The 72,089-nt window shown below is 40.5% G+C and overlaps 2 protein-coding genes across 4 annotated transcripts in view; both read left to right on the top strand.

Moving 5' to 3' along the window:
• Nucleotides 1-24,593: 24,593 nt before the first annotated feature.
• SKIL (SKI like proto-oncogene) lies at nucleotides 24,594-51,686 on the top strand. 3 transcript variants are annotated; one of them, XM_070466433.1, is made up of 7 exons: nucleotides 24,594-25,062; nucleotides 26,739-28,462; nucleotides 40,449-40,546; nucleotides 42,085-42,317; nucleotides 45,828-46,069; nucleotides 46,358-46,513; nucleotides 47,292-51,686. In XM_070466433.1, exons 2-7 carry the CDS (start codon nucleotides 27,365-27,367, stop codon nucleotides 47,448-47,450), a joined length of 1,986 nt encoding a protein of 661 aa, XP_070322534.1. In that variant the 5' UTR covers nucleotides 24,594-25,062; nucleotides 26,739-27,364; the 3' UTR covers nucleotides 47,451-51,686. The 3 variants fall into 3 exon arrangements, with proteins under 3 accessions (XP_070322534.1, XP_070322533.1, XP_020761922.1); XM_070466432.1 differs by having other exon boundaries at nucleotides 24,597-25,062; nucleotides 46,358-46,582; XM_020906263.2 differs by lacking the exon at nucleotides 24,594-25,062 and having other exon boundaries at nucleotides 25,709-28,462; nucleotides 46,358-46,582.
• Nucleotides 51,687-68,964: 17,278 nt separating this feature from the next.
• Nucleotides 68,965-72,089, top strand: part of CLDN11 (claudin 11) — a 14,524-nt gene continuing 11,399 nt past the window's right edge. Inside the window, exon 1 of the mRNA XM_020906265.2 lies at nucleotides 68,965-69,406. Within this exon, the coding sequence (XP_020761924.1) occupies nucleotides 69,181-69,406 (226 nt within the window). The 5' untranslated portion in view covers nucleotides 68,965-69,180. The remainder of the gene's footprint in view (nucleotides 69,407-72,089) is intronic.

Genomic DNA, 72,089 nt, shown 5'->3' with positions numbered 1-72,089 from the left:
TGGGAGTTAGTTATACCTGTATGCTTCTTTGTGGCGACACTGCAATATGTGACTCCAGCAAGACAGCCTGCCCTGTCCCCTCATCTCCATTCTCTGTTCTCGCCCTTCCCAAATTCAACCTTCTTTCTTCCTTTCCTTCCTAACAGTTCTCTGGGCCCACTGAGACCCTCTTTTCTGGATAAACCGACAGCGAGGTCCTCAGCCCATTCACTGCATTCTCTTTCCCCTTCACCTTTCCTGCCATCCTTTCAAGTGGAGGCTGCTCATTCTGATGGCTCCCAGATTGAGCATTCTGCTGCTCCCTGAACACTACTGCCCACTATTACTCCTCCGCCTTTATGTAAAAACCCATCTCCTTCAGGGCCTGTGCTATGTGGCTCTGGCTTTAAGTCACACAGCATCCTCCTGCTCATTCCATTTCCTCTGAGGAAGATGTGGTTCCTGGCTCAACCAGCTGAGATGCATTGAGATCACATCTCAATGGACCAGGAATCAAAGATCCAATCAAACACCAAAATCCTATCCTTTCTTTCATCCTTTCTTTCTTTGCGAAGAAAACAAAATGCAGTGATAGAGGACAGTGCGTGTGAGCATGCTAAGTCGCTTCAGTCATGTCCAACACTTTGCAAGTCAGTCTTTTCCTTTTTAAAACATATTTATTTATTTGGCTGCACCAGGTCTTAGTTCCAGCACACAGGATTTTCTATCTGCAATGCAGCATGCAGGATTTTTGGTTGTGGCATGTGAACTCTGAGTTGCAGCATGTGGGATCTAGCTACCTGACCAGGGATTGAACCTGGGTCCCCCTGCATTGGGAGTGCGGAATCTTAGACACTGGACCACCAGGGAAGTCCCTCTAATCAATCTTCTTCCTACCACACTTGTTTCTACCTAAGGGTCTTAACATGTGTTGTCCCAATGTCTCCTCTCCTCTTCCTCTGCTCAGGTGGGCACTTTATATCCTTCAGGCGTGTGTGTCTCTTCCCCAGGGAAGATAACCTAGGGCCCCCTTATCTAGCCCTCTCCACTGTCCTCTGGGCTTCCCAGGTGGTGTTAGTGGTAAAGAACCTGTCTGTCAATGCAGGAGACATAAGAGACATGAATTTGATCCCTGGGTCGAGACTATCTCCTGGAAAAGGACATTGCAACCCACTGCAGTAGTCTTGCCTGAAAAATTCCATGAACAGAGGAGCCTGGGGGGCCACACTCTATATGGTCACAAAGAGTCAGACACGACTGCAGCGACTTAGCATGCTCACACACACTGTCCTCTATCACTGCATTTTGTTTTCTTCGCAGCATCTCTCTCACAATGTATAATGGTATATTGCTGATTTGTTTTACCATCATCTATCAACTCCACCCATCTGTATCTTCCATGAGGACACAGGCCATGTCCACTTCATTTATTATTGAAGCCCCAGCACCTAGAACAATGCTTGGCACAAAGACCTTCCAGAAACATTTATTAAATGAATAAATAAATGAATGAGTGAGCAAATGTTAGCCCTGTACTTTGGAAAAAGCTCTGTACTCTCACTGGCTTGTGGTTTCACTGTGAGTAGAGGTTGGCAGGGAAACTTTCATTGCTCCGGCAGAGCTGGGACTAGAGAACCAGAATTTTTTATAGATCACGCAGATCCTTTTTATGCTTTAATAAAGTTTGGAAAACAGAACCAGGGAAGGGCCTTCACCCACACACTAAACGCTGACCTAGGCTAGAGAACTTTGTGCTGTAGTCGGGAAGGTGAATCATTCTGGGGTTTTGTGGATTCCCCAGCACTGATGTAAACAGAAGCATTTAGAGAAAGCCCTAAGTTACTCAGGCAATAAATGGAAATCAAGGGGAAAGGGATCCCTGAAAGTTTGGAGAGACTGAAAAGTGTAGACTAATTTTAGCTCGTCATTAGTTTTCTGTTTTGCATGAGGAATTTTGGAGAGAATTTCAGCGTATATATTTCCCCTGTCTCCTTAACCAGGTGAATAATCCTATCGTCACTGTAAGCACTGAAAATCCTCTGTGGCAGCACATTTCATGCCCTGAAGAGAGAGTTGGTTCTCAGAAGTACTCAAAAGCCACTTCATCATAGGTGGCAAAACTGGGAAATATTGTTCTGGAAATCTGAGCCATAATCCTTCCTCACTTCACTCACCCCCTTGCCAAAGAGTCTCTGATGGGATGATGCCTTGAGATGACTTCTAGAGGTAAACAGGACATTTCACCCGTGGGCTTTGGCCACAGAGGAACTTCAGTTCTTCTCAGGGGCAAAGAAATGATGACCCAGAGAAATTTTTTCCACCATGATTCCCCAAAGCCATGCCCTTTGTCTCTATATTGAGCCCCCTCAAGGTATCTTGGGAGCTTGCTCTGGGCTAGGAGAGCGGAGGATCTAGCTCAGAAGCTCTTCCATCAAAATCAGTGTTCACAGACCCAGAAGAGTATTTGATCAACTCTGTACTCCAGACTCCTTGTGATGGGATTTCATGGGAGTTGGAGGGGGATGAGGTTGAAAAGAGAGAGATTGCACCTCTCGTTTAGAATCCTTAGAAGCTCACAAAACTGCAGGGCCTCACCCACAGGCCGTGGGAGTCCTCACGTGGGAGCCCTCAAAAGAGAGCAATGAATGTCCCACCCAGAACCCCCCTTCCTCTCCCACCCTCTCCCACCCACCTCCTTTACCACAAGAGTAACTGTTCTTCTTACCCACGCCCATCTCTGCTGCTAAAACGGGCTGGGGAAACACAGAGGTTGGAGGAGGGGAGGAAAGAACTGCAATCGCCTTACTTTTGTTTTCGGTTTGTTTGTTTTTAACTTGGTCACTTTAAATTTCTTTTAAAAAACTCAGACATCTTGCATTCTGAAGATGAATACCCTATGACTACATCTCCAGGTCTACATTTAAGATGCATAACTCTCGGCTAGCATGGTTCTTGGGCCCTTGGGATTTAAAAGAGCATTTGTCTCCTTTTAAAACCTGGAGTAACCTTACAAAGTCCCTTTCTATTAATGTTGACTTGACACAAAGCATGTCTGATTTCCCCTTGTCAATTTTCTATTCCCTTTACCCTCTGCTTTTAGGCAAAGAGATGTGATAAATGACAGTGGACTGTACTCAGCTACTGCTTTTGGTATTATAGATTCAACAAGCGTCGGGGTGAGAATCTTCATGCCATTTCTAACACCATCTATGTAGGGAAACATCTTCTATGTTCCAAACAAAGAACAGACAAGCAAACTAGTGGACCTAGTGTTACTATGGAAACAGTCCCTCAGTGTATGCATGGGCAGCCATACATGTAAGACACATAAAGGCGGCGCCCTGGAGCAGTCTCTTCATGGCAAATCTTTTGGGACCTTGGGCAACCCCTTGGCCTCACTGAGTATTACTCAGGGTAAGCTACGGGGCTTCCCAAGTGGCTCAGTGGTAAAGAAGCTGCTTGCCAATGCAGGAAATGCAAGAGACTTGGGTTAGGTCACTGGGTAGGGAAGATCCCCTGGAGAAGGAAACGGCAACCCACTCCAGTGTTCTTGCCTGGGGAATCCCATGGACAGAGGAACCTGGTGGGCTACAGTCCATGGGCTCGCATAGAGTCCAACACGGCTGAGTGAAAGATTATGCACACATGCAAGCTACCCTGCTCTAACACACAGACCCATAAGGTGATGGAAGTTCATTTCTTCCACTCCTGAGAGCCCAGGACAGATGCTCTGGCTCTGGAGGTGGGAGGATGAAGTTGTTTCCCATTGACATTCAGGGCACCAGCTCTTAGGTGACTTAGGAAAGGAAAAAGCTAAGAGGCATGTTCATGGGAAGTGCTAAGGCCCTGGCTTAGAAAGACTTGTCTCATGGAGGCTTGCATGGCTTTGGCTGGAGCTCAGTCCTCTGGCTTTTCCTCAAGCAGGAGAGGCTAAGGAAGGTCAGGGAGCTGTGAGTCCAGGAAGATGAGGTGGGTGGATACAGAAGGCCTGCTAGTTGCCTTCACCATGCTGAGGCAGAGTTTCTTTCGGGTTGAATTGCATCAGAGGAGAGGCCCTGAATTGACCCTTGGAGGGGTATCACCACAGGTTTGAGACCAAAAAGGAAAGGGTGGGAAGTCCTGAAATGATGCTCACGGGGTCACCAGAATAGCCCCTCTTGTTTCTGGCAGCTGCAACTGCTGTGTCCTGCTTCCACTTCCCTCTTCGGTCCCTGGCTCAGCTCAACTTCCAGCTCCTCAACTGCGCCCAGGAGGCCTCAGGCTCACAGTCTCTCCTAGCCCCTGGGATCCAATAATTGAGTTTCCTGGTCTCCTATTCAGCCGTCCACTGGCATCCCTGGCCTTAAGGCTTGCACATCCTGTAAGTCCCTCTCTGTTCCTCCCAATGTGAACAACAGCACCAAGGCTCTGAGCCTTGTCCTGATGCCCCACCCCAGGCCTCTGTCGTTTATGGCCTCCACCTTCGCTTTGGCACATTGGCCTCCTCTTTCATTTCCCTCACCTCCTCTAGGCCCCCCATCCTGGCTGACTGCTGGTTTGGCCTTCCTGAAGCTGTCCCTTTCACACTGGAAGACACTCAGCTTTTTGCACCCGCCCACCCCACTCCAAACTCCAGACAGCCTCTGTCTGGAGGAGCTTTCTCCTGCCTGCAAGATGTTCCCTAGCCGGAAATCGTCTGTGATCCAGGCAATTCAGAAGACGTAGAGACATGAAATACAGTCAGTAAGAATCTTTCACTTTTCACTTTGCAGATGTCAACAGCTTTGCAGTGGTGGCGTTTTATTTTATTTTTTTATTTTTTAGTGGTGGCATTTTAAATGCAGGTGATCTGCCATGTCCTTCCCATCTAAGTTAAAAACCCTTGGTTTATATTTAATTAATTTCTTTTTATGTCCTAAGTATCGTGATACATACATACTTCTTTGTTTACTCCACAGCACCTAGCCCACACTAAGAACTCACTAAATACTACTAGTATCAGCATTTCCCCCATCCATTTACTATTTAAAGGAAAATTATTTTTATAGTGAAGATTTAGAGGATTTTAAATGCTGCTGCTTAACTCTCAAAATAAGTATTACAAATAAAGCAATCGTAGAAGAGGCTGAACATATACCTCTACTAAGGAAAATTATATTAAAAAACTAAAAGGCCATTTAAGGACTACATACAAGAAAGAAGTAAAGCTAGATATGTACTATATCATTCTGAAGCTTGCTTTCTCATTGTACTTATATTGTTGTCTGGCTGTGTTTTTAACAGTCTTATAACTGCATTTTGAAATGAGGATCTGTCTTGATAAAAATACAGAAGCCATAAAGAGAAATACGTTTGCAGCCTATAAGTTGGCCTGGCCAAAAAATTCATTAGAATTTCATTTATATCTTTTCACACAGTGGACCTTGAGAAGGAGTTGAAGTTATGGAATGATAGTCCAGGTTTGAAAAGGGAGGTCTGTTAGGTCGAATTCTTCTTTCTAGAATCCAACTCATCTGAAATGAGGTTGAAAACTGATAGATGGTTTAAAAGGAAATGTTTGACTGAAGACTGCCTCCTGTACCCATAGCTACCTGCCCACCACGGCTCCCTGCTGACAACTGCACTAATTATAGAAAAACAAGCTGAGTGGAAGAAGATGAATTATGTAAATTTACATTGACTGAGGATCCTGTTGGAGCCTTTAGGAATTTTGATTAATAAAAATAAACCTAGGATTTTCTTACATTGAAAAGCTATTAAAAGATGAAATATAATTTGCCGTAGTCTTGGAACAAAATCTGAATCAGCCAAAGCAACATTTATTAGCACATTTTTAAAATTTCTTACTGATTATTCATTATATTACATATGATTGCATGTCATCGTATGTGTATCATTTATTACTGTGAATCACTTGCTGGTAAAAGCCATTTTGTGGATTGGAGAGGAAGTGTAAAGTGTGTTTTAGGCTACATGTTTATGTTTTTACTCATGAAAAATAATGAAAGGTGCCCCAAAGATCATGTTTTTCATAAACCCATGCTATTAAAAGAGAATCCTGCAAATTTTTCTCTGCTCCATTTCAACAATTTTCTTATTATAAAATATTTTTTAAAATTTCTTATTTTGAAATATTTTAAAATATAAACCTAGCTTAAAAGCTGAGGATTAGAAAACAATCAAAAATGGTAAACCACTCAATCTGCTGAAAGAAAACATTTTTGTTTGCTTTCATAGATGAGCCATTGAAACAATACCTTAAAAAAATTGCTTAACTTGGTTCTTTACACATTTAGAAATTTGATAACTCAGACTTAGAGAATATGTTAGCCAAAGTAAATGAAACTGGTATTTAAACGTTTTTATTAGTGAAACATTACTCAACACAATTTAACACGCTGTAATTTTAAATGAATCTTTTTTCCAACTCAGAGACATTGGAAATGCTGCTAAATTGTTTCAGTCGCCCACTCACTGAACCAAAAAAAAAGTGACATTACTTGCTACGTATCAGGAAGGTGAAAGGTCTGCCACTAAAGTTGCACAATTCACAGGGAAGCTCTGTTCTCAGTCCCCATCATCATAGCACTTTGACTAAGAGGGGAAAGCACCGTTATCTCAGGATCAGAAAACCGTGTGAACGCAGAACACACTACATTTCTTGCCACTCTTCATTGCCAAGTATGTGTATTTTAATAGAGTAGTTCAGGGGAGAATACCCAAGGCTTTTCCAAAGGCAGATAGATCTCTCACGATTTGTGTTACACCGAAAACCTCTGTATAGACAAAGGACAGCTCGAGGATACCTGAGAGTTCATATTTAGCACTGACACAGCACTTTCATCTGTAACGTGCTTTACAAACATTAGCTAATTAAGAGGAACAACACCCCTGCAAGGTATTTAACAGGATGCAAAAATGAAAAGCTACAAGAAAGCCAGAATGAATAAATCATGAGTTGTTAAATCAACATGACCTGAAAACCAGCAAGACCCCCTTCCCCATTTCTTGCCCTGACAGTCTCTTGGGAAAGGCAAAGTCAGATTTTATGCCAGGTGTTGGGGGCAGAGGGGTGATATCTGGATGGGAGGATGGTGATAAAGTTCCATGTATCACGTTTGCAAAGGGAAATGTTCTACTAGCTCAGAGAGGGGGTTTCAAGAATATAACCTTTTCAGAAGTACCTGGGAGAATAGGAAATCAATACAGTATTCAATTAATCTACTGCAGATTGACTTCACATAAAGGCGCCCCAACCAGGAAAGTATCCTGCTAGGAAATCCAACCATGCACAGTTGGAGAGTCTAAGAGGGCAGGAACATGGCCTGGGGTATAGTCTGCAGTTTTCATTCTTTCAGGAGGTGGGAGCTGGCATCATGACGGCCCTGGGGTCAGACTGCAGACTTCCCTCACCTATCCTGAGACATGAAAGCAGTCTCAATAGGTAACAGTGTTACACAGTGGTAAGTGGAATCAGTTCCAGTAACTTTTAGAAGACAGAATGGACTGTCATTCAGAGGAATCCGAAGTCATTTAGGGCTTTGGATGAAGAAGACTGCAGTTCTAAATAACCTGAGTCTTTTTCTCCTCTTTTTTTCCCTTTGCCCCACCACCCAACATGTGGGATCATAGTTCCCCCACCAGGGACCAAACCCACATATCCTGCCATGGAAGCACGGAGTCTTAACCATTGGGAATTCCTCTTCATCTATTTATGGTTTAATAATCTCTCTTTCTCTCAAAGAGGTGCTGGAAAATGAAAGGAAATGGATGTGAGAATTTAAAAGCAGAGTAGATGCTCAATGAACTGCGGTTCTCTTTACTGCCTTGGGTGAGCTTGGCTATGAGGCAGGTACATAGATAGGGGCTTTCAAGAATATAATTTTTTTAGAAGTACCCGAGAATAGGAAATCAATATAGTATTTAATTAATCTACTGCAGATTGACTTCATATAAAGGAGCCCCAGCCTGTCTTGGACTTAGGAAGTATGTCATTGGGAGGAAGCAGTTCTAGAGTTAGGGCGCATCCCTCTAGTATCCCCAAGAGGCCAGGTCTAACAGGAGTCCCACAAGTTACTGAGCACTTTCCATGTGCCTCGTCCAAGAGATGAGCTGTCACTGTAGTCCACGCCAGATTTCAAAACTTAGTAAAAGAAATGGAATGTAAAATATTTTGTTCATAATTTTAATATTTATTACATGTTGAAATGGGAATATTTTGGACATATTGGGTTAAAGAAAATATATGAAAATTAATTCGACCTCTTTTCACTTTTAAAAATTGTGGCTGAGGAAAACAAAGTTGCATATGGAGCTCACATTTGTGGTTCACATTATATTTCTATTAGGCAATGTTGCCTTGGAACACAACTCTCGAATATCTTAGTTCACGTGCTTCATCAGTAAAAAAGGATATGAGAATGCATCCCCAAATATAAAATTTTGATTTATAAGTATACTTTATAAATGGAATTCCCAGGTGGCTCAGTGGTGAAGAATGGCTCAGTGGTGAAGAATCCACCTGCCAATGAGGGAGACTCGGGTGACATGGATTCAATCGCTGGGTCGGGAAGATGCCCTGGAGAAAGAAACGGCAACCCACTCCAGTATTCTTGCCTGGGAAATTCCATGGGCAGAGTCTGGCCGGCTATAGTTCATGGAGTTGCAGAGTCCGACACGACTGGGCACACACACATATTTTATAAACATTGGAGACATACAACAGCAGAAAACAAACAAGTGGATAGAAGTCTTGGTATTTTCTTCTCACCCTGGATGATCACACGTATCCTGTAAAGTGCACCAGCCCTTTGGAAATTGTTGCCTTAGATGAGGCAAAGGACTCCCAGGCTCCTTTGGGGAGTAGGGGAAATGGGTGATTACCATTAGAAGGAAACAAAATTACAATAAAAATTGTAACAAAACACAGATTGCACAAATATAACCAAAGTAAAATATTAGCAATGTAATAACATGGGTAAGGGAGGAAAAAAAAAACACAAAAACCTGAACTGTAGGCTTCCCTCAGTTGTAGCTGCAGAATTGTTAGTTGGGACATGGCCAAGTGAGGAGGGCCAAGTGAGAGGTCATGAGATCTAGCCAGAAGCTCTCTCTGAGTTTCCCTGGTGGCTTAGATGGTAAAGAACCCACCTGCAGTGCAGGAGACCCGGGTTCGATCCCTGGTTGGGGAAGAGACCCTGGAGAAGGAAATGGCCACCCACTCCAGTATTCTTGCCTGGAGAATCCCATGGACAGAGGAGCCTGGTGGGCTACAGTCCATGAGGTCACGAAGAGTCATGTAGAACTTTACAAGATTATGGAGGAGGGACTAAGGCATATCCTAGGTGCTGTCTGGTAACTTCTCTCACTGCTTCCTTACAGCAAAGAGGAGCAGATCCTGGGGTTCCTCTTCATTAAGAAGAGGGGTAAGGAAAGTGCTGGGGAGGAAGAGAGTGTAGAAAGAGCCAATGCCTATGATTTCAGGTCCTATGAGCCGAGGCATTGATCCCACTCCACATAAGGCCCCGATGATGTGGCAAGACCTTTCTGATGAGAAGCGTTGGGAGATGGTAAGATCTGCGAGCATCAAAGAAAAACCCCTGTGCCCAAGCAGGCCCAAGAACCAACAGGATTATGGGCTTGGGTGAGGCATGGGGCTCTATGTGCGCTAGAGACCAGACGACCTGCCCCATATATTCTACAGTACACGAGACCATCAGGGACTCCTGGAGGATCTTAGGGGTGGGAGGAGTCCCAAATCATGACTCAGATTAATTTCCTGGCAGCAGAATTATCTGAACTAAAGGTACATAGAAATGTGACACATTTTTAATGAAAAATACCATAATCAGTAATTACACACATTTAAATAGTTTAAACAGAGAGTGTGTGTGTGTATGTGTGTGTGTGTGTGTGTGTATACATATATGCCTGATTCATCTTGCTGTATACCTTAAACTAATACAACATTGTAAATAAACTATACTCCAATAAAAATATTTTTTTAGATGTTTTCAAATAAAATGTGGAATAAAAATGAAATTAAAATTCCCTGCCCCACCTCCACAGCCCAGACTCCCACCTCCTAGGAACAACCTCCTTCGGCTTTTTTAGCTGCTTCTTCTCAGGCTTACCTCCATAATTCTAAATAAGGTGTTCTTACTATTCCTATAGTTTTTGAGTTTTATACTGTCTAAGAACTTCTCATATAGAAGATAAATTTCATACACACACGCACACTCACACATTTTGTCTCCCTTTTCTCCTCCAAATATATTAATAGTTATATTGCAATTTCATAATTTTGGTTATTAATAGAGCATTTACATTATCATGACTATGCCAATTTTATTCACAGCTGAGCCAAGTAATGTATTGTAATTTCCTTTCTTGAATAATTTTTCTCTAGAATTCATAAGTGCCTCAAAAAAACTTTGCTTACTTTTTTTTATTTATCTATGAACCACTCATTCATTATCAGACTTTCTCACTACACAGTAAGGCTCTCTCTGTGCATTCAAACATTAGGAAGTATGCCATTTTTCTGTCGTTTCTCACTCTGCTGTGTTACACTGGATTGGAACACACTTGTCATTCTGCGGCTTCCTTTCCCCATCAGTCTCACATTTCCCTTTGCACTCATTTCTTGAATTCCTTTTGTTGTTGTTGTTGTTCTTGTGGTTTTATGCTTACTATATTCATTTGCTTCACTTATTTTTTAGAGGTATCTTTTAAAAATATTTATTTAAAAAAAATAAAAATAAAAATGTTTATTTATTTTGGCTGCAATGGGTCTTAGTTGCAGCATGCAAGATCTAGTTCCCCCACCAGGGATAGAACCTGGGATCCCTGCACTGGGAATGCAGAGTCTCAGCCACTGGACCACCAGGGAAGTCCTCCATTGACTTCACTTTTAATGAAGGCTCAGGAAGATGCAGATACTAGTAGAAAATGATACTTTCCAATCTCAGTCTTTTCGAGTAAAGTCATAGCAGCCTCTCAGAAACAGCAGCATCTGAAAAACAAGACCCTGCATGGATGCAACTCCAGTGACCCACATAAGAGAAGCATCTCCTCTAGCTGTTGCTGACTCCAACCATCTGCATGATGCTTGACTCCACAGTCAAATGTAGAGTCCTCTTACACTCTAGTAACACATTGAGTTGGGGCTGTAAATATCACATTATATAAATCCTAACATCATTCTTAAGTTCTGAAAAGGAGTTCTTAGTCATATGGGAAAGTAAGTGCTCACATGATTGTGGGTCATTCATCTCTAAGAACTAAAGCAGCCCCAATGGGTTCTTAGCAGCCCCAGAGTGGGACATTTTGAGCAAAACCACACTGTAATGGATTGAGATACTTAAAATGTGCTGAAATCTATGAGTTCATAAGGACACAGGAAATTAAAACCCCCCAAAACTCCTTGGTTATCTTTGGAGGATGGTCATCCTTATGAAAACGGGTAAATAAAAGGAAAGAATCAAATATCCTGCCTTTTCTGAAAACAGTAACAAAAAGCTGTACTTCAGGTTCAGCAACAGATGGAAAGGGAGAGGCTTGTTTGTTTGTTTTTTTAAAAAAGTTATTTGACTGCAGTGCTGGGTTCTAGTTGTGGCATGCAGGATCTCAGATCTTGATCATAGTATGTGGGATATTTTTTAGTTTCAGTATGTGGGATCTAGTTCTTCACAGTATGGGCCACCAAGACCTGGGTTTGATCCTTGAGTTGGGAAGATCCCCTGGAAAAGGGAATGGCTACCCACTCCTGTATTCTTGCCGGGAGAATCCCATGGACAGAGGAACCTAGTGGGCTACAGTCCATGGGGTCACAAAGAGTTGGACATGACTGGGTGACTTTCACTTTATGTGTGGGATCTAATTCCCTGACCAGGGGTCAAACCTGGGCCCCCTGCATTGGGAGCACAGAGTCTTAGCTACTGGAACACCAGGGAAGTCCTGAGAATTCTTTTTAAAAAAACATCCCCACTAATGTATGCTGCTGCTGCTGCTAAGTCACTTCAGTCGTGTCTGACTCTGTGCGACCCCATAGACGGCAGCCCACCAGGCTCCCCCGTCCCTGGGATTCTCCAGGCAAGAACACTGGAGTGGGTTGCCATTTCCTTCTCCAATGCATGAAAGTGAAAAGTGAAAGTGAAGTCGTTCAGTCGTGCCTGACTCTTAGCGACCCCATGGACTGCAGCCTACCAGGCTCCTCTGTCCATGGGATTTTCCCGGCAAGAGTACTGGAGTGGGGTGCCATTGCCTTCTCCGCACTAATGTCTGAGAAAGGAGCAAATAAGTGCAGCCCCTAAGGAAACAATGGATCCAGGCAATGGTCATCAGCGGTTACTAAAACCAGTTACTGAAAACTGATGGGGATCTTTGTAATGGCGTGGTTGTAATTGCTGAGTATGAGAATGTGTGTCAGGGTCAGTGATAGGGAGTGGTGGGGCCGTGGTAAATCTATCTGAAGTCATTTAAATTCAATGCCAGAGAGAGAAAGGGAGAATGAGAAAGTATGAATCAACACTAGAGACCAAAGAGCATAGGCCTAGGCTATATCCTTTAGCCAAAGTAGTGATCCCCACTGCAGACCTGAAACTATGCTTGAGCCATATCTCAACTTTTTTCCAGAGATATTAATTCAACTTTTGGCCATTTCCACCTCTTGGACAGTCAGTAGAGAATTCTAGCATCTAGTCAGAATGGATTAAAGAATACTATGCTTATTGAACTGACAAAGCAAGAATTGGTAGGAAATGCCCTACCAGGAAAAAGGCAGTCCCTTCGGGAGTCTGTCTGTGTTGATTTAATGATAAAGAATCTGTACACCAAGGGTGTCAGCCAGACCGGAAATTCCTTCTAGTGGAGAGTCAGAAGTGCCCCATTTGGACTGATAGGCTGTGGCCACATTGATTGGCTCCAAAGGGCATCCTTATACACATACAGACAAAGGGCATATCTAAACTTTGCAGTCACTGGAGACTTTCCTGGCCTCTGAAAGGGAGTGGAAGGAAGTGGGTGAAGGGCCTAAGAAAGTGGAAGAAAACTTACCTCTTCTTTCCTCCCTGTGATCAATTGATTTTTATTCAATTTAAAGACAATTCTGAGATTCTTCCTAAATACTAGAGAAATGTCAAAATTTGGTAGAAATTATTTATTTTTTAAAAATGGGATTTTTGCTCTGTTTCAGGATCTTGCCAAAAGGATTATTAATTTACTTGGTGGGTTAGCAGAAAGACTGACTGTATCAACTTCTGCACAGTCAAGAACAAACACTTATTGAGAGTATGATGTAAAGAACCATACCAACCCCTGTGGTAAGACAGTTGTGAGTAAGAGGCAGTTCCCACCCTGCCAGATCTTAAAATATAGATGAAAATCTGAGATTGTAAAATAACACTGTAAGACATAACATGGTAAATGTAAATGACTGTGAAATTAGGAAAGGCAGAGATGGATAGACAAAGCTTCACAAAAGACCCAGGGATTGACTCTAGTTTCGAAGGGTGGTCTGAATTTCAGTAGGCGTTAAAGGGAGAGAAAGCTTTATTCCCATCTAATTCTTCTATGGTATACTAGATGTTTTCAGGGCATGCATGTCTTCATTCCCTCTGAAGAAACTGCTTTGCCCAAAGGATCCTCTAGGCAGTCATGTTTCAATGTCTGCAACCCCCATTCCAGCAGCTTAGGCAAGAGGTGGTTTCCTGTCACTCCCAGTGTAGTCTGCCTAGTACAGCCTGGCTTAGATAGACATTCTGAGCCCACAAAAGTCTTCTTTTTGATAATTTAAATGTAGGAACATAAAAGAGCTCAAGTTAAACAATCCCATGTGTGCTCAGTCATGTCTGACTCTGTGACCCCATGGACTGTAGCCTGCTAGGCTCCTTTGTCCATGGAATTTTCCAGGCAAGAATACTGAAGTGGGTTGCCGTTCCTGACCCAGGGATGAAACTTGCTTCTCTTATGTCTCCTGCATTGGCAGGTGGATTCTTTACCACTAGTACCAACTAGGAAGCCCAAAAGGATGCCATATGTAAGTCAAAGTTAGGAAGGAAAGAGGGTGGTGCCAGGTTACCTTGGAGCACAAGGGCTTTCTGGTTCCTGTAACAGGTCTTCTTATAATCCTCTACCTCTAAGTGACTTGAAGTAAATGCAATGGATAACTGTTCCTTAACAAAATTATCTGATTAAATTCTATGGACAAGATGAATGGAAATAGTAACAAAATTTTTTTCTCTCTTAGCTCTGAGACTGTCTTGGTACAAATACCTTGAAAGTCATTTTAGTAATTATAAGGTGGACATTGGCCTTGCATTTGTATGTGAGAGGATTTGACAAATGGTGTAAGTTAGTCAGAACTTCCCATTTCTCTCTGTTTTACCTCCAACTTCTTTCCCACCCTCCTTTATTTCTTGTCTCACAGATGAAATGAGAGCAATGAGAAATTAGGTGGGAAATAAAATCAAACCAAGTATAGAGTGAACACACAACTGTGTCTGGATGTAGCCTACAAATTTGCTTCTGAGCATCAAAGTACCTGAAGAGAAACCTGGTTAATAACAACCTTTTTAGTATTTCCAATAGAAGCAAAACAGCTGAAGCTCAACAGAAATTTCTCTCAAGGGTCCTCATAAAGGGAATACCATTCTCAACCAGAAGATGACAGGTTCCTCTTACAAAAATCCTGCTAAGGAGGGGATCTCTCCTTGTTTCAAGTATGAAGACTTTGAATGGTTGATTTGATCCAAGCGGCGGGGGGCGGGGGTGGGGGTGGTGGAAATCTAAGGCGGAGAAGACATAACATGCCTAAGAAGAGTGAACGGCTTTCCGGTCCTCAAGGCAATCTTTGATGAATAATATTCCTCACAACTGTATTTTGATAAGAATTAAAGGGCAGAGGACTTCCCTGTAGCTCAAACGGTAAAGAATTTGCCTGTAATGAAGGAGATCAGGGTTCAGTCCTTGGGTGGGGAAGATCCTCTGGAGAAGGGAATGGCAATCCACCCCAGGATTCTTGCCTGGAGAATCCCATGGACAGAGAAGCCTGGCGGGCTACAGTCCATGGGGTCACAAAGAGTCAGATGCAACTGAGAGACTAACACATATAACATATGAAAGTGCAGAGAGGGACTTCCCTGGTGGTGCAGGGATAGAATCTGCTCATCAATGCAGGGGATACGGGTTCAGCCCCTGGTCCAGGAAGATCCCACATGCCTGGAGCACCTAAGCCTGTGCACCACAACTATTAAGACCCACTCTGGAGCTTGCTAGCAGCAATGACCGAGCCTGCATGCTGCAACTACTGAAGCCTGTGAGCCTAGAACCTGTGCAACAGGTTCCCTCTGCAACAAGGGAAGCCACCATTATGAGAATCCTGTGCACTGTGATGAAGAGTAGTCTATGCTCGCTGCAAATAGAGAAAAGCCCATACAAAGCAAGAGAGACCTAGCACGGTAAAAAGATTTAAAAAAAAATTAAGAAAACGGGGAGGTGGCAGAGAGACTGTATCCTGAAGGATAGAAATTGTATACAGCTGACAACAGCAGATGTATATTTCTGACATTTTGGTATTGTGGGCAGTCAATGGTATTAGGGTCATAGTTGGCATCACTTTCTGGAAGCAAGCGACCAATCTTGGGAGAGGAGAAACCAGAAGATCTTCCAGTTTAGGTCAAGTTCTCAGTTGAATGTCTGAGCAGATGTGGGTGTGCTGATGACGTCCTAGAGGCCTGTTGGAGACGGGACTCACTTCCTTTTGGGCTGACCGTGGACTCTGCGGTGTAGACTTTGTGGAAGCCCTTAGGAGCCTGCAGCAGTGTGGGTAATTGTTTACAGCTAAGTAATTTGGTAACATTTCTCGGCAAGTTGTTCTCCATTTTCTTACAATTATGCTAATACAATGTTTATTTTGTCTATTTTTAAATGTGTAGAACATACTGAATGCCTGGCCCTTGTCCATCCAGGAGAAGGCAACGGAAGCACATGAGGAAACTATTATGCAGAGTTTTTTTTTGACAAACTGATTTATTTAAAAATCAACAAAGTGGCTAATGGAACTTCAGGGTAGTAATTTCACATTTATATTACCATTTAATGAGCCCATGTGGTTTCTTTAAAATCTATATTACCTGTGTAAAGAAAACCTATTCATTAGAAGCCCAGTCTCTGATTTCAGTAACAGAGAAAATATTCATATCCCACAGAGACCAATTCTAGTGAGCTTTAAAATTCAAGATATTTAACTTTATGAATATAAGACTTTATTATCAACACTTATTTCCCATGCTGTCAGCTGAAAGAATATGTTGACCACCTATTGTAACTAGTTTAACTGGTAAATGATTGAGATATTAATGGATAAAACAACAGAGTTGTTAATATTTTTTCTAGGAAAACAACTTTCATACTTATATTAGGCATATTTGCAAATAACCATCTTACTATCTGAGGTTTTAGTATATAACTTTATAATTAATTTATAAATAAAAATGTATATGTCAATTCCAATTGGCTAAGTCTCTATTTTTATGTTAAATCATACAAGGAGAAAGTTTACTTGGCCTAATTAATTATCATCAACTTCTCTGTCTCGGCTTTTTGGGTCAGGCTAAGACTAAGTTGTTGACCAGCCTGTGGTTTGGATCCCACTCCTGATCCACTCAGTAATCATCCTTAATTTTTTTGTTTTTGGCTGCCCTACTAGGCATGTGGGATCCCAGTTCCTAGTTCCCCAACCGGGGGTCAAACTGGCACTTCCTGCAGTGGATGCACAGAGTCTAAACCACTGGATCACCCCCTGCGAAGTCCCAATGATCATCCATCCTTTGTTCAAAGAAAAGTCCTGGATCACAGAAAGGGAGTGTGAGCAGGGTGGTTTCTCTCGTAAGAGGATGGAGGAATTGCATGCATCATGATTGATGTATTTCACATTAGAACAGTTCAATCTTCCTATATTATTAACAACATTGATACACAACCTTATTATACACTTGTCAATGTTTTGCACTTGTCCATTAACTTAGGATGAATTTACAAAAGAGTAACTGTTGAGTCAATGGGTATAAAATTTTTTAATTTTGCTACCTATCTTGTCTCATTTTTACCATTATATTTCTCTTGTTCTCTTAATATTTCAATTATTGAACACTGAGAATATAATACTCCCTCTCTTCATGTGTGTAAACATTTAAGAAATGAAAGTTTCACTTCTGTAATTAACTCACAAATATGGTTGAGTCTTATGACCTTTTGCTTTTCCTTTTTTTTTTTCCTGTGAAATTGTTTTTGGAAGAATTTTAATATTATTTTGGGAAATATTCCTATTTCTAGAATTTTTTTTTTTTTTTAACTTCAGGAAAAGTTAAGACAGCTTGACTGCTGCTAGGGAGATTACAATCCAAGAAAGAAGGAAAGATAAAATTCCAGGTGCTCTTTTTTGCTTAATTTCGCAAATTTTGTAAAAGAATAATTAAAAAAAACCCAAAAAACCTCAAACTGGTCTCAGCATGGTGGAACAGCTGACAAAGTTTGAAAAGTTGAGCCTGGCTCTTCTCTCAGGAAAGACTGCCCTGCCTGCCCAAGTGGCTGGTCTGAGGGATCCTGTTTCTGTGGGCATCACTGGTCACAGTTCAAGGAGGAGAATTCTTCCCTGTCCTTTTCTTTGTATTGTTCGTGGTGGAGAGCTTCTCAGATGGAGAGGGCAGAGGAGCATCTGGGCATTTATGCAAAGTAGAGATTTCTGTGTTCCAGTCTCTGAGATAGTCTAACTATGTAGTTCCGGGGCCCAGCGATCTATTCGTTTAAAAAGTTCCTCAGATAACTTGCCCAGGTGCTTGATAAACCACACTTTGAGAAAAATTGCTTTAGGGACTTAATGGGTACTTTTGGGGTGAGAGGAAATGAGAATTAAAAGTTTTCTATTTAAAAAGAGCTTGTTCTATTTTAAAAAATGGTTACGCTACTCTTTGTTTTAGTAAGTCAGTTCTGGGTCTTATCAAGCAACTTTCTTAAAGAGTGTATTGAACTCTGTCTCTCCAATACTTTGCAAACAAGAATGGCAATTGTGCTAAGTCACTTTAGTTTTGTCTGACTCTTTGTGACCCTATGGGACTGGAGCCCAGCTGGGTCCCCTGTCCATGGGATTCTCCAGGTTAGAATGCTGGAGTGAATTGCCATGCCCTGCTCCAAGAGATTTCCCCACCCAGGATCGATCCTGCATTGACAGATGGGTTCTTTACCACTGGCACCACCTGGAAGCCCAAGAATGCAATTGGCCCTTGCTTTTTCCTATTATCCATCCTATTTAATTGACTCCTCTGTCTCATAGTCTTCCATTCCTGAATCCTCTGGTTCTCCTTCTCGACCATGCCAGAATCCACCCAGGAGCTCTACAGTTTCTCCCAATCCTACTTTAGGAATTAGTATTTCGAAAGACTAGTCACAGGTCAAGGAGTATGTGGGGAGGTCATTTGGCTGTCTGCCAGGAAAGGACCCAGCTGATGTTATCTGGGCTAATTAGAGCCTGGCTCTTTGCCTTGAAGGTTCAGATATTTGATTTTGTCAACAAACAAGACTGGATTTGGTCTGTGAGCAGGCAGGTTCACTTTAACCAAAGTCACAGCCAGTGGTACACACAACCAGCCTGCCACGTATTTGTTTGCAGCTAGAAAGGCACTGGAATACTTGCACTCCAGTGCTTTGGGAAGTCTAATCATAATCAGAAGTTGCTCCCTGGGTAAGAAATCAGAATAAAGGAGGTTCAATACATAATTAGCTTTCTGGGTACCTTAAGGCTGGTGCATTCATTGCCACAACTGAGATAGCCTTGCTAATCTTGCTGCCTGGATAGCTTACGAAGGGATACATTTATTTTGTAGATTTGTTCATGCTATCAGTTGTTTTACTCTGACCAGAGTACTGTCCTTCTTCTTCAAAATGACTTTACCTGTCTCTGCTTCCCTTCTTTTTTGTTTTGTTCCTTTCTCTCTTTTTGTATATATTTACAGGTAATCCAGTACTCTTGTCTGGAAAATCCCATGAACTGATAAGCCTGGTAGGCTACAGTCCATGGGGTGGCAAAGAGTCGGATACGACTGAGCGACTTCACCTCATAGGTAATTTTTATTATCGTTTTCCCAAGTTATACTTTAGAGTAGGATGTAAGTGATGCAGTTTACAATTACTGGGTCAGGAGCTTCCTAGTTGTGTCCTAATGTTTCTGCACTGCTCCCAGTTTCCTCTTGATTCTCATCTTGACACTGCAAACAGACTTTACTATTTGTATCGTGTTACAGAAGAAAACCTATTTTCTATAATTAGAGAGCTATGTTGTCCAATATGGTAGCCACTAGCCACACGTGGTGGCTATTTAGATGTATTTTAATAATTTGGGGAATTCCCTGGTAGTTCAGTGGTTAGGGCTCTGAGCTTTCACTGCCAAGGGCACAGATTCAATCCCTGTTCAGGGAACTAAGATCTACTGGACAACACAGATATAGGACATATCCATCATTGCAGGACGTTCTTATTCAACAGTACTGGTCCACAGACTCCTACATTTAAGTGAGAGGATCCTTAAATATCTCATATGCCAAAGACAAAAGAAAAAATAGGGTGTTTTTTAAATTGTTGGCTTGGTTTGGTTTGGTTTGGTTGAGGACTCAATTGCTAATTAGATTTGGCATTTTATAACTAAGTCCAGTGATACATAAAATTGCAGTGTGTGGGTCTTTCTGCCACTCCTGCAACCTCCTACATCGTCTTCAGACTTCCCAGTACAAAGTAACAGAAACCTACTCTGACTAGCTCAAGTGAAAAAGGGGATTCAGTTCAAAGCTGCAGGATCATCCAAGGACAGGAGAACAGCTCAGCCTGGAACCAAACTAGAACCTAAGACTTAGGTGTTATCAGCACTCCATCTGCTCCTCTCTTTGGACCTGCCTCATTTTGGCTTCTCTCTGTAGACCAGCTTACACTGCTTTTCTCCATGATACAGCAAGTGTGACCACCAATAGCTCCTGAGATTATATTTCCTCCACTCAATAGGCCAGCTAAGCTGAGGCTAGACTCTTTCAGGGCTCATTCCAATCATCTTTGGGAAGGTGTTCATTGGCCTAGCTTGGCTCAGGTGTCTGTTCCTGGTCCAACTGGCTGTGGCTGGGGGCAAGGTCAACTATAGCCACATGAAGCCTTGCTTCCATTGCCATGTGGTTTACAGGGTGAGACAGAAGCCAGATCAAGACACAGAGCTTGGCAGCCCACCCCCTGGGAGGCCACTACAAGTCTCATTCTATTTTTTGGTGGCCCAAGACTCCCCTCTTTAGTCATTCACCTGAGCTTCCCTGAGAAAATAAAGAATGGAAACTTCACTGATTGGGGGTCAGATGCATTTAGTTCTAACCCCTGCTCTGTTACTGATCAGCAAAGTGGTTTGGCACATGACCTAAACTCTGTCTCAATTTCTCTCTATTAAGAAGGAAATTTTTTGTACGGATCTCAAAGGAAAGTAAGTACTGAGAGCTCTATAGTCCAGCACTGCCTATACACTAGACAATACCTCTCAACTTGCAGGTTTTGAATTATAGCTTGGCAACATCAGGGGGTTATTTATGACTCCTCTCTTTTTTTTTTGGAAACTCCCCCCCCACATCCCGCCCCCCCAGCACACACACATTTGCAGCAAGTCAAACTTCTCTAAATTCTCTAAACACTCATGAAATTTCCAGAATTGATGACAAAATACTTAATATATCTGTTACATTGATTTTCGAGTTTACTGAAACTTAAGCTGAAGATGCAAACATCTGTGGCATCACTTTTTTTTACTTTTACCCTTTCCAGCTATTCCTTTTTGCTTTCTTCCTCTTACTTCCATTTCAACTTCACAGAGCCCAAGTTAAAATCTGAAGAAAAGAATTGCTCTATGACATTCAGGAAGAGGAAGTTACTCATTTTTAAACATCTGGTTCTCATCTTATTTAAAATGGGAATTGGAATCTTGTAGACCCAATATTGATTTGGCAGTTAAGAGGAGAATGAAGTCCTAAGGAGGAAGTCTAGTCAGTGAGGGGGAAGGAACTTTGCACTGGCAGAAATAGTAGCATTAAACTAATAAGGGGAGTAAAGTGCAAGGGAGGAGGATTGGTAGGAAAAAGATAAAAGTGCTCTGAGAAAGTTAAAGAGCATCATCATCATCATCATCATTGTGACAAGTAGAAATCAATGAAAAGCTACAGGAAAAAATGAGATGGGAAAAAAATAGTTGCGATTCTTTTGTGAAACTGAAGAAACTTGTAGCATCTGACTTGTTTAAAAATATTTCAAACAAATAATTGTTGATATTTAAAAAAAATATTTGTCATTGTGGATCAAGGAAGCAAGAAGAAGAGAACCATCTAGCTTAACTAGTTTCTCTTTCTAATGGAAAAGAACAGAAAGTATAAATGAAAACAGAAGCCTGTTGCTATGCTTGATAAACATTTGACTTTTCTTCCCCATACTTCATAAAACTAAAATAGAATTTACATTGAACATTTGCACTTCACCCTATCTTTTTTGCTTCCATGTTCTTCGTAATTAATATTAGTATGACAAGTTTGCGAAAGTTGTTCAGTTGTGTCCAATTCTTTGTGACCCCATGGACTGTAGCCGATCAGCCTCCTCTATCCATGGAATTCTCCAGGCAAGAATAATGGAGTGGGTTGCCATTCCCTTCTCAGCGAACCCAGGTTGCTCACATTGCAGTCAGATTCTTTACCGTCTGAGCCACCGGGGAGGCCTATTATATTAATAGGCTGTATTAGTACGTCACTATCAATAGATCATCAAATGGAGACAAGAAGAAAGCATTTGCCTCAAACCATTTATCAGATCAGAAGGCAGAACTGGTCTTCAAATTTATAACCTTTAAATTCTTGGCTTATATTAATTGTGACATCTATTACTACTGAATTAGAAATTCTAGACCACCCAGTACCAGTTAGTTTGCATCTTGCATCTGTGCTGCTTAATGGAAATTAAGAATGCGTTAAGGCCACCATAGCCCCCTCTGTACCCCCAATCCTAATAATTTGGAATTTTAACATGCACACAGACTCACATTCACACTGTGGTCTTGCTCAGCTCTTACTGACAGCCAACATGGTAGGAGGGGACCATGCAAAACCAATGTAATAGCTATTTACTAACCAATACTTAAACTTACTTTTCTACAGTGATGAAGACCATCTGCATGTTGGGATTACAATATTCATCACCAGGCTTCCCTGGTGCCTCAGTCAGGTAGAGTCTGCCTGCAGTGTTTGAGACCTGGGTTCAATCCCTGGATTGGGAAGATCCCCTGGAGGAGGAAATGGCAACCCACTCCAGTATTCCTGCCTGGAGAATTCCATAGACAGATGAGCCTGGCAGGCTACAGTCCATGGTGGGGTCACAAAGAGTTGGACAGGACTGAGTGACTAACACTTCATTACCTCACCATGATTATTTTTTCTAGGGCCTGTGTTCTCTGGGTCCATTCAATTCTGTTTCTGAGATAAAGAACCATTATCATTTGTTTCAGGGCTTTTTGTTTTATGTTACACAATCAATTTTACTGATAATTTCTGAAAATCCTGAAGTAGGCTTGCAAAACCCTTGTACCTTCCCACCTGCATCAAATCTATGCAAAGGTACCCTGCTCAGTTTCACTTGAGTTCTAACCTGTACCTTTGATACCAAGGCCTTAGGAATCAAGGGAAAAGTGAATTTTAATTTGGTACATTTTGTACTTTGATGAAAAATGAAAAAAAAAAAAAGAAAGTCCTCAAAGCCTGACGGGGTCTAGTCACATGTGCCTGTCACTATTTCTCAAACCACTGTACACAAAACTACAGGCACAAAAGGTCCTTCACTCAAAAAACAGATTCCTGGGGAAAGCAAATCAGAAGAACAGGGGAGAGGATAAAATGTTTGATTTTTCAAGTCTATTTACTGTCCAGTTGATTCTGCTGCTTAGGCCTTTGATTGTGCTACCAAGTAATTATTTCTGCGGTTGATAAAATGAGTACTGTATATTTATTTATCATTAACTGCAGTTTGAAATCACTTTAAAAAAAGATCTGTCATTTTGGCTTCTAAAATTGGTTTCTTTTCTCTAGACACGAGCCAAGTGCCCAGGGCTGACCAGACTGCCCATTGTCAAGACTGTCCAGTCTCCCACACTAGACCTTCAGCCAGGCCTTCTGACTATTCTCGAGGTTAGAAAACCTGTCCCCCCGTCTCGCAGATGCTGTTCTCCCCGCACCGGCTCTGCACAGAACATCATTATCTTTGCTGAGCTTCTGTCTCTATGGCAATAACAGATGGGAAGTGCTGCGGAATTATTCATGTTCTGGATAGGAGGCAGTCAAGGAGGGGAAGGTGGGGGGTGGGAGAGGGGGCACGACCTGGGAGCCCGGCGATGGGGGTGGGAGGAATGGAACTTGGGTGTGCAGGGAATGAGAGGCTTGTAAGCCTCGGGTAGGCCCGTTGGGAGGAAAAGAGGGAAAAAAAAAAAATCTATGAGCACAGGCGCATTCCCAGTCGCTGGCTCCAAATGTGGATCCCATGAGTGACCTCGAAGCAGTAAAACCAGAAGAAATTGGACGAAGATGCGCAAAAAGGGGAAAAAATCGGGGGGGGGGGGGAGGGCGGGGCTGGGGGGGGGCACAATGCCAAGTCTTCTGAATTCGGTGCATTGAGATCTGGGGTACTATTTCAGTTCCTAATTTTGCGGTAGGGTGGAAAAAAGGGGTTTTTCTTGGTGTTTCGAAATATCACGGAGCAGCTCGGCAGAGTTCAATATGCTAATCGACGACAGCAGAACCGCGACAAGGGAGACGGCTCTGTTCGGCCCCAAGGGTCACAGCCGAAAGCGCTTCGGTCATCGCTTTCCTCGTCTCATCTCCTGTTCGCCTCCAAAACAAAATCCTAAACCCCTCAGGAAACACTGTAGAAGCATGTAATTTCTAGCTCCCTTTTGGAACCGAGAGAGCAGTCTGGTGAGGGGGTAGGGGGAGGGAGGCTGAGAAGTAGAGACAAAAATGTTTTCTCTCGGTTTTGCCAGAACTTCTGCCAGCCCTCCAGCCTGGCCCGATGGCGGAGAAGGTCAGCCCAGGGAAGGCGTCTGGGCGGAGGCCGCCCAGGCAAGGCGGGGGCCGCCGGGGTGGGGCGGAGCGCAGCGCAGCGCAGCGCCGGCAGCTGGCGGGGCGGCCCTCGGGCGGGAGGCCCCGCGGGGGTGGGGGGCAGCCCCCGCGCGTAGGGCCCACACGGGGGGCGCGGCTGGGCGGCCGCCACCCGGCTGCCTCCGGGGCGGGGCGGCCCAGCTGCGGCCCCGCGGGGGGAGGGTCGCCTGTGCCTGACCTCGGGCCGCGGCGCTCGGCCGGGCGGGCCTTGCCTCCGCCCTGCCGGCTGCTGGGGTCGCGCACAGTGCACCGCGCGGTCGCCCTGCCCCCCTCTCTCCGTGTCGCGCGGCGGCCGAGCGACCAGGGCGCCCCCGGGTCTGGCCCGTCTCCACGGAGCAGCGGGTGGGGCGGGGGCGGGGCGGTGGCGGCCCCAGACAGCCGGCTAGGCGACTCGAGGAAGGAAGGAGGGAGGGCGGCGGTGGGGGTGGGGCGGGGAGGGAACATCCTGTCTGCGCCGGGTGCACCGCAGACAGCGCCGCGCGCCAGCCGCCCAGACGGCGCGCGGGGCCAGGAGCGCCGAGCGCGCGCCTGGGGGGAGGGGCGCGCGCGCCAGACGACGGGCTGGGGGAGCCCTAGGGAGCCACTATAGGGCAGACGGCGCGCGCGTCCCCGAGGGGCTAGGAGCCGCGAGGCGGCGGCGGCGGCGGGCTCGCGCGCGCGGTGCCGCCGCTGGCTCAGTTCTCCTCCCCTCCCCTCCCCCCCCGCCGCCCTCGCTCTCCCCCGGGCGGCCGGAGACGGCGGCGGCGTCTGCGGGAAGCCGTGTGTCTCCGCAGTGACGTGGGCGGGCCGAGGGCTCGGTGACGTCAGAGGGCTGTGTGTAGCGATGTGTGTGGGGTTCGGAGCGGCGCCGGCACAGCCAAGGGGAGCGGGCGAGCGGCGGCGGCGGCGGCGGGCACAGGTGCGGCCTCGGCTCGCGGGGGGGGGGGGGGGGGGGGGCGGACGCGGCGGTAGACTAGGGGCGCGCGGCTCCCAGGGCGCCCGACGGTGGCGCCGGGCGTCAAGGGGAGTTAACAAAGCTCGTCGGGCTTCCTCGGGAGCGGAGGCCGTAGTCGGGGGTCCGGATGCTCGGGTCCCGGGTGGGGTCGGGGCCACGGGGGGGCGCGGGCCGGGTGTCCCACGGCGGGTCATGCCTCGCTGATCCCGGGTGATGGGCGCGGGCAGGGGCCAGGTGCTGCACTTGACTGGACCCGTCGGGACTCCGGACCCCGGACTCCCGTCACTGTCCCCTTCCGCCCCCCGCCGCCCGTCTGCGCTCCGCGGGGATGCCCCGGGCTCGACCCGGTAGGTCGGCACTCAGCGACTGGGAGGTCCCGGCTCGGCGCCCCTCCCGCCCGCTGACCCCTCTCTCCTCTGCCCTGGGCAGGCGAGGGGAGGGGCAGCCTTACGGGTGCTGGGGTAACACCCGAGAACTTCCCGGGGAGAGGGTGCGCGGGGGATTTCCACAGTCCTGCCTGCGGCCCCCTTAGCGGGGCGGTGTTGGGAGGGCACCGGGGTGTTCCGAGACTGCGGAGGGGGGGGGGCGGGGTTGGGGGGGACTCCTTTTCTTTCACTTCCCACTACCCGCTTGCAAGCCCGAGGCGTCCCGGGTCCCTTGCCCTCCTCTCCCCGCCTCCGCCTCGGGTTTAAGGTGGGTGAGTGGCTTTGCGTGGGCCGAGGATTTCAGGGTTTGAGGGCTCCCCATTCTAAGTCATGCCTCCTGCCCTCTTCCTTGGCCTGCGTAGGCTGAGGTGTTCCTGTGGTGGGCGAAAGTCAGTACGTTGGCTAGTGGCCTTGGTACTTAACCCTTCGGGTCTGTTTTAAGGTAAATTGCTGGGAGTTTGGCTGGCAGAAATTTCTGTTTACTGGATTTCTTTTGGATTTTCTCTCAAGAAGGAAGTGGAAGAAGAAGCTTTGCTTTTTCCCTCTTCCTCCATTTGCATTCTTTGTGAGGTCTGTCTGCCTTGTGCTTTTTGTCCCGGATTAGTCTTATTCAAGGATGGAGATTCCCAGGAGTGGAGTCTATAGCTTTTGGCTTCCATTAAGCAAATTCGCTAACCTTTTAAAGGGAACGTTAATTTTTGCCTACAGCCATTCCAGAAAAATAACATACACTGACTAGATGAATTATGCACTTAAGATTGTGACTTGCGTGTAGTAGATGTGTTATAACTGGTATTTGATTTTTAGTTGAAACTGGTGGGTTTTTTGTTTGTTTTTGTTTTTTAATTAAGAGGTGAAGTAATAGGTTATTTTAGTTAAAATAGGTTATTTTACTTAAAATCGCATAACTGAGGGAAAAAACCTCTAGTATTGAGTTTTGGGTGAGATGATCTGTTTAAGGTTTTTCCTTTTCTGGGTTGGAGTAATCCTCTCCCTTTTGAGGAATATTACTGCTCCCTTTACTCATTCGCCAATTGCTTTCCTATTTAAATGAAGGTACTTCTAATTAACTGGTGTTAGATTTAAAGAAATCACTCAAGTGTCACCTTTGGTAAAGTGAACTCAGTTTAAGATTAAGAAACTAGTTTCAAACTGACCCTTTGGCCTCTGGAACAAATTCAAATGTAACTCTTCCCCAACCCCCTTCTCTTCCAGATTAATTAAAAGAAGAATGAACAGTAATCCTTGAAGATAAATGGGCAGATTTTTCTTTAGGTTTCATTTTTAATCACAGAAATTCAAGTGGAGTCAGAGTCTCTTGTTACTGGTGTGAGGGTTTATTCAAGCCTTCATTTTGTCCACACAGACCAACAGATCATCATTTTTAGAGAAGATATCCCCGCGCCTCCCCCCCCCCCCATTTTTTGATGTCCTTGGTGCCAATTTTTGGGTGTTGTGCCTAAAACCAAACCAAACTGTTGCATTGAACATGGACATCTTGAATTGAGAGAAGTGATAACTTTATTTTAGTACATATACCTGGAGATTAAAAAAAAACAAAACAAAAAGGTTTCCTTGGAGCTGTGCCTCTTAAAATTATTTTCGTTGCTATTAGACATAATTTTTTTATAGCACTGGTAGTGCTAATACTGAAGTATTAGCAGAACCAAACAAAGTTGCAAAATCTATTGAGTAGTGTAGGGATCTCTTTGGAAATTCAAATTTTCTTTGAGAATAAGTTACCATAAGTATTGGTATACATCAACTCTCTCTCTTAAAATAAGCAACTAAATAATAATGCAAATTTCACACTTACTTGTTTAACACAATAGTTTTTAGCAATGGAAAACCTACAGACGAATTTTTCTTTGGTTCAGAGCGCAAATAAAAAATTGAATGGGATGGAAGATGATGGCAGCCCTCCAGTGAAAAAGATGATGACAGACATTCATGCAAATGGAAAAATGATGATAAACAAGTTGCCAGCAGTAAAGAAGGAACACTTGGATGACTATGAGGCACCAATGGAAACCGACGAAGAGCATGTCAAGAGGACCTGCCCCTCTGTGCCTGAACCTTTACATTTAAATCCTAGTTTGAAACATACTTTGGCCCAATTCCACTTAAGTAGTCAGAGCTCTTTGGGTGGACCAGCAGCCTTTTCTGCTCGGTATTCCCAAGAAAGCATGTCACCTACGGTATTTCTGCCTCTTCCATCTCCTCAGGTTCTTCCTGGTCCACTGCTCATCCCTTCTGATAGCTCCACAGAACTCACCCAGACTATGTTGGAAGGGGAGTCTATTTCTTGTTTTCAGGTTGGAGGAGAAAAGAGACTCTGTTTGCCCCAAGTCCTAAATTCTGTTCTCCGAGAATTTTCACTCCAACAAATAAATACAGTGTGTGATGAATTATACATCTATTGCTCAAGATGTACCTCAGACCAGCTTCATATCTTAAAGGTCCTGGGAATACTTCCATTCAATGCCCCATCCTGTGGGCTGATCACATTAACTGATGCACAAAGACTATGTAATGCTTTATTGCGGCCACGCACCTTTCCTCAAAATGGTAGTATACTACCTGCAAAAAACTCATTGGCCCAGTTGAAGGAAACTGGCAGTGCCTTTGAAGTGGAACATGAATGCTTGGGCAAATGTCAGGGTTTATTTGCACCCCAGTTTTATGTTCAGCCAGATGCTCCATGTATTCAGTGTCTGGAGTGCTGTGGAATGTTTGCACCCCAGACATTTGTGATGCATTCTCACAGATCGCCGGACAAAAGGACTTGCCACTGGGGCTTTGAATCAGCCAAATGGCATTGCTATCTTCATGTGAACCAAAAATACTTGGGGACACCTGAAGAAAAGAAACTGAAGATAATTTTAGAAGAAATGAAGGAGAAATTTAGCATGAGGAACGGGAAGAGGACTCAATCCAAGGCAAGTTTTTTTTTTTCTTTTAAATAGCAATTTTGTACACTGGTAATGGTGTACTTTGAAATTGTCTATTTAGAATATAACAAAGTATTACTGCTCATTCAACAACAGCAAAAAATATTGATCTGTATAATATGTTTGTATTACACGTTTTTAGGCTGTGAAGTGCTGTCCTGTGTGTGTGCTCATTTGATGTTCCAAACAACCTGCTGAGAGAAATGGGATTATTCCCATTTTACAGATAAAGAGAATGAGGCTCAGAGAGATCAAGTGACTTTCCCAAGGTTATATAAGCAGGGAGTGGAGGATTTGGGGCTTTTTTCTCGAGTCCGCTTTCTTTTTCACACATTTTGCCTCTTGATGACTGAATCAGTTGTTTTCTTAGGATTCTTAGTTTACACTTTGGTCTTATCTCCATTTGCAAATGGTGTATAGCTAGCCAAAACAATTCTGGTGATGGTCTCCAAACAGCATTTTTCAAAGGTATATTTAGGATCTCTTGACATTGTTTCTGTAATTGAATATTCAGACTTCATCAATATTGGAAACAAATGCAGAAGACAGATTGATCTGAAGACTTTGTGATTCTAGTCGCCAAGGTTTTTTTAAAGAGAGGAATAATTTAAAAAGTTGTGACAGAATAAAGATTATTCTAGATTAAATAAATATGAATATAAAAACTTATCAGCAAAGAGATTTTAAAGTTATTAATTTCTCACTGCATTATTTGGTAGGCTAAATGAGTGTCTTTATTCCAAGAGTTTGAATGCCTGGCTAATAAGATTTAGGCTATTAAATATTCAGTGTGTGGATCTGGTTTTAAAATATTTTCCTACTTGAAAATCAGTATAATAGCTAACACTGTTAAAACGTACCAAGCATTGTTCTTGAACAGTTTTACACACATAATTTTATTTTATTGGTACCACAAAAAAGTTGGCTGTATTTCATCTTAAAAATCTAATCTTTCCACTGTTAATTACCTTTTATTCCTTGAAAGAGTCTATCTTTTCTCCTCACAGAAGAAATGAATGAAGTGTACTAAATGACCAAAGGTTATTTATAGCAAGACTAGAGCTTAGACAAGAACCTAAGGTTTGGTGTCCTGTCCTTCAATAGGATATCTTTCCCTGTTGGGGGAAATTTAGTTACAATGTAGGTCTAAGACAGTGATTTGCTTCTGAAGCCCAGTGAAGATACTTTCAGACTTGAATTCTGGGTAGTTTGCTCCTTGCTGAATCCAAAGCATCAGTACTTTGAAATTCCTTGCCTGTGGCTACTAGATAAGTTTATATTGTTCTGGTGCCATTATTAACTGATTTTAAAGCATAGTTGGCCTCACGCCAGTTCTCACGTTGTTGGACTTGCTTACAACTGGCCTGGTCACAGCTGAAGATTGTGCTTATTATATTATTAGAATTGTCTATATTCTCAAAATGTGGAATGCCCCCCTTAATATTTATGGTATTTTGCCCTAACCTGACTAGAACTCTTACATGTCTGTAGGTGGCCGCATTATTTGCTAGATGTTCTTGGTCTGATCTTGATTGCTCTGACATAAGCATTTTGGGGATAAACTGCTTTGTGTAATGTTCCTGCTCTGTGTTTATGAGAAAAAAATACCTGAGAACCATGATAAAGGTTAAAAAAAAAGGTGATGAATTTACTTAACTGAAACTGAATGTGCTGGGGTTTGGTTAAAATTGAAACCGTCCTTCATCTGGATGTAGTCCTTTTATTGTATCAGAATTTATTAGTTTGAATTCAGTTTATATTTGGGGAAGATGTGAGATTTTTTTTGCCATCTTTTTACTATGTTATTTTTTGCAGTATTTGCTACAATGTTTTTGGCATATTTTGGTATTTTTTTCTAATTTAATGTGAATTTTAAGCAATTTAAGAGAATTTAAGAAAATTTCCAATAATCAAACTTTTCAGAAAGAAGTTTGGGGGGAGTTCATGTATAGTAATGTGTGCTTGCCAATTCACATTTTGGAAATACGTTCCTCAAAACTTGTTAAAGTATTTCTTTTTTGAAGTTCAGGTGAGAGACCAGTCCCAGATGGGTTGCATGCTCTTGGCTGTGTAACTTATAAAGACAGTAGAATCAGGAATTGAATGCAGGTCTTCTGACTTGAAGTCTAGAAATTTTCACTACTTTTCCCTAAAGCACACTCCATAGCAGAAACTGGATTTTGAGAAACTTTAACTTTTCTTGTCAACTTACCTTCGTATAATGGTTCTTAAGCTCTCTATTAACTTTTATATAGTCTAAGGCTAAGGTATTTTACTGGGAAGGAAGTAAGGAGAGCGTCTTTTGACTGGGGAACATTTTTCATTATCTTCTGTGAGTCATTGAATTAGTTGCCCAACAAACCAAATAGATCCAGAAGGAAGATCATTTTAAAAAGTCAAAACAGACTTTAAAAAAAAATTAAAAAAAAAATTAAAGAATAACCTACCATATAGCTCAAGGAACTCTGCTCAATGTTACATAGCAGCCGGGGTGGGAGGAGAGTTTGGGGGAGAAAGGATACATGGATATGTATGGCTGAGTCCTTTTGCCACCAGCTTGAAACTATCAAAACATTGTTAATCAGTTATGCTCCAGTACAAAACAAAAAGTTTAAAGTGCTTAAAAAATTAAAGGATATACTAAATATATTAAGTTTTTATCTAAAGGGCTTTAGGTTTAATCTGAACACTAATGTAATTGGGTATGTTTAGTTAAAGAGTAGATTTTTGTTTTTAAAAAAACCCCCTCAAACTCAGTAGACAATTGTTTGAAATGTAGCAACTGTTAAATTATTTCTAAGGATGAAAGTTATATTAGTAATGGTCACCAAACTATTTATATAACTATATTGACTTTGCATAGTTAGGACTTAGATGAGAGAAATAAGTGGGATATGGTCAGTGTTCTAAGTGGAGAACTGACTATTCTTTGCAGACACCAGAGATAACAGTATTTTGAACTCTTTCTTAGGTCACCACAAGAAATAATACTTGATATTAGATCTGCCTAGCTTGCTTCGCAAAATGGTGTTATAAAAACTAAACTACCTCTTCATAAAAACAAAAACAAAAACTAAACTACCTCTTCATATCATTTGAGTTTTTTATGTTTTTATTAGAAAAATGATTATAGTATTTTACAGGGTGCAAGAATATATGCAAGAATATAATTTTTGATTCTTTTCCAAGCTTCCAGTGTTGTTTGATCTAATTCTGATTTTGTTGAATGTTCCTATCTGGAAAAAGGTTTGCCAAGCAAACTGATCATTTGTAAATAAAATTTGAAGGGTAATGTTTACTTTAGATTATTTTCAAGCACATTAGAGAAACCTATTTGTAGTCAGTTGATAAGATCTTTATAGGTGATTCTTTCCTGTTACAGCATGTGGCCAACAATCTCCAGTTCACTAAGTAAAGATGATTTATGCCCTTATTTTTTTTTTAGGAGTTAAAATTTAGATTTCTAGCATTTCGACTTGACTGTAAAATAGTGTAGGGTTTACTCTACTTAGGGAAAAGGCCCTATGAATTATCTGTGATGCGAATAGATTACCTAAAGATATCAGCTTAGAAGTTTTCCTCTTAAAGTCTACGCAACATTTCACTTTTTTTTTTTTAGTTTTGCATTTTTCTTACAGTTCATTTCTGTAGAGGTCATTTGGAATAATAATACTACAAAAACTTTCTCCCCTCTTGTAAGCTACTTTTGAGAGCTACTTTTGTTTAGAAGGTGTGTTTCTTTGTACAAACCTAAATGAGGGAAGGAAATAAACTAGAGAGGATGGGTCACTAGAAGAGTTGTGTTGGGACAAAATATATAACAGTAATAATTGTGATAGATGTGATGGTACTTTGTTACATCAGAGGCATAGTTTGCATTTAATGATTAGCATAAACTTTTATCGAGTGGTGGTAAGGTCAGAATCTAATGAAGTGTTTGTGCTCATAGAAAGGACCAGTATGAATATTTTTGTCTGACTTTCTGAAATTAACAACTATCTTATTGAGTTAAGAGGCTCCTGTTTTCCCAGAATTTAGTCTGGTGTTTGGCATGTCAGTTACTCAGGGAAAAGGAAACTTTTAAACTGAACAAATTTTTAAGAGAGAACGCTGTATTTTAGAATAATTGGGATTTTTTTTTTTCTTGAAAAATGATAGTTTAACCCTTAACAAACGTAATTTGCAAGTAAACTATTGAATAAGACACCTGATCAAATGAGGGAATGGATGTAAAAGTATTTTCAAAGTTGAGTCTAGAAACATACGATGATACTTCAAACTATTATTGAAATATTTACTAATATGTAATTTTGGATTTTTCCTTTCCCCACTTGCTTGATTTATCTAGAATTATCTGAAGGTATTTTTAAGTAAGATAACTGAGTATTGGGCTCAAATGTATCTCACATTAATGGTTTGTACGTAGTAATTATACTAGTTGGATATTTGTTTACTTACCAGAATGAAGTTTGCAAGAAGAAAGTACAAAACACGTTTGTTATAAAATATGTTATTAGGGACATTTCAAGTGGAATCATTAGAATGGCTTTGGGAATAGTGCCCCCTTATGGTTTAGAAATACAGTCTATTCATTTTTATCATTAAAAAATGGTAGAACATTTTCAAATGTTAACATTTTTAAAAAGGCTTCTGATAAAAAACTTTATCCTTTTGGTCTGAGAAATGGGGAAAAACTCCAAGGAAATCAAGTCTCCTTAAGAAACTTCAAGGAAGAAAAGGGATAGGCCTGAATCAGTGCATAGTCAGCCAAATAGTGTTCTCGTAGCTATGCATGTTATAATTTATGTCGGTTGAGAATAAGGAGGAAAGCAAGAATTGGATAATTTTATTGCCTTTAAAACTCCGAAAGCAGAACATATGGAGCCAGAACTCAATTTGATCAAATAAAGAGGTAAAATTAGTTTGGGAATATGTATTTTGTCCATGTGTAAAATTTTGCTCTTTTGAGGTTTCATGTATGCTACATATACATTAAGGTAATGTAAGGATTTTATTTGACTACAAAAAAACCTAAAGAATATATAATTAAACTTTAACCATTTTTAAGGGTGTGGTTTAGTTCCATCACTAAATAAAGTAGTCCAGCCCCATGTTAGGCGGAAAGAGGAATGAATAGGACAGATGTAAAGTTAGTTTCCCTGGAGGGGGCCGTGGTGGCCCATTCCAGCATTCTTGCCTGGGGAGTCCTGTGGATGGAGGACCTTGCGTGCTGTAGTCCATGGGGTTGTGAAGAGTCAGCCGTGACTGAAGTGAATGAGCACACACACACACAGTTAGTTTAAAACTCATTTTGATTCCGAAACTTAGAAATGGATCACAGAAGAGTGTGTGCAAAGACTAGCTGGAGGAGGCTCCCTAGGGCAGGGATTCATCTTGTAGTTTATAAATGTAGAAGGTGGTAGATGCTTAACAAAGGTTTGGATAAAACTGAATGAAAAGTCCTAGTAGCCGTAGAAAGCTCCCAGTGATTTTCAAGGAGGAAAACAGTTTAGTTTTAAAAGCAATACAGCATTTTGTTTTTATTTGTGGTATTGAATTTATCTTACAATTTCAAATAGCTTAAAAGTATGTATTTTGATTATCTTATGGGGACAAAGAATACAAAAATTAAAGAAACTTAACTAAAAATCACTTTGGTACATAAAACAGGGCTTTTACACCTTTTTGAAAAGGTTTTTTGGTGTGATTATGGAAGCGCTATAGGCCCATTATAGTACATCCTAAAAAAAGTGCAAAGAAGAAAACAGAATTTTCTCATCATTTCACCATGGCGTGATAAACCACCATTGGGATTTATTCCTTTATATCTGTAATGCTTTGTGTTACAGGTCTGCGCAAAATCATCTGTAGAGTGCACTTGTTAATTTAGGACTAATTGTTGAAATAATACATTTGGACAAACTGGAGAACTTGCACTTAGAGCGGCAGTCATAAAATTGCAGTTTTTCGTCTATATACCCTTTCCCATCTGGGGTTCTCTGAAGAGAATTAAGCCCTTTAGAAAGATTGTAGATAGTGCTGTTCTAAGTACTTTGGAGAAAAGTTCATTTAATGCATACAATGGAAACTTGGCAGAATTTAGGCTTAGTTCTCTTGAGAACCTCAGTTGAGAAGGATGGGAGGATGTAAAGAAGTCAATTTAGTGGGTCATCAGCACTTTAAAAATACATGAAATAAAAAAAAATTAAAAAATACATGAAATAGAGTAAGGTTTTAAAAGTGCAATCTATTGCACATAGTAAAATAATTTACATTCTGATGTTAATTTACATTATTTGAAGGTCAAAATAATCTTAGTTTTTTAAAAGCGTATATGCTGAAATGGGATAGAAAAGCAACAATCTATCTACATTTACATAGATTAACTTTTGACAGATAGTTAGTGAAAAGATGTATATGGCATGTAAATTTTCAAATAATTTGCAATATTAAGTGAACTAGACACCATAGAATTCCACTGTAAAGAAGTTAATTTTTTTTAAGTCCCGGAAATTAACAGGATTTTTATTAGTTTGTTCTAATGGAAAAGGGAGTGATGTCATACTACTGATTATTACATGTCTTTTGTTTCCATGAAGGATTTAAATGATAACTGCACATAAGAATGTGAGCCTTTGCTTTTCCTGTGAGAGTTTTTAAGCACTTTAAACCTAAAATTGGCTTTGTGAGGTAGATGATACCATTTTGTAGGGTTGAGTAGCAGGAGACATTGCTGATTGCTGCTTGTTGTGGTTGTTGCTTAGTTTCCACGTTGTGTCTGATTCTTTGGGATTCTGTGGACTGCCAGACTCCTCTGTTCATGGGATTTCCCAGGTGTGGGTTGCAGTTTCCTTCTTCTGGGGATCTTCCACATCCAGGGATCAAATCCGTGTCTCCTGCATTGGCAGGCGAATTCTTTAACCGCTGAGCCACTGGGGAAGCCCATGATTTCCTGCAGATCATCTTTGATAAGTTAGTGGAAGTTCTTAGATCGTGTTACAGGTTTGTATCAGGTTGATTAATAAATTAATCATTACAGTGATTATTTTTACAGTGAAATGAGGCACAAAACTAAGTCTTAAAATCTCTTAAGTACCTATTGCTACCTTGTAACACTATTCCTATTTCAGTTGTTGAAACACTCATTCACAGCATGTTGAAAGTATTGAGGAAACCTGATCCTATTTTGAGAGATTCAGTTTCTTTCAGAAAGAGTATGTTGGCAGCAGTCTGATAGAGTGGTAGGGTGTCTTGTGTCCTGAAATCATTTATAGACCACTTGAATGTCTTATTATTATATATAATAAAGGGAACTTGGCAGGGATATTTGCTTTATACCTAAGGAGTATTGCTTAACAGTGAGTTCAGTCTTGTATTTACTAAGGTTGCTAACAATTTATGTTTGGCTTGTACAAAATAATGTGTATTTAATATGCATTATATTTAATGTAAGCACACCATTATAGGAGGATAGACTATGAAATTTACCAATCTACCAGTCCTTCATACGTATACTGGCTTATAAATACCAAAATGTACAAATTAATCTTTGTCTTTCTAAATTCTATTTTAAAAAATTCTTTTTCCAGATATTAAAAAAATCTTATCCTGATTTTTTGAGGGGAACTTGTAAAATCCCATCAATACTTGGAGATATTGTCTTGATCACTTTAGTTCATCAGTGTTTGTCGCTCAGTTCAGTCGCGTCTGACTCTTTGCGATCCCATGGATTGCAGCACGCCAGGCCTCCCTGTCCATCACCAACTCCTGGAGTCTACCCAAACCCATGTCCATTGTGTTGGTGATGCCATCCGACCATCTCATCCTCTGTCATCCCCTTCTCCTCCTGCCTTCAGTCTTTCCCAGCATCAGGGTCTTTTCAAATGAGTCAGCTCTCCACATCAGGTGGCCAAAATATTGGAGTTTCAGCTTCAACATCAGTCCCTCCAATGAACACCCAGGTCTGGTCTTTAGGATGAACTGGTTGGATCTCCTTGCAGTCCAGGGAACTCCCAAGAGTCTTCTCCAACACCACAGTTCAAAAGCATCAATTCTTCGGCCCTCAGCTTTCTTTATAGTCCAACTCTCACATCCATACATGACCACTGGAAAAATCATAGCCTTGACTAGACGGACCTTTGTTGGCAAAGTAATGTCTCTGCTTTTTAATATGCTGTCTAGGTTGGTCATAACTTCCCTTCCAAGGAGTAAGCGTCTTCTAATTTGATGGCTGCAGTCACCATCTGCAGTGATTTTGGAGCCCAGAAAAATAAAGTCAGCCACTGTTTCCCTATCTATTTGCCATGAAGTGATGGGACTGGATGCCATGATCTTTTGTCATGTTTGTCATTAGGGTTTAATTAAAGATCACAATATTAATCTGCCACTATAATTAGAAACTAAGAGTGCCACCTAAAGTCAAAGTTTACTATTGAAGATAAGTCTGGGAGTTCTAAAGGGTTTTTGTCTTATTGGTCTATGTTTTTTTTAGTGCAGATTGGAATATATAGGTACTAATGGTGCTGAGTGGATGAAATTGCTTTTGTTACTAGAAAGTGATGACAGAAATACTTATTGGTCTTTCTGTAAATGAAACCAAGTTCTCTATATTATTTGTCATTGTGAGACTAATAAGCATTGTACCGAAATACAGTAGTTCTTTTATCAGGATGCCTGATTATTAAAAGGTCATGTATACATAACACAGTAAGTTGAAATTTAGAGAAACTTTGTGTAAAACATTTTCTAATATTTACTTATTTGCAATTAATTCGTCTACTGTACATTTTGGACTTGTTTAAATTTTGCTTTCTTAGACGTATTTGTTGTTTTATGACTTAGAGAAAGAACTTTAGGAATGAAATCATAAGTCTGAAATTTTTCTTATGTGTTTCAGATGAGGATGCCATCTGTTCATTATGTGGTAGATAATGATGGGGAAGTTGAATGATAAAAGTATTTTAAAATGTTAAGGCTCTAACTTGAGCTACTAAGGGATCTGTTTCTTTTCTTTGCTAAATAATGTAGTCTGTTTTAGTGTTTAATTACTTGAAGAGAATACATTATCCTCATATTGAAAGGTAAAGGAAAAGGCAATAGCTGTGTGTATCCTGGTGTCTCATTTTTATTCCTGATCAGTAATAGCATTACTGCTCTGCCATTTAATTATACTGTTATTTTTTTGAAGACCTAATTTGTATGTTGCCACAAATGCAGAATAGATGAGAAAATCTGGCATGACTGTGAATGTTCTATTGTGTATTATGTGCTTTTCTTAATTATTTTTAACATGCAGTTAGGATAATTTGTTGTAAATGTGTTTATGGCTTACCACAGAATATTAGGTAAAATTAACTCCCAGCATTTTATCTTGGTTAGTGTTGTGCATTTCCCCATCATTTGTATTATTTAATTTGTAAGTCTGATCTCTAAAAACGCACCCAGAGACAATTGAGATTCTTTGGCACTTCATGGAATAAACGGGTATTAGTAGATGTGAAAGAGACTAGTAGCAGAGTAGCCTTAAAGGTGGCCACCCTGGGAATTTAATGAACTACACCGTCATTCATAATTCATTCAACGAATATTTATTGAGTCCCTACTGCATTGCCAGGCGTGGTGCTAGGTTCTAAAAATACTAAAGTAATTAAGACAGTCCTTGACCTCAAGCTGCTACTTAAGCAGAGGCCAGATAACCACTCATCAGGAGTTTTGTCTAGGAAATTCAGACATTTGCTAGAGGACTGCACTAGATGATCTTTAAGGAAGGTTTTTTTTAAGAACCCCCTCCTCTGGGTCTCTCTTCGTGGGTAGGTGCAAGAATAGGAAACAAAATAAAGGTCAGAAACAAGAGAGGGATGGGTGTTGAAAAAGAAACGAATGTGCTAACAGTTATTTAAGGTGGCATTTGAAGTTTAGAGATGTTATCAAAACAAAACTATACTGAGTTTGGATCATGAATAAAAAAGTAAAACTTATACAAACTAATCAAGCTATAGAATTTTGAAATGAACATGATCAAAATTGAGTCAGATTTGAAGTCAAGATCTTTGGCTGAAGAAGTTTAGAATCTGTTATTCTGAAGATTTAAAATTCCAGCTATCCATAATAGGAAAAACTTATAAATATCAATTTTAATAGTTTTAATTTAAAAAATCTGGAAGGGAGGTGGGAGGGGGGACCGGGATGGGGAATACATGTAAATCCATGGCTAATTCATTTCAATGTATGACAAAAACTACTGTAATGATGTAAAGTAATTAGCCTCCAACTAATAAAAATAAATGGAAAAAAAAAAATCTGAAAACAGTTGATTTCTTGGGCAGTAGTACATCCAGGATGTCTCAGATATAAAACTGATGTAAAGTGGAGCTTTTTTTATTTTCTAAATAATGAATTTAACAAATGACCTCTAAAAAAGAGTTTCTCGTTTAATTTGAGCTGATCTTATATTTCATTGATTTGTTAGAATGAGCTTTTTGTTCATTAACACCTCTTTTATTACAGTGTTGGGGTGAAAAGTGTTCTGCCTAAATGAGTTTTCTAGATAATGAAACTATTCTCAGCACTGTGTCTTTTTTAAAAACTTTAACCTTTTTTAAAATCTAAAATGTCAAATACTGTTCAGTCTAAGTGTATGGATGAGTACGTATGTATATGGTATGCTACTTGTAAGTATAAATATTGACTATAACTATGTCATATTGACCCAAGACTTCTTAAACGTCAGATACTCTGTTGGAATAAGGGTAGGGAACAGTTGAGATATGTTCTTTTTCCTAGCCTATGTATGATAAAGCCCTCAGATTGTCTTGGTTTTGAATCAGTTTTTGTGTTTGGGTGTTGTAATTCATCTGTCTCTGTAGGCTGTCAGCTGGCACCTGGCATCTATCATTTAGTATTTCTGTTGCCAGCAGTCAGTTCCCCTTCTAATTTATGGTAGAACTAAGCTATAGGCTGAGAAACTATGTAAACAAATGATTGTTGTGTTTTTTAAATAAGCAGTTGATTTTGCCCCAGATCTTGAACTTCTTTAGAACACTTGACCAGAATTGTGAAGTTTTAAAACAAATTCTACTCTGTATATAGAGTCTAGAGGCCCTCACTGAATACTCACCTGTTAAATCCTTTCAAAATATTATTCTTTTCCCTATAATCTTATAGCCTTGTTAGTCTTTTAAATTCCTTGCCCAATAATTCTTAACAAATGTTGATCTCCCAGTATGTGTATGTAGGGGGAGGGGAGACATGTAAAACAAACCAAATGAGGAAGTTAGTAACCACAGGTTATTTATTCTTTCTCAGTTTCTGAGCCTCAGTTTTCTGATCTGTAAAGTAGAGATAATTGTACCTACTTAATAAGCTATTTGTTAGAATTGAGCAGGATATAAAGTTCTTATCATGAACTTTGAGGTAGCCACCCTCTCCTCTTCCTTTATTTACAAGTACAAGGCTAAAACGAACTTTTCATATATGATAAAATGTGGTTTACTGATGAGTGTTAGCAGACAAAGTGGTTTCAAAATTTGGCAAAGTATTGTAGGATGTTGTCTAATATAGTACGCGAAGAAATACTATAGGGATGGAGGGGGTAGGTTATAGCTGATTGTAGTAGCAAGAAGAAGAATCAAAACTTATCAATGCTGTACATTTGCAGAGTACTATTATTTAAAATGGATTTTTAACACAGATTCCATAAGTATGATATTTGATGAAATCATTTCTGGTAGTCCATGTTAATATACATGCTGAAGCTGTTCTTGTGATGGGGTAGTTAATGTCTCTTTGAGTTTTAAGTGACTAGACATGGTATTTTAAAGAAAGACTGTCCTATTTGAAGATGATTCTTGAATTACATAATTCTTTACTAGTCAGTGTTCTCCAGAGGCAGCCTACGGCTCTGTTGAATAAACACCTAAGATTTACCATCACATCTTCCTTCAATAAACTTTTCCACTTCTACATTTTTCTACAGATAGATGCACCACCAGGAATGGAATTGCAGTCATGGTATCCAGTTATAAAACAGGAAGGTGACCATGTCTCTCAGACACATTCATTTTTACATCCCAGGTGAGTGGGTATTAGCTCGTTCATGCCCTCATTCAACATCTATACAGCAGCTGCTTTTCTAGGCTCTGGGAAGTCATTATATCATTTTAGGGTTTTTTTTTTTTTTTTTTTTTTTTTGCTAATTCAGGGAATGAATTCTAAATGGGTTGAATATTTGAATTAACTTCTTTTGTATGTTTCCATGTTTTTTTCCTGGAAGTATGTTGTTTCCTTTTTGCCCTAAAGTGGAAAAAATGAAAGTTTTTAAAATTTTCCTTATTTCCCTTCAAGAGGTAAACCAAGTCTCCTAAGAGTGTGGTGTGCAACTTTGATATTTTAAAATGAACCTTTTTTGGAACTTAGAGGTTTTCATAGTAGCCGCACCCCTCAAAATCAATGTTCATATTTTCAGTAAAGATGCACCTTAGATTATAAACTTTTTATTTAAAAAACCTAGACTTTTATCTGCTGCTGTACACATTTATCTCCCCAAGCACAGTGATGAAGAATCTCAATCTTACTTATATTTGTATAGTTCCTTCTATTCCTTTTACATTTGAAATAAACTTAGGAGCAGTATTAAACCTGTCAGTTTTCTTAGCCAGATACTGAGTTTTCACCCTCAGAATTCATGTAATTGGTCAAGAGGGACAATATAGATGTCCTGTACAAAGAAAATGTAATGTAAGAGGAGATTATTTAGAACTTAGAGGATGAAGTGTTAGGTCACTTAAATGGTTGCATCTTTTGGCTAAAGGTTAAGCAGATTATAGTTAATCATATGGTACTTAAATATCTAGCTCAAATTTGTTCCATTAGTCTCTCAGATAATCTCTTGCACAATTTTATGTGAGCTTTGAGCAAAATTGGTATTGGTGGTTATCCCTTTGATCCTAGTTTTGCTTGATTTTATTATTGCTGTTTTATCAAATTAAGTAGGAAACATCAAAGTATTTTCAGAAGATTGCTTTGTGGAGTTTGATCCAAGGAGGATAGCCCAGTAGCTGGGCAGTGTTCAGAACGCTGATTATCTTCTTGAAAAGGGAGAAGGGCCCTGGGAGCTCTTCGTTGGGGCTGCGGTGAATCAGGCCACAGCCATGCAGTGTGGCCTGAATCGGCCTCACTATAGCAAAGAGCATGGACTCCTTGCTTTGGAGGGGTGGCTCACAGGGAAACGGTCCTCGGAAGTGTCATGTAGTCTGTTTTCTTTTGGCGTGAACGTGACCAACTCAGGGTTGTTGAACTGCTCTGTAAAGTACTTCTTGGTTTTAGTTCTCATGAGGTTTTGAGGGAAGGAAAACTGGTTTTCTTTTCAGTGAGTATCTTTTTACTGTTTAGAAACTACTTTTTGCAAAATAACAGAAATATCCTCATAATTTTGCTCTTTGTGCCTCAACTACTTAATGACATTTTCAAGAATTCTTTTCTAAGACCCTTATTTTCTGAATTGTTGCGTTATCTTTTTTAGTTAAAAAAAATTGTTTAACTATAGAAATTGATGTTAATATATTTTTACCTAAATGTAGTATGTATCTTATTTTGCCATTCTTTGTTTTCAGCTACTACTTATACATGTGTGATAAAGTGGTTGCCCCAAATGTATCACTTACTTCAGCTGTACCCCAGGCTAAAGAGGTCACAAAAACAGAGGCAAGCAAATCTATACCAAGACAGTCAGAGAAGCCTCACAGTAGTGGGAAACATCAAAAAATAGCGTCTTATCCAGATGTCTCTCTGGAGGAACAGGAGAAAATGGATCTAAAAACAAGTAAAGAATTATATAGCTGCCTAGGTAAGTATTCAGAAATTACCTTTTTAAAATCATGTACCTAATCAGCATATTTATCCAACATTTTCAAAAAGAGGGTTTCTTTTAATAAGAGAATTTTCCTGATAATTGAAGCTTTTATCTTAAAAAAAAGAACAACCACCTTTCAAAACTCTGAAGTCTGGGAAGATCCCACGTGCCAGGGAGTAACTAAGCCCATGCACCACAGCTGTTGAGCCCGTGCGCTAGATCCCAGGAACGGCAGCTGTTGAAGCCCGCACGCCCTATAGCCTGTGCTTTGCAGGAAGGGAAACTACAGCAATGAGAAGACTGCACACTGCAATGAAGAGTAGCCCCCACTTGCTTCAACTAGAGAAAAGCCTGTCTAGCAAAGAAGAGCCAGCACAATAGATAGCCAAAAGTAGATTAATAAAATTATCTTTAAAAAATATATGATAACCTGTAAAAGTATTGAATCAATTATGTTGTACACCTGGAACTAACATGATACTGTTAATCAACTATGCTACCTAACTAAGTGTAGTTAGGTATAGGACTCAGAGACATTAAGTTGTGGAATAAGCAAGGATTGAAAACGAATAACTGTGGGAGCCATGCAGATGGCATAAATGCAGAATGCTGGCTGGACATTAAACAAAAAAGCTGCATAGCTCCAGTGCCTTTTAAAATACGGTCTACCCGAACAAGATGTGTATGCTCACATGCGGCCCGTGTTACCCTCTCTGTAGCTGCAGAGTTTTGCCTGCAGCTTAGGCAAAGGTAACAGTTCTTTCAGCTTTCTCAGAGCAATGGGAGAGTCCTTTGGTCATGTAATTGTTTTCATAGATAGTTGCAATTCTTTGGGGGGAGTTTGTACTTTAATTTTGAGATTTTCCTTGGATTTAAGTATAGCAAACAATAATTAGTAACATACCTTTACACCATGTTTGTATTATATTTCCTAAAGTATTGTAGAGGCTTTAAAAAAATTGAGGTGTAATTCGTATACCATAAAATTTATCCTTTTAGATTTTACAATTGAGTGGTTTTTAGTAAATTCACAAAGTTATGTAATGATCACAATTAATTTCAGAACATTTCATCAACCTTAAAAGAAATCCTGTAATCCAGAAGTTACTCTTCATTCTCCCCTTTTACCAGCCTCTAATCTGTTTTCTGTTTTTATGGATTTGCCTATTCTGGACATTTCTTATAAAATGATTGTATAGCATGTGGGCTTCTGTTGCCTGGTTTCTTCCACTGAGGATGTTTTCTCAGTAGATGTTATAGTATGTATTAGCACTTCTTCCCTGTTTATGGCTTAGTAACTTTCTGTTGTGTGGATGGATAAGACCCTGTTTTGTTTATCCATTCATCAACTGATGGACATTTGTTTTTTTTTTTTTTTTTGAGCATCTACTAATTTTTATTATTTTACCTCATAGAAGCATCACAATATGACAATTGTTTAAAATAAAGAAAGTTAAGTCGTTTACTTGCAAATAACTTATATGGGTATTTGAACTGTGTTGAAGTTAATGTCAAAGCTTTCTGTTTACCAGCAAATGCTAGTGCTTTTATTTTATTTTTATTTTTATTTATTTTTTTCATTTATTTTTATTAGTTGGACTGATGGACATTTGGATGTGTCCACATTTGGCTTTTATGACTAATGCTGTTATGAACACTTAAGCACAAGTTTTAATGTGAACATATGTTTTTATTTCTCTTGGCTATATATTTAGGAGTGGAATTGCTGGGTCATATGGTAACTATGTTTAATATCTTGAGGGACCGCCAAACTGTTTTTCAAAGCAACCATACCATTTTCATTTCTAGCAACAGTCTCTGAGGTTTCCAGTTTCTGCACATCTTTGCCAACAGTTGTCATTGTTTGTCTTTTGATGAGAGCCATCCTAAGTGGTCATGAAGTGGTATCTCATAGTTTCGATTTGCAATTCTCCAAGTTGACTAATAATACTGAATATCTTTTCATGTTTTTTATTGGACATTGCAAATCTCTCTTTTATTTTTTTAGTGTTTATTTTACTTATTTGGCTGCGCCAGGTCTTACTTGCGGCACATAGGTAGGATCTTTAGTTGCATGTGAGCTCTCAGTTGCAGCATGTGGACTCTAGTCCCCTGACCAGCGATTGAATCCAGGTCCCCTGCATTAGGACTGCAGAGTCTCAGCCACTGGACCACCAGGGCAGTCTCCATTGCAGATCTTTGGAGAAGTACCTGTTGAGCTCCTTGGCCTGTTTTTAAATTGGGTTGTCTCTTTATTATTGAGTTGTAAGAGTGACTTGTACATTCTGGGTGCTAGAGCCTTACCAGATAGAGGGTTTGCCATTGTGTCAGTTGTCTTTTCATTTTGGTAGTGTTCTCTGAAAACAAGTTTTAAATTCAGATGAAGTCCAATTTGTTGTTTCTTTGGTTGCTTACTTTAGGTGTCATGTCTGAGAAACCATTGCCTAATCCAGTTAAGAATTTTAGCTCTTAAATTTAAGTCTGTGATCCATTTTTAATATATTTTTATAAAAGATGTGAAGTTCAACCTCAATCGTATATAGACACAGTTATCCCAACATGGTTGAAAAAGCTACTGTTACTCATTAAATTGTTTTGGCACCCTGTTAAAAACCAGTTGCCTGTAAATGAATACATTTGTTTCTGGACTCAGTCTTTGTCAGTACTACACACAGTTTTGATTTCTGTAGCTTCTTAACAAGCTTTGAAATTGGAGATCGTGAGTCCTCCAGCTTTGTTTTTCTTTTTCAAGATTACTTTGGCTATTTTGGTTTCCTCTTATTTCCATATGAGTTTTAGAATCAGTTTGCCAAGTTCTGCCACACAGCCAGGTGAGATTTTGATAGGGTCTGCATTGAAAAAGTAGGTCAGTTTGGGACTACCATTTACTGTAGTCTGTTTGGGCTGCTGTAACAAAAATAACATGACTGTGTGACTTCTACCGTAGACACTTACCCGTTCACTGCTCTAGAGGCTGGGAAGTCTAAGATCAAGGCACTAGTGGATTTGGTCGCAAGGGTTTGCCTCCTGGTTCATAGATGGCCGTCTAATCATTGTGTACTCTAATTGTGGGAGAGCTCTCTGGAGTCTCTTTTATAAGGGCATAAATCCCATCATGGGGTCTCTACCCTTATGAACTAATTATCTCCTAGAGGTTTCATTTCCTAATACCATCACACTGGGGGTTAGGATTTCAGCATAGGAATTTTGGAGATCACTGACTTCCAGATCATGGTATCATCTTAATGATACTAAGTCTTCCAATCTGTGTACATAGGATTCCTTTCCATTTATTTAGGTCTTTTATTTCTTTCAATAATATTTTATAGTTTCTGTTGTATAAGTTTTATACTGCTTTTGTTAAATTTACTCCTGAGTATCTTTATTATTTTTTTTATTTCATTTATAAATGAAGTTGTTTTCTTAATTTCATTTATGAATCATTCTAGTGACTTTTGACAGAGTGGTATTTATATTTTGTTACTTCTTTTTTTGCCTTTGAAGATCCATCAGTCTCAAATAATTCTACTAGCAAAAAGAAACCTGAGTCTACCACTTGCAGCTTAGCCAGAGACACAAGCAAGTCAGGAACTGACTGTGATGTTGCAGCTTCATCTCCACTTCTTGTCAAAGATGTCGTTTGTGAGGACGATAAGGGAAAAATCATGGAAGAAGTAGTGAGAACTTACGTAAAACAACAGGAAAAACTGAACTCAATTTTACAGAAGAAGCAACAACTTCAGATGGTAAAATTGTTATTTAAATGATAGTCCATTGTGAAAAAATGGTTTTGCATATTCTTCAAGATGAGATGCTGTAAAGGCATTTAACATTGTTCAGTTTTATACTTACAAGAAATATTAATATACTTCTAAATTTTTAGAGAAAATAGTTTTCAAGATAACTACTTATGTATAGAATTGATATGACACCTCAATTTCATAATAGATATTTTCTGTCCTGTTTTTTTCTGAATTGAAAGGTTTGATGTGATAGAAATAAAGTAAAAATTATATTGTGACTTTAAATTACAGGAAGTTGAAATGTTGAGTAGTTCAAAAGCAATGAAGGAACTTACTGAAGAACAGCAGAATTTACAGAAAGAGCTTGAATCTCTGCAGAATGAACATGCTCAAAGAATGGAAGAATTTTATGTTGAACAGAAAGACTTAGAGAAAAAACTAGAGCAGGTAATGAAGCAAAAATGTACCTGTGACTCAAATTTAGAAAAAGATAAAGAGGCTGAATATGCAGCACAGGTAAGAATTACACAGTTTGTATAGTGTTGCCTTTTCAATGTGGAAATTGAAGCTATTACTTTAATTTCATTAAAGAAATTAATTTGTTGTTAAACTCATTTCATTTAGGCTAGATTTCAAAACAGATAATTCTAAAAAAAAAAAAAAAAAAAAAACAAACCACCAGATAATTCTGTTAAACAGTTTTGTGCTATATCATTCAAGAGGATTGTTTTGATCTTGGTTGTTGCATTACTTTAAATTTTTATTGGATTTCTGTAGTTTAGTTGTCCTAATTGCTAATCTCTAGCTATCTGACTATCAGTGTTATTTTAATGTAATATATGGGCTTTCAAATCAATGGCTTAACAAACATAAACTGTTGCCTACTATGTTCACAAGCCCTGGGGCAAAAGTGGATAGTAGCTCACAACTTGGGAAAGATGAACAAATAACTCCTAATCTGAGCATGCTGTGGTAAAAGGTATACTGAGGTGTAAGGCATAATGAAAGTGTTCCAAGTGTTCAGTTCCCTTGATCCTTTGTTTTGCCCTTATTTTAAGGTCATTTCAAAGTCAGGTTAATAGTATTGGATACTCAAGTGATTATAATATGCATGAATAGTTAATTTTTGCAAAAAGTGGTTTGAAAGTAGGTCTTTGCCATGATGTGAGAAGAATGGAAAACCAAAACTGAATGAAAAACTGACAGAGTCTTCTAAATCACACAGCTGGCAGAGCTGAGACGGAGGTTGGACCATGCTGAGGCTGATAGGCAGGAACTCCAAGATGAACTCAGACAGGAGCGGGAGGCAAGACAGAAGTTAGAGATGATGATAAAAGAGTTAAAGCTGCAAATTTTGAAATCATCAAAGACTGCTAAAGAATAGAAACCTTCAAAGAAATCCATCCGTGTGTTCCCAACAGGGTTTATTTTTATTTGTTTGTTTACTTTGGTAAATGGATTCTGAACAATTTATCTGCATGAAATAACTAGGCATTCTATCCATTTGTAGATCAGAGAAAGTGAAGAGATTATATATTAGTATATAAATTTTTACATTTTCCAAATGAATGAAAATGTATGCTTCTTTGTACTTTTCTTTTCAACCAGCTTCAAATCAGTACTTTGCAGTTTCAACTATTAGATACGATGCCTATATTTCTAATGCAGTTTAACAGTTGCATACTTTTTAAAAGCTGCATTGTGTGATGGAAAATAATTTTGATCAATTTTGTTATCCATATTTTAGATACAATGGTGGCTTCATATTTCATATATAGAGCTACTCAAGGAGTTTTCCATTTTTTTCATTAACACAATCTTGTTTCTAAGTTGAAAGTATACTCATTATTATAATCAAAATTTTTTATTTTGTTTTGTCTTGTGGCATGAATTTCCACCAGTTCCTTTCTATTTACTGTCTCCTAAGAGACATTTTGTGAGTAGAGGAATTTCATTGATGAGGTTATAGCACACCCCAAGGGGAAAGATAATATGCTTTCTTATACACTGCTGCTAAACTCAAGAAGCAGTTATAATTAGATTTTCTGTTTAAATGTGGCTATATTTAGAGAAAATTTTTTATGCAGCAACTTTCGAAGAGGGAATAAAATGTCATAATTTTTGAACTTTTGTGTTAATAGTGAAATTGTGAAAATATTAATGTACTTGAGAAAAACTGATACCATTGATGTACATCGGTTTCTATACAATCCATAATCCTGTACAGTTTTTATATGTAGTTGTGAGTCTTACTGAAATTTATATAATGGATTTGTTTTCCTTTAAATTGTAAGATATTAAATACTTTGAAGGTTATTTTGGACTTTTGTATGTTTAAATGTTAAGTCTTACCAAATGTGCACGAATGGACCATTTTCAGTTATTATTTAATATCAAAATCAGGAATTTACACTCAACTAGTAGTATATGATAGGTTAGTATAGGGAAGTTTACTCATCTGCTACTAAGAGGTTTTTAGATAGTTTTTAGAAGACAGGAATTCTGTAGTTTGGGGAGGGACAACTTCTTCTGCACTTTTTTTTTTTTTGCACAGAAAAGTCTGTCATTCTTTAATGGCAAATTTCATGTTAGTTAATTCTTGGCTTAAAAGATACTAGGTAAAATTCTTAGTATGCATTTTTTAAAAGAAAGTTTCCTGAAGCTACCATTAATTGACATTAGTATCCCATGAATTTAATTTTTATATTCTTGTGTATGGTACTATATGAAATTACTTGAGAGCTAAATTTATTTTTTAAATAAATCAGCTAAAGTTAAGGTTTACTCTTCCCATCATAGACAATAGATGCTTGGTATAGAACTTCAAAAGTAAGTAGGTTATCATTTAACCAGTTATTTTCATATTTTGCTTAATGGTACTTACATAGCCTAAAAGAATTTTTGTACTTCCCAAAGTATAGTTTCTTTACTAGCATATCATCTAAATGTGTATTTTCTATTTTCCATTTAAGTTTTATTGTGTTAACCCTGCAATTTAATTGGTTGATCCTTGGAATCTCCTTAAGGAAGAACACATGTTAAAATGACATACAGGAATAAATATTAAAAATGACATATGCTTCTAATACTTTTTATTTGCCTTTATCTGGAGAAAGAAAAACACAAAGATATTTTATGACACAGTTTCGTTTTAGTTTGTGGATTAGTTGCGTCACAGCTAAGCTTTTTGGGAGGTAAAACTCAAGCCTGTATAATTTATTTTTCTATTTCACTCAAAATCTACTTACGTTACTTAGTTTAAATGATAAGCTATTGAAGTTTCAACTCAAAACATCTAAAATCATTTGTTTAATCGTTAAAATATGTTTTTAAAAATTCTAAGCAATGCTTAATCACTTTTAAATTATCATAAGCTCTTAATTTATTAGCTTTGAATAAAGAACTATTTTTTCTAGTCCTTCACATAAGGGAAACTTGCCACATGAAATTGTATAGTCTTCATTTTTCAGAAGATACATTGATGTGCCATCAGTTTCTAACTTCTTTGAAAATAGTGATTTTTTTTTAAGTCAACTGTAAATAGTATGCCTATTCTAGATAAAAGTAATTTTAAGTTAAACTGTACAACATAGCTTGAAAGTATAGAGACTTTGTAATACTTTACAAGTGGCCTCTGCTAAAAATATCTTATCCATATAATTATTCTTCTATTCTTTGCATGCTCATTTTGTGTGTTGGTTGTTAGCTTAAAGTTTGTTTTAATGTTAACTTTTGTGTGCCAACTCATCAGGCAAGCAGATTTTCCCTCAGACTTCATGATATTTTTCTTTTTAGGAAAAATATAAAAGTATTTACTTTCAAAAGCTGCGTTAAAGGAACGACATATCAGAAGTGCTAGAGCATCTTTGAAAGGAAGAAAAGGTAGAATATTAGTTGACTGGGTGATAAGTGATGTTAAATTTGAATGATGATAGTTTCTGTATTCTAAACTTGATGAGAAAAAGGTACCAAATCTATTGTCAATGTAAAACCTGCTGTCATTGAGGAAGCTCTGAACAACCCTGGTTTCGCAAATAACACTTTGAAAGAATTTGACCAATAATGTAAGTTTGGCTTGTGCTTTAGTTTTGTAAGGCATACTCTTTTGCTTGAATTTCTGTGTCCAGGAGAGTTTGGGTGTTTTTTGGTTCTTGAACTAATTTTATAATATATTTAATATATTACCAGTTGAGATATAAAATCATTTGTACATATTGAATTAAAAACCAGTTGCTAAAATAGGTGTAATAGACTGAGTACAATGATACTTGCAGGTTATCCATATGTTCTAGAACATGTTCATGAACATGTTCATGACAGAACACCCAATTTATTTACACATCTTTGGTTTCTGTTTGAAGAAAAGTAAAATGATAATCAAGCAGTATAATACATGCTCAGAGTTATTTCCCTATAAGTAGTAGTAAAGCTGGTGCTGAAGATTTTTGATCAGTTTCTAAAATTTTCTTCTCAATGACTTATGTTTTGATTGCTTAGGGAAGAATCCTTACTTTTATTTGCTCTTATGCATTTACTCTGCACGACAGCATATTACAGATTAATAGAATGAAAAGTTGTGCTCATACTGTACATTTATTTCTGTGCTTAAAACTACTTGTTAGTTTTTATTGAAGCTGCCAGCAATAAGGGACACATTAAACTGCTGTATTATACATTGTGAGATTGAATAAACAGCTTAAATTTTTTTCCTGGCATAAGACACTTAAACATTTCCATTATTGGAAGGAATTTGTATGGGTATTCTATATTGCATCTTGTTTAAAAGGACAGTCTTTTTTTTGGTAAAATCCATTTTAAATGGCTTCTAAACTACATAATGCAATTTGGAGCCTGTTTTTTTAGTGATAGTAGTAAATGTTTTATATAGTGCTACTGTGTTTGAATTAAAGAGAACAAATGTAAAAACTGAAATTAAAAAAATTAGGCCCAGAAAACAAAATAGTGTATTTAGTTGAATGTAAAAGAAATTTATAAGATTTTTTTCCTTTAATATAGATACCTCACTTGAAAATAAAGCACAGCATACTTTAAGTAGTTATAGTTAAAAAAAAAAAATCCTACTAAAAGAATTGCTAAATCTTGAACAACTCTTGGGGAATTGTAGTTTGGGAGAAATAAAATATATTTGCTTTTAACCATCCTGTTAGAAGTATTTATTTATCCTGATAATTTTAAGCCAACACAGTAGTCTTAAGTTATTTCTGAATTTCTAATCTGTGAAAGCAGTAAATGAAAGATCTGTTGTGCAACTGTTGAAACAGATTGTTGACTACATTGACCATAATTCAATTTAAAATCTTGCCAATGATGTACAGTTTTATGGTTAAAATTGCTGTGGTTGGTTGCATTACATGACACACAAAACTGTCCTCTACCTCACGTGAAATAAGTATTTTATATGGTTTTACTATAAAACAAGACTCATCTATCTGGTCACTTAGTTTACAAATTTTGAATTATATTTATTGAAACATGACATACTGTGCTCTTAGCTTATACCTCAATTGTATTTTGTGCTGTTTTCCATTTTCATGCCTTGTAAATAACTTGTATAGATTGTGGATCAAATTCCAAATAAAAACTTTTAATGCCAGTGAAATTGATTTAAGCCTTCTTGGTATCCTGTGTGAACTCGACTTATTTCTTAAGATTGACATTTTCTCCTTTGGTTCCTTTACAGTCTATTCATTACACAGCAAGTGACTAGAAACTTTTTAAAAATAGTAAAATGTGAAATTCTGTGTGATTTTGTTTTATTCTGTTAGCCATACTGCACGACATCTGGGACTCTAGTTCCCTGACCAGGGATCTAACTCTTGGACCCTGCATTGGAAGCACGGAGTCTTAACTAGTAGACTGCCAGGGAAGTCCCCTATGTGATGTTTTATGTGATGAACATCTCAGCATTTTGTGTTTATTCTTGCTTTAACATCCTTTCCTCACCTCCACCTCAGGTGTTAGTTATCAATGGCTATATAACGCATTATAAGAAGCTTAAAGTATCACACGCAGTGTCTGAGGGTCTGAAGTCCAGGAGCAGGTTGGTTGAATGTGATGGCTCTTAGAAGGGTACTTCTATGGTGTTACCTGGGGCTGAAGTCGAATGAGAGCTTGACAGCTGTGGTCTGCTTCCCAGCTCACTCACAAGGCCATTGATTAACCGGAGCTCAGTTCCCACTGTATGAACCTGTCCATGAAGCTCTTTCAGTCTGGTGAATGACATCCCTCAACTGAGTGATCCAAAGGAGGGAAAGAGTGATGCCACAATTTCTTTTATGATCTAGACTCTTAAGTCATATGCTGTTAGTTTTGCCTTATGCAATTTGTTAGAAGTCAGTCACAAAGTACAGCCCGCACTCAGTTGGAGGAGATTATACAAGGGTATGGACCCCAGGAGGCAGGGATCACCATATCCTCCAAATATTTTTGTGTGTGGCAAAATGTACATATCATTAATTTTACCATTTAACCATTTTAAAGTGTAATTCAGTGGTATTAAGTACATTCACAGTGTTGTGAAATTATCATCCCATATCCAGAACTTCTTAACTATCCCAAACAGAAGCTCTGTACCTATTAAACAGTACCCTATTCCCCCTCCCTCCAGCCCTTGATATCCTCTCTTCTATTTCCTATCTCTATGAATTTGCCTATTATAGGCAATCCACATCTACAAGTGAAATCAAAATATTTATCCTTTTGTTTCTCATTCTGTGTTGTGTTTCACTTAGCATAATGTTTTCAAGGTATATCATGTAGCATGTATCAATTTCATTCCTTTTTATGACTTTATAACATACCATTGTATCTGTATACAACTGGAAGAATTGTCTATCCAGCTGCTTTGCCCATTTTTAAACCGGGTTTTTTTTGTTGTTGAGTTGTAAGGCTTCTTTATATGTTAAGGATATTAATTACTTACCAGATATATGATTTGCAAATATTTTCTCCCATTTAAAAAAATACATTTATGTATTTATTTGACTGCACTGATGTAGTTGTGGCATGCAGGATCTAGTTGTCTGACCCCGTGTCCCCCGTGTTGGGAATGTGGGGTTCTGGCCACTGGACTACCAGGGAAGTCTCTCTCCCATTCTTGGGGGTGTCTTTTCACTCTCAGTAGTGTCCTTAAGTTTTGATCAAATTCATTTTATCTATTTTTTCTTTTGTTGTCTGTACTTTTGGTGTTATATCTAAGAAATCATTGCCAAATCCAATGTCGTGAAGCTTTCTCCCTTTTGTTTTCTTCTGAGAGTTTATATTTTTGGTTCTTACTGGACTTGTGTTAGTTTCCATTTCAGATTGTTTATTGCTAGTGTTTAGAAAGGGCAGTTGATTTTGGGGTGTTTATTCTGTATTCTGGAACTTTACTAAATTTTTTTATTAGCTAACTGTGTGTGTGTGTGTGTGTGTGTGTGTGTGTAATCTTTAGGGTTTTCTGTGTGTAAGATCACATGACTTGGTGGTGGTTTCGTAGTGGTGGGCTTCCCTGATGGTTCAATTAATAAAGAATCCTTACCTGCAATGCAGGAGATGTGGGTTTGATCTTTGTGCTGGGAAGATCCCCTGGAGAAGGAAATGGCAACCCACTCCAGTATTCTTGCCTGAAAAATGCCATGGACACAGGAGCCTGGCAGGCTACTGTCCATGGGGTCAGAAGAATTGGGCACAACTTAGTGACTAAAACCACCACTACCAAGATCACATCACTTGGGAATAGAGATAATTTTACTTTTTCCTTTCCAATTTGGATGCTTTTTGTTTCTTCCTTTTGCCTAATTGCTCCAACTAGAACTTCCGATGCTCTGTTGAATAGAAGTGGTGAAAGCAGGCATCCTTGTTTTTGCTCTTGTCTTAGAGGGAATGCTTTCAGTCTTGTATCTCTGAGTATGATGTTGGCTGTGGTTTTTTCATATATGGTCTATATCTTGAAGAAGCTCCCTTTTATACCGAGTTAAAATAATTTTTTTTCTTTAAATGATGAAATGGCGTTGAATTTTGTCAAATTTTTTTTTTTTGTATCAGTGGAGATGATAATGTAGTTTGTCCCTTCATTTTATTACTGTGATATAGTACATTGCTTGATTTTCATAAATTGAACTGTCTTTTGCATTCTAAGAATAAATCTCACTTGTTCATGGTGTATAATCATTTTAATGTGTTATTTATTTATTTGAAATAATTTGACATACAACATCCTATAAGTTTAAGGTGCACAAGAAGTTCATTTCATATATTTATATGTAGCCTATTATTCTTTAGGCTATACATAGCTTAAAATTCTTCAAGAGATGGGAGTACCAGACCACTTTACCTGCCTCCTGAGAAATCTGTGTGCAGGTCAAGAAGCATCAGTTAGAACCGGACATGGAACAATGCACTGGTTCCAAATTGGGAAGGGAATATGTCAAGGCTGCATATTGTCATCCTACTTATTTAATTTATATGCAGAGGACAACATGAGAAATGCCAGGCTGAATGAAGCAAAAGCTGGAGACAAGATTGCAGAGAGAAATAATAACCTCAGATATGCAGATAATACCACCCTTACGGCAGAAAGCGAAGAGGAACTACAGAACCTCTTGATTGAAAGAGGAGAGTGAAAAAGTTGGCTTAAAACTCAACATTCGAATAACGAAGATCATGGCATCCAGTCCCATCACTTCATGGCAAATAGATGGGGAAACAATGGAAACAGTGACAGACTATTTTCTTGGGCTCCAGGATCACTTCAGGTGGTGATTGCAGCCATGAAAATAAAAGATGCTTGCTCCTTGGAAGAAAAGCTATGACCAACCTAGACAGCATATTAAAAAGCAGAGACATAACTTTGCCAACAAAGGTCCATCTAGTCAAAGCTGTGGTTTTTCCAGTAGTCATGTATGGTTGTGAGAATTGGACCATAAAGAAAACAGCACTGAAGAATTGATGCTTTTGAACTGTGGTGTTGGAGAAGACTCTTGAGAATCCTTCAGACTGCAAGGATATCACACTAGTCAATTGTAATGGAAATCAGTCCTGAATATTCATTGGAACGACTTGTGCTGAAGCTGAAGCTTGAATACCTTGGCCACCTGATGTGAAGAACTGACCCATTAGAAAAGATACTTATGCTGGGAAAGATTGAAGGCAGGAGGAGAAGGGGATCACAGAGGATGAGATGGTTGGATGGCATCATCGACTCGATGGACATGAGTTTGAGTAAACTCCAGGAGTTGGTGATGGACAGGGAGGCCTGGCGTGCTGCGATTCATGGGGCTGCAAAGAGTCTGACACAACTGAGCGAGTGAACTGAATATGCTGAATTTGGTTTGTTAAATTCATGGATGTTTGTGGCAACAGTCATAAGGGATACTGGCCTGTAGTTTTTTGTATGTTGGTTATTTTGCAGTGTCTTTGTTCTTGCGTGCTTGCATGCTCAGTTGCTTAACTCCTGTCTGACTCTTCGCAACCTTATGGACTGTACCCCGCCAGGTCCCTCTGACCAGGGGATTCCCCAGGCAAGACTACTCGAGTGGGTTGCCATCCCCTCCTCCAGGACATTTTCTCAACCTGGGGATCAAACCTACATTTCCTGCTGCAGGTAGGTTCTTCACCTCTGCGCCACCAGGGAAGCTCCATCTTTGTTGTTGGTATTAAGTTAATCCTGAATCATAAAGTGAGCTAGAAATTGTTCTCTCTGTTCTGATTTTTTTGGAAGAGTTTGAGAAGGATTGGTGTTAATTCTTCTTGCAATATTTGATAGAACTCACGAATGAAGCCATCTGGTCCTAGGCTTTGCTCTGTTGGGAGGTTTTGATCGCTGATTTAATCTCCTTAGTAGTTGCAGGTTTATCTGTCTCCTGTTTCTTCATGAGTCACTTTCATTTGTTTCTAGGAATTTGTCAGTTTCATCTAGTTTATCTAATTTGATGGCATACAGTTGTTCATAGTGTCCTCAAAATCCTTTTATTTCTGTAAAATAGTTTAAAATGTCCCTATTTTCATTTCTGATTTTAGGAATTTGAGTCTTTATTTTCCCCTTAGTCAATATAGGTAAGGGTTTGTTAATTTTGTTGATATTTTCAAGGAACCAACTTTTTATTTTCTTTTTATAGTTTTTTATTTTATTTATTTCCACTGTATATTATTTCCTTCTACTAGTTTTGAGTTTAGTTTGCTTTGTTTTTCTAGTTTCTCAGAGTTTGATTTGAGATCTTTTTTAATGGATGCTTTTGTAGTTATAAATTTCCATCTTAGAAAATAAAAAATAGTTACAAACCAAAATTGCAATAATTCTGGCTTTTGTTTGTCCGTGTATTCACCTTCACTGGAGATCTTTATTTCTTCTTACTTCTTTAAGTTACTGTCTAGTATACTGTGTCTAGTGTACTGTCTGCTGTGTCTTTTTATTTCAGTTTAAAGGACTCCCGTTAACATTTCCTGTAAGACTGGTCTAGTGGTAGTCAGTTTTGTTTTTTTGTGTGCATGTGTGTTAGTTGCTCAGTCGTGTCTGACTCTCTGCAACCCCATGGACTGTAGCCCTCCAGGCTCCTCTGTCCATGGGATTCTCCAGGCAAGAATATCTGGAAGTGTCTTAATTTCTCCTTCATTTTGGAAGGACAGTTTTGCCATATATAAATTTCTTGTTGAAAAGTTTTTCTTTTGGCATTTTACATCATTCTACTGACTTCTCGTCTTCAAGGTTTTGACTGAGCCACTGTTAGTGATCTTACTGAGAATTCCTTATTCATGATGTTACATTTCTCTAGATGCTTTCAGGATTCTCCCTTTATCTATGTCTGTCAACAGTTTGATTATAATGTGTCTTGGTGTGGGAGTTTACTTTATGTGCAATACATTAAGCCTTTATGTGCAATACATTAAGTTTTTTAGATTTGTAGATTTTAAGTATTTTGTCCTATCTGCACTGTTTTCAGGCATTATTTCTTCAAATAATCTACCATTTTCTCTCTTCTTCTAGGACTCCCATAATTTTTCAGAATTTGGTTTATTTTTAGAATTTCTATTTTATTGATAATCTTATTTAGTTCATAAATTATTTTCCTGATTTCCTTTATTTTTTGTCCACATTTTCCTTTAGCTTTTTGAGAATATTTAATACCCCTATTATGAAGTCTTTGTCTAACAAGTCCAATGTCTGGACTTTTATGAGGGTGGTTTCTGTCAGTTCATTTGCTCTTTCTAAAGAATTATATATTTCTCTTTTTTTTTGTATGCCTTATGATTTTTTGTTACTGAAAATTAAGCATTTGACACCTGTAATGTGGTAACTGGAAATCAGATTTTCCCTCTTCCTGAAGGTTTGCTGTTTTTTTTTTTTTTTTAATTATTATTGCAGTAGGCTGTGATAGTGCTTTGATACTTTTCCACACTGTTTTGCAAAGACTATTCCTGATTGTGTGTGCTCATGAAAGTGTTTGTTCCTTTAGCTCATGTTCAGCTAATGTTTTGACAGAGTTCCTTGAATGCCAGGAGCTAAACAAACAAAACAATAACAAAAACTCACAAAACAGAAAAGCAGAAAAATACAAGATCTAACTACTTCTCTCAGCCTGTACCTTGGCTCTATAAGACGCTCCTTCAATACTTAGGTAGGCTTGCTCTGATCCTAGGAATCAGTCCAAAGTGAAAACTTAGGGACTCTTAAGTCTTTTCTGGGTATGCATCTTGCTTGGACTTTCTAAATTCCCCATCTTATAGACAGCTGTTTTTGAATGTTCTGATTTCCCAGAGAGTCTCATCCTAACTTACCCTCCAGTTCTTAGTCTGTTGGTTCTTTATACCTGTAACATTTTGTCCCAGGCATCTGAGTCTATAGTTCACCTTGCATCTATTACAAGCAGTACCCACTGATCTAAGTTCCAAGTTAGGCAAATTGAAGATGAGAGTCTTGTGTTGGTAGTACAAGGATTCCCCAGAGAGGTCAGATCAGATGTACATGATGGTTTTCAAATAAGGTCTGCTTTGCTCCCTTGTTAAGGGGAGGGACTGGCAACAGGGCTGCTGCTGCACCCGGATAGAAAGGTGAAAAAAGTATAAGTTGCTCAGTCGTGTCCGACTCTTTGCGACCCCATGGACTGTAGCCCACCAGGTTCCTCAGTCCATGGGATTTTCCAGGCAAGAATCCTGGAGTGGGTTGCCATGCCCTTCTCCAGGGGATCTTCCTGACCCAGGGTTGAACCTGGGTCTCCTGCACTGCAGGCGGACTTTTTCTCTGATCTCAGCCATCAGGGAAGCCGAGGAAGCTGAAAGTGTGAATAAAAATGTCCCAAACTCTCCTATCATCTTGAAGGTGGCTTTTCTTGATTGGGTGTTTGCTTGGTTGCTATAAGCATTTGACTGTTTTCCAGAGCAACAACAAAGTTGGTCCTAACATTTTCTTGTCTCTCGTTTCTATCTCAAAAGGGCTTCCCTGGTGGCTCAGAGGTTAAAGTGTCTGCCTGCAATGCAGGAGACCCAGGTTCAATCCCTGGGTCGGGAAGATCCCCTGGAGAAGGAAATGGCAACCCTCTCCAGTACTGTTTGCCTGGAAAAGTCCATGGACGGAGGAGCCTGGTAGGCTACAGTCCATGGGGTTGCAAAGAGTCGGACACAACTAAGCGACTTGACTTTTCTTTCTCTCTCTTTGGATCTTTTTGTGGGAGAATGAGAGCTTGGAATTTCCTAGTTGATCGTTTTTCTTACCACTCATCTATTTAGCCACAGTCTTTTTATAACCTGATCTTGCAAGTGATACACCATCACTTCTGTCATGTGCTGTTCATACAGACTCACCCTGGAACAATGTGGGGTGCACTACACAAGAGTGTGAATCCTAGAGGTGGGGATCACTGGATATCATCTTGGAGGTTACTTACCACAGGCTAGGACCAGAACTTTTCTCCGAAGTGATCTGGGTTGAGGCCGCAGCGTTTTAGACATTCAAACTAGAACTTTGGTTTGGAAAGCTTTAAGAGAAGGTGTTTAACTTAGATAAAAATGATTACTGTTTGCCTGGCCTGACACTGATACTCAGCTAGATATTGGACTTCCTAGAATGAGTCAGGCACAGCTTTGGCCTTTGAGGAACTCCCAAGACAGCTGCATAGCAGAATGACTCTGTCCTATACAGAGGGCTAGGGAAACATGAGGAGTAAACTTCACTCAACCTGGGGTGAGGAACATTCCAATTCCAAATGACACCTGGACAGAACTTAGAAGTGAGCTGGAGAGAGAGGGAGCTGTGGCTGTGTTGGAAAGCATTCTAGGTAGAAGGAACTATGTGAGGATAGGTTGGAGGCTAGTAATGAATGCCATATTATGAAAGTGAAAGAAATTGTTAGTTGCTCAGTCATGTCCAATTCTGTGACCCCATGGACTGTAGCCTACCAGGCTCCTCTCTCCATGGAATTCTCCAGGCAAGAATACTGGAGTGGGTTGTCATTCCCTTCTCCAGAAGATCTTCCTGATCCAGGGATTGAACATAGGTCTCCTGCATTGAGGGCAGATTCTGTACTGTCTGAACCACCAGGAAAGCAGAGAATTCAGTAATGAATGCAATATTATACTTTCTGAGAAACAACTCACACAGTTAAATTAGAAACCAGATGGTAAAATATGGATAATTTAAGTTTTGTTGAAAACATGCACAAGGTATTATGGGAACTGTTCAGAACTTCATCAGAAGAGGTAGGGTAGTCATGTCACAGGAGGTTCTTATGCTAATTTTGTGTGACTGAAAATTAGCTGGGTGGAGAGGTCATTTCTTGCAGAACGAAGGGCAGGTATAAAGCCTAAGGCATGTGACTGTGATGTTTCTCTACAAGGAACTACAAAGGGGTTTATTATGATTGGTGTGGACGTTACGTGGGGTAGGAGGCTATACAGTGGAGGGAAGAGGTATTGAGGGGGTTGTGTCATAAAAGGCCTGTGTGATCCTGTATCCTCAAGGGCTTGAATTATGTTCCAAAGAGGACTGCCAGTGAGGTAGTAACATGATCATCACATAGTGTACAGGGATATGAGTATTCTTTATAGACCCTTATAGTAATGAATATTTTTAAAATGTGAAAATCTTTAATTAATTTATTTATTGGCTATGCCACATGGCTTGTGGGATCTTAGTTCCTAGACCAAGGATCAAACCCTTGCCCTCTGCAGTGGAAGCATGGAGTCCTAACCACTGGACCACCAGAGAACTCCCCCAAAATATTTTAAATTTAAAAATTAAACATTTTTTTCTCATTATAAAATCAACTCATGTTCATTATGGAAAGTTGGAAAATGCTTAGGCACAAAAGAGAAAAACCCATCAATATCACTACTCCAAGGAACTGCTTGTTAACATTTCAGTGTAATTTTCCAAATATATTTATATATATATAAAGATCAGTCTCCAACTGTACAGATATTTTGAAATTAAATTAGCAGTTTGCACTTTGAAATTAAAGTGTGATAAGATATCATCTACTTCTTAGTTGAACACCTAATTGAAATGTAAATTGAAAAAGTTAATTGAACACTGTGATAATAATTTTTAAAAACTTTTTTATTTTGTATTGGGGTATAGCCAGTTAGCAATGTTGTGACAGTTTCAGGTGAACACTAAGGGAGTCAGCCATACACATACCTGTGTCCTCTCTCCCCCAAACTCCCCTCCCATCTAGGCTGCCACATAATACTTTTTTTTAGATAGACTGTTAGAAGCTGATCAAAGAATATACATATTTTATTCTATTTGCTATATATTGCTGAATTACTTTTGAAAAGAGATTTGTCAGTTGTGTTACTGGCATTTTTTGATGTTCATTCTTTGAATTAGTTATTTGTATTGAATCATTTTCAGTAGCATTAATGAGAGACTGTGTGAGCCCTCTAGTGGCCAAGCTAATTCCTGCAAAAATATTGTCAGCGGATTAAAAAGGAATTGAATTTAGTTTTCAAATCTTAATGGTAGAAAGAGGAGAGTGGCTAGAAATAGCTGATAAAAAAGGGATTATCCTGTAGTCAGAGAAGAGATGCCATTGGCTTTCCTTTCAAATTCTTGCTTATCTGCTGTTAGACTATGACATGTTTTGAATTTTACAGTTTTGTAAGATGAAGGTTAAGATTGTGTTAATTTCAAACAGGTTTACAATCAACTGATTAACTATTTTTGGTGTAAAAGCTAATACATATTGAGTACTTACTATGTATTAGGCAATGCTCCAAGCATTTTACATGTAGCAATGCATTCTCCATGGCTATTATGAAATAATTACTATTCTTAATACCATTTTACTGACAGGAAATAGAATTTGAGTTTCTAAATACAGTTACTTACCACAAAGGTTAAATAAGTTGCCCAAACCTGTATACCTAGTAAGTAACAGAGCCAAGATTCCAACCAGTGCCCTTAATTTCCCTGGTTAAATGCCTCCCTGGGAACTTGGTGTCCAAGAATGTTCTCATTCCGGATCGTTTCATAAAATAGAATCTTTATTTATGTAAGAAACAAACAGCAAAAACTATTGGTGTGATTGAAACATAAGCTTCTCTTCTAGCCATTTTAAAAAATGGAAATAGGATAATATTGATGCTTCCTCAGTAGCTCAGCGGGTACAGAATCTGCCTGGAATGTAGGAGCTGTGGGAGAAGATTTGGTCCCTGGTCTGGAAGATGCCCTGGAGGAGGAAATGGCATCCCACTCCTGTATCCTTGCTGGGAAAATCCCATAGACAGAGGAGCCTGGTGGACTACAGTCCATGGGGTCGCAGATGGCGGCATAGACCACAATAGGCCTTCACTCTGCCTCTTGCCCTCTTCCTGCTGCTGCTGCTGCTGCTGCTGCTAAGTCGCTTCAGTCGTGTCCGACTCTGTGCGACCCCATAGACGGCAGCCCACCAGGCTCCCCCGTCCCTGGGATTCTCCAGGCGAGAGCACTGGAGTGGGTTGCCATTTCCTTCTCCAATGCATGAAAGTGAAAAATGAAAGTGAAGTCGCTCAGTCGTGTCCGACTCTTAGCGACCCCATGGATTGCAGCCCACCAGACTCCTCCGTCCATGGGATTTTCCAGGCAAGAGTACTGGAGTGGGGTGCCATCGCCTTCTCCTGCCCTCTTCCTAGACCAGCTATAATCCCCACCTGATTTCTTCTGTGCTGTGTTTTTTGAGTCCTATCTGCTAGAGACTGTGTATTTGTTGTCCTACCAACATTCATATGGGGAAACCTAATCTCCAGTGTGATGATGTTTGGAATTGGTGTCTTTGGGAGGTGATTAAGTCGTGAGGATGGAGCCCTCATTAATGGGATTGGTGCCTTTATAAAAGAGACCCCAGAGAGCTTTTGTTCCTTCCACCATGAGTGGACACAGTGAGAAGACTGCTGTCTGTGAACCAGGAGGAGGACTCTCAGCAGCTGGTGCCTTGATCTTGGATTTCCCGTCTCCAGAACTGTAAGAAAGCAGTTTCTGCTGTCTATGGTATTCTGTCATAGCAGCCTAAATGGAGTAGGACAGCATCCCAGTGAAACCTGGAGGCTTGCAAATTCAATCTCTTTTTTGGAAAGATCCTTCAATTCACCTGGGAAGTAGTGGCTTCCCAGTTAGTACCACCAGGAAACTGGTGGTAAAGAATTCGCCTGCCAGTTCAGGAGACATAAGAGACTTGGGTTTGATCCCTGGGTTGGGAAAATCCCCTGAAGGAGGGCATGGCAACCCACTCCAGTATTCTTGCCTGGAGAATTCCATGGACAGAGGAGCTTGGCGGGCTATGGTCTGTAGGGTCACAAAGGGTCTGAGACGACTGAAGCTACTTAGCATGCACACATCCACTTCAGTTCAGTAGCATCCAACATATATTTATTGAGCACCTTAATGCTTGCCAGGCACCATGCCAGACCCAGACTTCAGTGACCAACCAACCATACAAAACCTCCAAACTCCCAGGGCATTTAATTTTTTTTTAAGGGACGGGTCAGAAAAGATTTGTTTTATGTTTTTTTATATTTATTTTTATTGATGTATTTATTTTATTCTTTATTGCTTTATAACATCCTATAAGTTTCATGTGTACACATTATATTTCTAATTCCGTATACCACAACATGCTCCCGCTGCAAGCCCATTCCTTTGAAAGCTTTGCTTTCAATGTGGGCTTTTGATACCTTGCCGGTATGGTATGCATTTGTGCCCTAACTGAATTACACTGTTTGATTAACTATTTTTAGGCATAAATGGTAGAGGAACAGTTAACCAGGCTGCTTCCTTTGTTCAGTTTCTAGCCATTATTATACAGTTGACACCCTTTACTCATTTTGCCTTCCTTCTGCCCCTTCTCCTCTGATAATCACTACTCTGTTCTCTGTATCTACATGTTTGTTTTTGTTCGGTTTACTCACTTATTTTGCTTGTTCTACATATGAATGAAATAATACAGTGTTTGTCTTTCTCTGACTTATTTCACTCAGCATTAATACCCTCAAGATCCATTCATGTTATCACAAAAGGCCAGGTTTCACCTTCTTTAAGGCTGAGTAGTATTTCACTGTAATATACCACATCTTTTCCCATTCATCTGTTCATGGACACTTCGGTTGTTTCTGTATCTTCATTATTGTAAATGGCATTTCGTTTTTAAAGCTTATGTTTGATACATTAGTTTACAGTAGGGATTTGCACTACAATATGTCTAAAAATGTGTGTGTATGTGGAATTTTTGCATTACCAAATAGGAAAATCCACAAGAGAAATTTCTCCTTTTAAAAAGGGATCCTATTAAAAGTACTTTATTTTTAAATGAATAATCTCACCTAAGTAATTTCATATATGTTCTATGTTTTCATGTTTGGTTTCCTAAAGAGATGCCTCTTAATATATGAGGAGAACTTTCTCAAGTAAATGTATATTGCATTTGTATCGAATGATCATACATTTGGAATTTGTGGTTAATCATGTTTCCCTATGAGTCAGGCTCCTTTACACAGAAAATGTTTTCACCAGCTATGCAGTGATAAAAGATAACCACTAGTAGGCGCTGCGAGCCCATTCCTTTGAAAGCTTTGCTTTCAATGTGTACTTTTGATGCCTGCCAGCAAATACATTTGCCAGTATGATATGCATTTGTGCTTTAACTGAATCACATTGAGTTTGATTAACTATTTTTAGGTATAATGGTATAATAATATGCATTTGTGCTTTAACTGAATCACATTGAGTTTGATTAACTATTTTTAGGTATAAATGGTAGAATAACGGTTAACCAGGCTGCATCCTTTGTTCAGTACACATCTGGGGTTTAGGACACTGACCATTTCTCTAATCCTCCCCTTTAAATATCTTTAAATAAGAATAAGGTTGAGAAAAGTATGCTAAAACCACAGGAAAGACCATTCTTATATTATTCATAATGGAAAGAATGTTGGACTTAGGGACAGAAGACCTGAATCAGATTTCAGGTGTACCTTACGATTAATAGCTCTGCTATATACTAGAGAAATGTGAAGAGATGGCAAAATTTTCTGAGAGAAAATTAACTGGAAAAACCTGTCCGGGAGGTCTGGGGATTCATTGTTCTCACTCATCTGCCATGACTGGACTCTGAGTTTCTCACAACTAAAAGGATACCTGGAACAGTGGTAGACCTAGATTGTCAGTTTATTAAGTTACACTATGTTGGAAGTCAGATTCTAATTATGAGGAAGGCTTAGGGGAGCAGAGTCACAACCAAAGAATGCAGATGACTTTAGGAAAAGTCCCTTGGCTAAGACAGCTTGAGGGACCTCCCCACTTTACAAAGAGCCTTGCCAAAGGGACCAGATCCTTGGATTTTGTGGCCACCATACCATCTGCATCTCCTGTGGATAGCAGAGGATTCTCATGGTCTCTCTCTGCTTTTTGGCTCCCAGTTTTCTGTGATTGCAGGGCTGCCCAATTTCCTTTCCAAGGGACATACTCTCTTTATTGACAGCTAATTCCTCCAAACAGGGTATTCTTTGCTGGCCTCCCTTGAGCAGCCTTCTGTCCATCTGTGCTGTGATTGTTTATACACAGATACAATCTCAGGATTGTATCTCCCGTTAATAGAAAATGATAATAATAACCTAATTATATAAGTTTTAGTCTTTATCAAAGGTAACTCATATTTCCAGTTAACCCATTTTGCCTGTGAATAATACTAACAGTAGCTGACATTTCTGAGAATCCATCCATGCTGGGCACTGTGCTTTGCATAATTGTTAAAGTTATCTTAGTCCATACAATAACTCTTTGGGGACATCTGCTAGTCTTACTTTAAAAGATGAATCACATAGGATAATGGACAGCCCAAGTGGTAAAGTCAGACTATGAACTCAAGAAATTCCATTCCAATATCTTAACTTCACAACTCTTTCTACCTTAGTTAGTACCTAAGTTCTGAAATCCGGCTTTACAAAGCCTCTCTGTGTGTAGGTTGTGTGTGTGTGTGTGTGTGTGTGTGTGTGAGTGACCTGTGGGAGATCTGAGCATTGTTGAATTATGATTGGATTTTTATCGTTAGAATGTCAATTCTGTGCTCATGCCAAATGCATGAGATCAGATTTCATAACTGCTGTTTCAATGAATGATGTTGCTAGGGTTTTATATTTATATTGTACTTCATAGAAAAGCTCTTTTTTTATAAGGAAATACCTGAAAGCATCCAGGTCAATAAACCCTGGTTATGACAAGCCCCCAGACACAATGACTCACTCCAAAAAAAGGACATAGTCCTATAATATAGTAGTTTCCACAAATCAAACTTGTATGAATTCAAGAACACATAAAAGTACCAAAGCAAGAGTTCTGAATTTAACATAGATAAGAATTCTATATGCAAGAGCATATATAGCATATACAATAGCAGCCCAGGTTCCCTGAGGCCTTACTTTGTATCAGACATTGTTTAAAGCTTTAAACACACATAATCATTGGGATTACGTGATGATTAACTCATATGATGATTATCACAGCTCTTGCACTTGACAGTCTGGCATCTATTACAGAGGTTTTTCTGTCTATGCACTTGATTTCTTTGGGGTCTCCTTGAGGCAAGCCTTCTCTAGGAAACACGGTGATTTACCCTGACACCCAACAGAGAAAGAAGGAAGCTTAGAACTTGTGACTTACAGTCCATATCTTAAGAGTGTTGAGTAGGAAGTTTTGTGTTTGCTGAAATCCTTCTCATCTTTAAATCTCATGATTGTTGATAGAAGGATACAAGAAGCCAAATGTATGAAAGAGAGTTAAAACTGTTTAATGTAAATATAGCACAAGGTGGACGTCTCCACATGATAGAAAAGTACTTATGATAGGTCTTTATTGAATGCATGGTGAGAAGGTGACTTGATGATGTTGACGGTGGTAATGATGGTGATGGTGATGATGGTGGTGGTGGTGATGAAGGCGATGGAGATGATGGTGGTGGTGATGAAGGTGATGGAGATGATGGTGGTGGTGATGAAGGTGATGGTGATGATGGTGGTGGTGATGGAGATGATGATGGTGGTGGTGATGGAGATGATGATGGTGGTGGTGATGAAGGTGATGGAGATGGTGGTGGTGATGAAGGTGATGGAGATGATGGTGGTGGTGATGAAGGTGATGGAGATGATGGTGGTGGTGATGAAGGTGATGGTGATGGTGGTGGTGATGAAGGTGATGATGATGGTGGTGATGAAGGTGATGGAGATGATGGTGGTGGTGATGAAGGTGATAGTGATGATGGTGGTGGTGATGAAGGTGATGGAGATGATGGTGGTGGTGATGAAGGTGATGGAGATGGTGGTGGTGATGAAGGCGATGGAGATGATGGTGGTGGTGATGAAGGCGATGGAGATGATGGTGGTGGTGATGAAGGCGATGGAGATGATGGTGGTGGTGATGAAGGTGAAGGGGATGATGGTGGTGGTGATGAAGGTGATGACTGTGGTGATGTTGATGGTGGTGATGAAGGCGATGGAGATGATGGTGGTGGTGATGAAGGTGATGGAGATGATGGTGGTGGTGATGAAGGCGATGGAGATGATGGTGGTGATGAAGGCAATGGAGATGGTGGTGGTGGTGATGAAGGCGATGGAGATGATGGTGGTGATGAAGGCGATGGAGATGATGGTGGTGGTGGTGATGAAGGCGATGGAGATGATGGTGGTGGTGATGAAGGTGATGGAGATGATGGTGGTGGTGATGAAGGTGATGGAGATGATGGTGGTGGTGATGAAGGTGATGGAGATGATGGTGGTGGTGATGAAGGTGATGAAGATGATGATGGTGGTGATGAAGGTGATGGAGATGATGGTGGTGGTGATGAAGGTGATAGTGATGATGGTGGTGGTGATGAAGGTGATGGAGATGATGGTGGTGGTGATGAAGGCGATGGAGATGATGGTGGTGGTGATGAAGGCGATGGAGATGATGGTGGTGGTGATGAAGGCGATGGAGATGATGGTGGTGATGAAGGCAATGGAGATGATGGTGGTGGTGGTGATGAAGGCGATGGAGATGATGGTGGTGGTGGTGATGAAGGCGATGGAGATGATGGTGGTGGTGGTGATGAAGGCGATGGAGATGATGGTGGTGGTGGTGATAAAAGTGGTGGAGATGGTGGTGGTGGTGATGAAAGTGGTGGAGATGATGTTGGTGGTGGTGATGAAGGTGATGGTGAAGATGTGGCGGTGATGGTGATGAGGGTGATGGTGATAATGATTATAATGATGATGATGGCAGTTTACACTTGCAGAGCACTCGTTCTAGGCTAGGTAGTGTTCTCAGTGGAGAACAGGTATTAACTTATTTACATTGAGAAGGCACTGTCAGCCTAGCTTTTAGGGTAACACATGAGACACTTGAGTCCTTTAGGAATTTTCAGAAAGTGACAGGACAGGTTCCCAGGAATGGTCAGTGAGGAGGGGTGAGATGGGAGGGTTGAATCTATCCCTTCCTTGCTATTGTAATCAGCCAACTTAACCTCTCTCATGCTGTCTCTTCATGAGTACCATGTATAAACAATTGTTCCTAGGACAAAGGACAAATTGTTCCTACGTTTAAACAAATGTAGCAACCGTTTAAATGAGATAAATTCATAAGCATAAACACATGCATCAGGCTTCCCTGGTGGTTTAGTCGGTTCAGAATCTGCCTGCAATGCGGGAGATCTGGGTTCGATTCCTGGGTTGGGAAGATCCCCTGGAAGAGGGCATGGCAACCGACTTCAGTATTCTTGCCTGGAGAATCCCCATGGACAGAGGAGCCAGGTGGGCTACAGTCCACGGAGGATTGAGCAACTAAACCCAGCACAAATACAAACACATAGTACATAACACAGCTACACAAATATAAGTGGCTACAGACAGCAACAATGGTGTTGTCATGTCAGTGGCCATGGCCACTGCTGCTGATTTGGGCAAAGGTTCCTTTTCTTTCTGCCAGTTAACTAGGATATGCTGAATGCTTCGCGGCTGTTCTTTAGGGCAATTCTCAGCTCATCAGTTACCATCATGGGTCGAGGAGGAACTGTACTGGGCTCCCCCTGAAGTCCCACGGTCCCTGCTCTCAGCTGGGGAAAAGGAGTAGGGAGAAGCCGAGGAGGAATGGAGCGAAGCGGAGAACCAGAGATAGAGATGAAACAAGGGCAGCAAGAAGGGAAATAATTCTCAGCAAAATAGAACTCGCGCCCTACCCGCGCCCTCTTGTCGCTCTTCATCACTGGGACGTGGTTCGAATTATTTTATTTCCAAACTTTGCTATTTCCAACACTAACCGTGCAAAGCCCGCCCGCGGGCCCCCCCGTATCCCGCTTCCCTCCACATCCCACTCCGGACCCCGCCCTGCAATTGGCCAGAGGACAGGGAGCCGTCGCGGATTGGAGCTCGCCGGCGTGGTCTGCGGGGTTTAAAGAGGGGGGCGGGGGCGCGCTGCCCAGCCGCTCTGCTATCCCCGCCGGGTGCCCGTCGCGCAGCTGGGCTTGTAGCCTCTCCTGGCCTCCCGCCACCTCCAGCGTCCCGCATCGCGCCGTCACCGGCCGGCGGCTCGAGAGCGCGGGAGAGGGGCAGGCGCCGTCCATCCCGGACGCGGGCACAGCTAGTAAGGGGCGAGGCGCGGGGACGCCAGGCTGGCCACGATGGTGGCCACATGCCTGCAGGTAGTGGGCTTCGTCACGAGCTTCGTGGGATGGATTGGCATCATCGTCACCACGTCTACCAATGACTGGGTGGTGACATGCGGCTACACCATCCCCACCTGCCGCAAGCTGGACGAGCTGGGCTCCAAGGGGCTGTGGGCCGACTGCGTCATGGCCACGGGGCTGTATCACTGTAAGCCCCTGGTGGACATCCTCATCCTGCCGGGTAAGGACCCCTCCCCATGCCCTGCAAGTGGCTGCGCCTGAATAAACCCATTCCCTCTGCGAAGAGGCGGGAGGGAGGCATTGGGAGGCGTTCACTGAAGTATTTGGGCGCGTGAAGGTTTGGGGGGCACCCTTTGACATCTTCAGTCCCACTTTGTTGAGGAGGAATTAGGCAGCCCTGAGATTAACCTCTGTCGGTCTCAGTTTTCTTATCTGAAATTTGGGATGACAGTGGTGAGCACTGGCCGAGTCACCCTGAGAAGGTAATGAACTGGGACGTAGACACACAGTTGGAACTCCGTGCATGTTAATTACCTCCGCCTCACCCGCAGCCCGCTCCCACCGTCCATGATAGATCAGAAGTACTTCCACACACCCCACCCCTCCCCACCTCCCCCAGGCGCCCTGCTTTCTCAGTAAAAATGTACCCACACGGGCGAGGAGGAAAAAGAGAAACAAAAGCATTCCTGCGATCGGAACAGGCCCAGGCTGTTTCCCCGTCCTTGTGGGACGGCCGAGGTGTCCTGGCCAAGTTAAGGTCCTCCTAGCTGCGCCCGAAGGGGCCCCGCGGTCCCCGCGGCCTGTCTCTTTCCCCCCGCCCTCTGCCCCTCGAATAGTAATAGTAATATTAGTGGGGCCTGCCGCGACTCCCCTTCGCGGCTCTGCACCCTGGGGTCGGACAGAGAAGAGCGGGTGCTCTGGAGGCCCCACCCACCCTAGGAAAAGGCGCACCACTGCGGGCCGCCCCCTCCTCTCCGGGAGCGTCCCACAGTAGGGAGGGGAGGGAAGATTGCCTAGTCCCCTCTTTCCCCGACGCCACTCGAGTCCCATCCTTACTTGCTGCCCCGGTGAAAATTCTGGGCCAGTTTCAATTCAGATTTAAACATCGAGCCAGTTGGGTGATTGACAAGGTCTCGGGCTCCCCTATGGGTTTTCTGCTCGGAATCTTGGCTTATCCCTGCCCTGGCGTAAGCACCACTGCCTTCTGGGCCGCTAGCCTTTGAGGATGGTGCGCCTCTAAAGGCCTTTCCTGGCTTCTTTAACAAGCGGAGTAACTGGGGCCCCAGGCAGCCAGCCTGAGATCCTTTGGCTTTTGCCTTCCCTGAGTGAGCCTTTCGCTCCCTCCCTCCTAGAGGCTCTGTGTGTGTGTGTGTGTGTGTGTGTGTGTGTGTGTGTGTGTGTGTGTGTGAAAGTCGCTCAGTCGTGTCCGACTTTTCGCGACCCCATGAACCGTAGCCTCCCAAGCTCCTCTGTCTATGTGATTCTCCGGGCAAGAATGCTGGAATGGGTAGCCATGATTTTCTCCAGGGGATGCGACCGGGTGGAACGCGGGTCTCCAGAGTCCCCTGCATTGCGGGCAGGTACTTTGCAGCCTCAGCCACCAGGGAAACCCCGCCTCCCCCCCGCCCCTTCCCCCTCCCCGCCAACCCGTCCCCCTCCAGGCTCTGCCTTTCTTTAAGCCTCACCTCGATGCTTCCTGTTTCCAGGTCTCTGTAGTCGGAATCTATCCCTTCCTCCTTGTTACTGTGCTATTTGACTCTTTTCCCCGTTAGTGCACATTAAGGACTTTTTTGCTCATTGTTTGTGAGTCAGGTTCTACTTTGTTGTTCAGTCGCTAAACTGTGTCTGACTCTTTGCGCCCCCGTGGACTGCAGCAGCATGCCTGGCTTTCCTGTCCTTCACCATCTCCCAGAGTTTGCTCAGACTCATGTTTGTTGAGTCGATGATGCCATCCAACCATCTCATCCTCTGTCACTCCCTTCTCCTGCGCTTAATCTTTCCCGGCATCAGGTTCTCCTACCACATTTTAAATTCCTCAGAGATATAGAGATAGCATCCTGCCCTTCCTGCATCTTCCCCTGCTCTGCTCTCCATTTTGGACTTTCAGAATGACAGAGGTCAGGGACCCAGATCTGAATATGCCTTCAGTTAAAGCTGCTGTTGGTAGATCTGGGTCAGACTCAGATTCAGCGCTCACAACCTGGGTGACTGGGGACATGTTACTAACCTCTATGAACCCCAGCTGTCTTCTTCATTCTATCTTTCAGAATTGTTTTGGGGATTAAATGAGATGAGAGATGCAAAAGCCTCCTTAGATGTAGTAAAGGCTTCATAAATGGTAGTTTTATTAATTTTATTAAAAGCTGGGCATGGTATTTGTTAGACTCTGAGTGAAGCAAATAATTACTCTCTGCTTCCTTTTCCTGAAATTAAGTTTGCTGAGCATTTGGTGACAAGCGGTTTGTTTTCAGAGAACACAGACCATCCCAGAGAAGGGGTGTGTTTCGGGGAGGGACTCATTCTTCCTGGGGTCCCCTCTCTCACACTCTAGGTGAGGACAGGGACTGCTCTCAGTCTCCTTTAGATTCTCAAACGTGGCCCTGGCACCTAGCTTGTGGACCACCTGAGCCATAAATTTTGGAACCTGGGTGGCTGGCTGACTCTCTTTTTTGCCAGCCCTGGTTCCAGCCACAGGGGCACGGTCCTGTGGTCAGAGGTCTTGCCTCAGACCACCTGTAGCTGCTTTCTGGGGGTCTTCAGGTCAACAGATACTTGATTGATTATCCTTAATTCAGAAGAAACTGAGGTGAGCGATGGTTGAGAGTGCCCTTGTGGACTCTCGCTGTTCAGTTGCCAACTCTCTGCGGCCGCGTGGACTACAGCAGGCCAGGCTGCCCTGTCCT

Source organism: Odocoileus virginianus, chromosome 4, assembly GCF_023699985.2.
Source record: "Odocoileus virginianus isolate 20LAN1187 ecotype Illinois chromosome 4, Ovbor_1.2, whole genome shotgun sequence".
NCBI lineage: Eukaryota > Metazoa > Chordata > Mammalia > Artiodactyla > Cervidae > Odocoileus > Odocoileus virginianus.
This window is presented reverse-complemented; position numbering and strand designations above follow the sequence as displayed.

Bases quoted from the DNA above. Each gene is read 5' to 3' on its own strand.
- SKIL (XM_070466432.1), top strand. From the start codon at position 27,365: ATGGAAAACCTACAGACGAATTTTTCTTTGGTTCAGAGCGCAAATAAA. The intron at 28,463-40,448 runs GCAAGTTTTTTT...ATTTTTCTACAG, and splicing joins GGAAGAGGACTCAATCCAAG to ATAGATGCACCACCAGGAAT. The intron at 42,318-45,827 runs GTAAGTATTCAG...TTGCCTTTGAAG, and splicing joins AGAATTATATAGCTGCCTAG to ATCCATCAGTCTCAAATAAT.